This window comes from Nesoenas mayeri (genome assembly GCF_963082525.1).
Source record: "Nesoenas mayeri genome assembly, chromosome: 1".
Lineage (NCBI taxonomy): Eukaryota > Metazoa > Chordata > Aves > Columbiformes > Columbidae > Nesoenas > Nesoenas mayeri.
Genome location: NC_137541.1, coordinates 107,456,695 through 107,517,642, shown reverse-complemented (window position 1 = coordinate 107,517,642; position 60,948 = coordinate 107,456,695). Strand labels below are relative to the sequence as shown.

Here is a 60,948-nt window from a genome sequence, read left to right as displayed (position 1 = left end):
CAGGGCTGAGGGTGGGATGAATGGGAAGTGTCATGGGTGGGGCCTCCTTTTCATAGGACCATAGAATAGTTTGTGTTGGAAGGGACTGTCAGAGCTCATCTAGTCCACCCCCCTGCAATGAGCAGGGACATCTTCAACTAGATCAGGTTGCTCAGAGCCCCATCCAGCCTGGCCTGGAATGTCTCCAGGGATGGGGCATCTACCACCTCTCTGGGCAACCCGGGCCAGTGTTTCGCCACCCTCATCCTAAAATATTTCTTCCGCATGTCTAGCCTGAATTTCACCTCCTTTATTTTAAAAGCGTTATCCCTTGTCCTGTCATAACAGCCCCTGCTAAAAAGCCTGTCCCCATCTCATAAACCTCTTTTAAGTACTGAAAGGCCACAGCAAGGTCTTTTCACCCGGCTTTCCACCTGAGGGGCTCCTCCGAGCACTGAATAACCCCCAACAAGGGCCAGGGCACCCCAGCCTCTCTGCGCGGTCGGCACGGAGCTGCCCAGCGCCCACCCCCGGCAGCGCCCGGGCCGGGCCGGCACACGGCGGCTACGGGGAAGGCGGCACCCGGACGGGAGCCCGAAGAGCAGCCGGGAGGGGAAGGAGGGGAAGGAGGAGAGGCCCCGCCCCCTCCCGGCCCCGCCCCCCTGCCCCTCCTCTTCCGGGGCGCCCGCCCTGCGCCCGCCTTTTCTCTCCGCTGTGCCTGTGGGCAGCAGCTGCGGCCGGCGCGGCCCGCCGGGACCCGCCCCGCCTCTCCTCGCCGGGCACCTGCTCGGGGCGGAGCGGCGGCGGCCGGAGGAGCGGCAGGAGGCGGCAGCGGCTCTGGAAGCGGTCCCCGTTGGTGGTGAGTGCGGGGGCTGACGGCGGCCTGAGCGGCCCCATGGCCGCGGTGGGGTTTGGGCAGGCCCGGGGGCGGTGGGGCGGGGGCCAGGCCTGTGCCGCGGGCAGCGTGAGGCGGAGCGGGAGCCGGGTGTTCGGGGCCTGGGGGCGGCGGTCGTTGTCCCTGGCGGCGCCTCCTGCGCGCCTGGCGCCGGACGGGCCCGTTCTCCGCCCTGCCGGCCGGGAAGGAGCGGGCCGGGCCTCGGGGGCTCCGGTCGGGGCACACGGAGCTCGCCCGCCTCCCGCTGCGCCCTTCGGAGGTGGTGAAGGAGGTGGCCCCCCGCGGCCCCGGGGAGGTGGCGAAGGCGGGTGGGAGTTGACCGGAGAGGTGTTGGCCGGTGGTTCCGGTTGCTGCGGGGACAGGAGGTCAGCGGGGATTCTGCTGGACTCGCCTGGGATCTGTGGCTGTCTGGGTGGCCTGGAGCAGCGGCAGCTGTGACCCACCTCTGCCCCCGTGTGTGCCTGTGTATGTCCGCGTGTACCTATGCATGCACACGTCCATGCGTGTGTGTGCTGTGGTACAATGTGTGTAGCTCGGGCATTCAGCGAGGTTTGGGAGGGCCAGGAACAAAGCATGGGGCAAGGGCGTTGAGGTGCTTGTGGGGCTGCTGGTGCCGTGTCCCTGTGTCTTGATGGTTCCAGAAAACCCGCGTTGCTGTGAACCCTCTGGGCAAGCAGCAGAGCTGAGGTTGCTGCTCGCTGTTAATGTAAGGACAGCGTTTTCCTCAGAGGTGAGCAAAGCATAAGCACCAGCAGTCTCTGTTCCTAGTAATTTATATGTTGTCACATGCAGATGTGTACCAGCTAGTGTCTTTTAGAATAACTTAAAGCAGTACATGTTTAGTATATTGGTCGCATCTTAGTTTTAACATGTATTTGGTTTAGTATAATGTTCTTTCAGGTCTAAGTCAAATTAAAGCAAGATGAATTGGTGCTGATTCAACCAAATCCTGTGGTTTTTTGTTAATTCTTTAGTTGATTTAGTTGATTATGCATGGTTATTCATATACGTCTGAGGGAACAGTAATTTCTCAGGAGGAATCAGTGATAGCAGTCTCCTCACTTGGCTCTGCTTTATCCAGAACAGGAACACCTGATTTTTATTGCAATTCTTAAATACCCCAAGTTGTTTGTAAATATAGTTTAGGCTCCTGAATTATGAAGGTTTAAAACAGAGAGTACTCAAATTGCTGGGAGATTTTAATTACCTGCTTACCTTGTGTGTTTGTGAGTCTCGAGGAAAGGTGAATCTTTAGTGAAAGTTTTGCTGGGTGTGGGCAGCTGGAGGAAGAGCATGGAAAAGGATGCCAGGGAGGGGAAGAAGTATGCAAAAGGCATGTAAGAATCTCTGCTGATGGAAACCACGTTGTGGCAGGCTGTGAGACACAGGGTTGGGCAGAGAAGGGCAGAGAACATAGATGACTAAGTCTTTCCCCTTGTTTTCATCCTTCCATTCTGATGGACTAATCGGAAGCTATGAGAATTTTTCTGGCTCTTTTTTTTTTAATATTGGTGCTGATGAGGTGAGCTGAAATTAATTAACTTCCTTTAGAGGCACACCCTGTTACCCTGATAAGCAGCTGTCTGTCTTAATGACTGTCCATGCACTCCTTCACATCTGCCTTCAGCAAAATAACTGGTATTTCTGCCACCGCTTTTGTAAGAGCGATCAAACCCAACTCTCCATCCGCCTGCGCTGTGATGAGATGGGCTTGATTTTTGGCACAGTCTTGCCTTGTGGGTGTTCACCTGTCAGGAGGTAACATAGGCTGGGTTGGTGTCATAGTGAGCTCCTAGCTCCTGATGGATGTGGTTGCACACAGTTAGGTTTGCTTTTCCTCTCAGGTGGCAGCAGGCACTTGCTGTCTGCAGGGAAGGGAGGAAACGTCTGGGAGTCTTCCAGCAAGGGCTCATTTCTCTGGTGTGGCTGGGTAAGGTGGCCAGGACTTTCCAGCCTCCTGGCAGTGCTGCTGTGTGGCATTGTCCATTCTGAATAAATAAAGGGGTTGTGTTTTTTTTTTTTTTCTGGTGTTTTTGTGACTTAAGGTGAAAAAGCAAAGGCCTTCTTTATGTTTTGTACACGTTGGAGGGCTTTCAGTGGGCAAGGACGTTGTGGGTTGTCTTTAGGACTGTGACAGGAGTGGATTTAACAGGAAGGCAGAAATGGCAGGGGATGGCGCTAAGACATTTAAGGCTCTGTAACAGGCATGTGCTAAAGGCCTCCAATTCAATGTGTTACAGAAATGGCTTGCCAGTAGGCTTATAGGTTGTGACTTTTTAATGTACAAAAACCAAACAAAACCCAAAAAACAAAGCCAAACAAACAAAAGCCATGGAAAAGGTGTTTGAGAGTGAAATACCTGAATTATCATGTGATATAGATTTATCCTGCTCAGTCTTTCCAAGTTAGAACTGTGATCTGTTTTTCTGCAAAGGTGAGGCATTGCGTGCTAATTAGTGTCATTAAATAGGTTAGTTTTAAATGAGAGCACACTGATCTTAAGTTACATGCTCAGTAGATCTGCTCAGTTATTTTTGTTCTTTTGCTTGCATACACAGGGAAAGGGGAATGCTTTTTATGTATCCCAAGGAACTGCTTAAAATTTGTTTAGTGATCCATTAAGAACTATTGTATGCTTCTGCTGGGCTTGAAGTTTCTGTAATAGGTCTTCATCCTACTGGGAGTGTAAGGGGGAACAATTATTTTTATTTATTTATACATGTATAAAGATATTCTGTACAGTAAGCAGAGGGGAGTGATGCCTGCGTACTGCTGCTGTGTGGGATGGTTACCTCACTAGCATGAGGCCTGGTTGTCTGTTAATGATCCTCAGTATTGGGATAGAACCTGTGTAAAGCCTGCCTTTCACAGCTTGTGCCAAATAAAGTTAGAGCTGAGGAGGAGGACAAGAAGTTATCTAAAGCTGCAGTGGCTGTGTTTTTGGGAAGCCAGAGGGGTGCTCCTGGTGCCAGGGAGGACCCGATGTCTCAGCATGCAAACTCTGGAGTGGCAGAGCTCACCTTGCTCAGATTGTTAGGTGTTCAGCAGGAGTGTGAGCTTGTGGTGAGAGACACCATGGACTGTATCAGGAGATTTGGTAAAATGTGATATTTAAAAAAAAAGGAAAGGGGGGGGGGAAAAAGTAGCCTTGTCATCTCACGGTGGTATCATCTCCAGGCTGTGTTGCCAGAGCAACTGGAGCTGCAGTGGTCTAGGGGTGCTGCCAGACCTGCTGGAAAATACTCAGAAAATTCAAAGAATGAGCTTGGAAATGTGAGAGGTGCCCTGAGGTGTGGCAAAAGCCTGGGAGAAAGGGTCTGCAATCAAAAAGAACACTCATGGACTGTTGGAGAGTGATGAGGAAACTGAGGATGAAAACTTTGTATCTTGGTTATTTGCATTGATCTGTTATCTGTTGTGGCATCTGAATTTAGAATTGGTTTAGAATTGCCTCAGCTAGGGGTGGGTGTGTGTCCTTAAGTCAAACAGTTGTTCTAGCTCATAGTTCTCAAACCTGTAACAGTTGTCCTGCCCTGGGGCAGTGTACCTTGAGTTGGGAGTCACCTCCATGCACTGGTAGAGCTATAACTTGGCTCCAGGCACCTCTCTGGTCCTGGGGCATGGGGCAGGGTTGGGCTGCATGCTTCTTTGTGACATCCTTCAGCCTCCAAAGGGTTAGAGGTGCCAACTGGGAGCCGTGATTTTGAGGCTGAAGGTGTTTAGTAGAAAAATCAGGAAGAAATGTGTGTGTGTGTGTGTGTGTGTGTGGCCTAGTGCAGCACTGGGAGCCTCTGCATGTGGTAATGGCACCCAAGCCAGTCTGGGAAAGTGTGGCTAAAGGAGATGTGGAGATGTCCTGTTGCAGTTCAGAAATGGTCAGGCTGGTTTGCTGGGGGATGTTTCTCTGTTCTTATGCTCTTCCCTGGATGCTTGCTGTTGGAGGTGATAAGATTTGCCTGGAAGCTGAATGGGCAAGAACATGCCAGGCTTGTGTCATGCTTGGACAGTCACTGTGGTGGGAGCTGTGTGGAACAGCCTTCGAATCAGCTTTAATAACTTGTGTACTAGAAAAGTCGCCAGTTCTATACTTCTCATTTAAGGGTATGATAAATGGCTTTCTGTATTGTAGGGTTCAAGCTTTTTTTTTTTAAGTCTGGATTGCAGCTGAGCTTCTAATTTGATTGTATTTCTGTCGAATACTTGTCTACCTGGGTGTTGAGACTCTCAATTCTTGTTTTTTTCTTTCTTGACAGACTCTGCAGCAATACATGCTCTGGCATATTCCTTGGAACCTGTGATTGATCCCCCTCTAAGAAGACAGTCAGATGAAAAGCTTGCAGCTGCTCCTTATCTTTTTGGGCAGAGGGAGAAAATAGTGAGCTGTGTAGCTTTTGCAGTGAGGGTTAGTATCTGTCTTCTTGTCTGCTGTGTGACCCAATCTACACAGACTTGCTTAGTTCTTCCTCCTCTAAAAGATTTGGGAGATTGTGGCAATGGCAGTTGGGCAGTCCCTTACAAAGAGGTGAGGAATGAAATCTCCCTTCACTACAGGTGAAATGTCAATTGAAGAGCATCTCCTTGATAGTAAGCACTTCTACTATTGGTCTGCCCTTTGTGTTTTCTGCATAGGGTTTCTTCCGTCACCTTTGTTGTAGATGTTGGAAGGCACCTGAAAGGCATGTAAAGCAGTCCACATATTTATGGTCTGTTTACAGGAGAGCTAATTACTTCTGTACTTTATCTGCAAAGTCTTACTGGTATGGGGCTTTTTGCATTAGGAGGAGCTCCAGTTTCCTTCTGTTCAGCTAGATGACTGCAGTAATGTATGATTTCTTGTATTTCATACTGGAGAAAATAAAGAAGATAGTTCTGTTCAGGAGAGCATGTTGCTAAACATTGATAGCCCTTCTGAAAGACTGTGTGTTCAGGCTGGCACATCACATACAATGTCTGGTCGCTTTTGAGTTACTTCTCTTAAGATACTACTTTCAGGTTTGGAGTAGATAGATACTACAAGAATTTTGTACTTGTCAAAGCACTGATCTCTCAAGTGTGGAATCAAAGGAGAGCTGGCAGCAGGCTTGAGGCCATCTCTCCTGAGAGGGTACTTGTCTTGTTTCAATTCTAAAAGTCAAGGAAAAGGTGTGACTTCCATTAATATTTAAGAACTCCTCCTCTGAGTCACTTATTGTAACACAACAAACACAAGCACCACTGTGAACCTGTTTTTTTTTTGACTAGGAAGGATTATTGTCAGTTCTTTGTTTTCATAGTGACAGCATTCCATAAAGTACAGTGGAGGACCTGGTGAAATTCAGAACCCAGAGCATAACAGGTCCTGGCACCTCTGCTCCAATGTGACCTGGCCCTTCAGAGCACCTGATGACTGACTTGGGAACCATAGAGCCTTTTCTTGATTGAAGTAATTCCACTATGGACAGCCTGGGACTGTCCTGCAACAAGCTTTATTTTGGTGTGAAACCATGTTGTTGGTCTAGGTGAGATGATTTAAACCTGAATTTAGCAACATGCTTACAAAATCTGTGGAGATTAACTTGTGATTCTGGTGTTACACTGGGAGTGTTGATGGGTGTTGAGTATCTGCTGCCTTCATACGTTCCATATTGCATCTTGAATCTCACTGTGAGGAAATCGTATTGCATGGGCCGCTTTTTAGGAGGTTCACTGAAACAAATGAACACTTTCTTTCCACTAAACAAAAGGAGTGTCTTCACTGGGAATTACAGTATTCCTCTTTATCCTAAGGCAAGATCTAGGACATACTGTCACAGTCCTTCTCACGCTTTTAGTACGATTGTTTAGCCAGTCTCAAAAGAACAAGGAATCTCTGGTTATGTATGTTCAGTTTCCAGCTTGATTGGTCTGCGATGAGAGATCCTGGCAGATCAGGTTCTGTGCGATGGCTGAGTGGGGTTTAATGGCGGTTTTGTCTTTTTAGTGTTTACATACTTGAAAATGAAGGATAAAGTTCAGAATTGAAGGGAAGATAGAAAGGATTTGAATGGCATATAAAATACTGTCACTTTTTAGAGTTTACCAGAAGAGAGGGTAGTAGTGAATTTTTGAAGCTCGTGGGACACCCACCTCTTTTTGAAATGTGTTAGCCAGCGGGTGTGGGTTTTTTTTGTTTCTGAAATATTGTTCAGTTTATGTTTTTGTGGGTGAGAAATAGGAAAGTATTTTGGTCATGATATTACTTTATTTGAAAAATAATATTTAATATAAATGCTGGCATTGGAGCATTTATTTAACTGGCTAGTATGATCTTTGAGTAGCAAAGGGCCTGAAGTTAATTCATGCTATACACTCCTCAGAAACATGCCTTTAGCATCTTAAGAGGCAGTGCTAACCTTGTGTTTAAAAGTTCGGGGAACAAATGTTGCATGTAGTCTTTGGGGCACTTTGGGGTTGGGTTTTTTTTGCTTTACTATCCCTTGTAACACTTCTTACTTCATGCCTTGTCACATGGAAAGATTTATTGCAGAGCAAATACTCTTGTGGTAAACAGGAGACTGCTGAGGTTTAAAAAATGAATTCAAGAGGGTTTTCTCCAGAACTAGCCTATTGCTATGTCTTGCATATAATTGTCTGGTTACCTTATGGTGCAACGTAATGAGCAGGAAGTGAATATTTCCTGAATCGCTCTGAAAGGTTAGAAGGTGGCTTGTCTAACGTCCACCTGTGGTGGTAAGCATCAGAAACAGGCTGTGCATTCTCCTCCAAGATACTGTTGTTTTGGCCATGAGCTAACCATACCAAAAAAATTGGGTAGAGCAAGGGGTAATATTTTATTTGACCCATAAGTGTGATGGGGGGCAGTGAGGCAGTGGGTCAGGTGTGTGGGTACACACATACAGCTCCAGGTTTCTATGTCCCTTAAAGCTTGCTGGCTTGTGGTGTGTGTTTTTGTTGTTGTTGGGTTTTTTTTGTTCTTCCCCTTTCAGTTTTAGTTGGTCAGGTAAAAAGATTCAGCTAAAGAAATGATTTGAACACTGGGACTGTCAAAAAGGCCATGCTTGGCCAGTCCAGACTAGTCTTCTGTCTCCATGAGTATTTATGATAAAGTAATTACAGAAAATACCAGAGCATGTAGAGAGTGACACTGACCTGGGCGTATTCTTCCAGTTTCAAGTGACTGGTTGTTCATTAATTTCAGAGCTGTTGATGGATCTGGGTTTGTAGCTATTTATATTTCTGGCCTTTAGAGCATCTTGTGGTAAATTAGGAGCTGTAGGCATGGGCATGTGGTCCAAATTCCAACTTTTAACCAGTGATGTGATAATTTGACTCTGCTTTAGTCCTTGTGTTTGCTAAATAGTAATCATTCCGTTCCTGTTCACCAGTCATTACTGGTGAGTTTGTGTATCCTTTCATCACTTGTTTTCCAAGTTTCTTTTCCAAGTATTTTTTTGCAAAGAAGAGCAAGGAGGGTAGGTTCTACTGATATTTTTCTCATTCTTCCATAACTTTTATGAGAAGGAATGCCCAGAGTTACTTCAAAGATTCAGGAACAGTTAAGGCATAAAAATGAAAAGTGATCTTTTTTTATATGGTTTTATTTGGATGAAGTGTGTGATGATACAACAGTTAATACTTGATGGAACAGTTAAAGCTTAGAGGAGGACTGTAACCATGTAAGATTATCAGTGTATATTACAAATTTGAAGCTCAGTATATGTATGATGTTCAGAATATAAGTTGATGCAAAAACATTTTTCTTTGTAAACTTGATTTTAAAACCAGCTATCCCTTCCTGTTTATCATCTATAGCATTTAATGCATACTAACAAATACAGCATTTTTTCAGTTGCTGCAGCTTGCTTGTGAGATTATTTAACATTTTAAACCAGAGTGAATAGACAACATTACAAACTAGAGAGAAAAGAAGAGCAATGGTCAAATATTTATAAAGAAAATAAGCTGTGTTCTAAGATCAGCAATCAGAGAAGTTACTTGCTTTAAAATGGGAATTAGAGGTTAAAGTAAAACATCCTAAAAATACACCTCACCCCAACCTTGAAGCAGCTAATAACTGTACTTCTTGAAAACAATTTTGTTGCAATTTGTTGTGTGATTCTGTTGCTAGACTAGTAAATTGTATAATTTTTACAGCTTCAAGAAACTCATATAAACACGTGAGAGAAGATGACAAGATCTCGATCAAGATCACCACGATGGAAACCAAGGTAAATATTTGTCTATAACTTGTCTTCTGAATTGTAGTTCTACATAAGGGTTTATAATTAGGACTTAAAACTTGCATAAAAGAAAGAAAATTGCATCTAGAATTGCAATTTGTAAAGTGTATTATATAAATTCTAATTAATTTTCCTAACTGAACCGTTTCTGCATTTTTTTCCCCACCTTGTTGTTGTTTTGTTTTTTAAAGCTGGAGGTGTTAAGGTTTTGCTGTCTGCCAAGAATGTTCAACTTGTGTGTTTTGGGACTTGGAACTACCTTAAGCACAAAATCCAAGCCTCAAACTAGTTAAGGTTATTTTTACGCAAACCCCACCTGGTGCACTGAATGTCTGTAGCTTGCTCCTGTTTTGCCTTTTGGTCTCCAGGAAGGGCAAGATTGACTGTTAAAATAAATACTACTTAGTCCAAACACCTCAGGCTTTCTGTTTCTGAGCCTTTGGAGCTGATCTGCAAACTGATCTTCAGCACAGTAAGATATGACTTGCATCATAAAGTGAACTGAAAGCATGGGAGTCAGTGCCCCTCTTTTTGGACACTAGCCTAGTAGCATGTGTCATTGATGTCTGTCACCAGAATAACATGCACATTATTTCAGGCTGTCAGTTACCTGCCTAATTTTTAGGACTAGCACTGCAAATTTGAGGTGTTAAAACTAGGTAGCTGAAATATAACCTGAAGCTTTCAAGAGCTGGTAGTGTGTAATGTGAAACTACTTTTTTGCTTATTTTGGGTTGCTTTTCTAAACAGACTAAGTTGTGATGATCAAGACCAAGGGAGTTTGTTGGATAATGCAGAAAAACTTGTGTTAGAATGCATCTTCTTAAAAACAAAATAACTATCTACTTCTGTACTAGATTGGTAGTTGTGAATACTTCCTTAGAGTAAAGGGCAGGGAGGAATGCCCCAGCCCATGTTAAAATGCAGGTCTTAACCAGAACAACATGGGGCACCAACAGTACTGATGCTGTTGGAAGTTGGCCATTATATTTTTAGGAAGATCTGTGGTTCTGAGTTTGAACTCAATTTCAAAAATTGAGCAGTTGCGCCAAACTGTACATTTGCAGTAGGTGTGTGAAGCAAGGGACTTCCTTGAATTTTTTCAACTTACATGTTTTTATTAGAGAGTGTATTGAGACCCTATAGTGAATACTTGAACACAAGCATAATTGTTCTGTCTAGTATTACTTTCTGGTTCTTGTTAGTTGCTTGTGCTGCTTTTTGTTTTAATTTAAGAAGATTTTGGCCGAAAGCTCTTAACAGGTTACTTTCATTTTTGTAATTGTACGTGAAAATAGAAAGCTGAGTGATACAATTGAGTGGATCTTAGAATAGCAAAAGCTACGATAAGTGTGGAAGTGCCTATGTATGCATGTATATACATGTATGTACATGTACACACAATTATACAAAAAGAACAAACTCAGTCTTTCCTGTAGGAAAAAGCCTACCTGTGTGGCATTTTAAATAGGATATTTGCTGATGGTTTTCAATCAGTTTTGGGGGTTGTTTTGGCATGCAAAAAAAACCTGAGAAGGTGGTGAGTTGTTTTTTCCTTGTATGCTTTTTTTCTTCCCCTTTTTTTTCTTGGCACTGAAAAAGATAGGGAATACTTAAGAAGTGTGAAAATGTGTATAACAGTTGTTTTCAATGTAGTATGAAATTATTTTTAGTTTTTTCTCTTTGAATTTTTTCATTTAAATGATTGACTTACTAGTATTTTGAGTGTGTATTTTTACTACAGGAACTTTCAACAGAGTAAAAATAAGCTTGATACTCTAGCCAGGCAAATGACATTTCTAATATCTTGGGTTGTTTTTAATTTTTTTACCTGTGTAAAATCGTGTACTAAACTGTACTACTTTAGGGAATAGATGCTCTCACAAAGGGGTGGATTCAGTTTTATAGAACAACTCAAAGTGGATTTTGTTTTTGCCTCAGGTCCTTATCTCCAGCATTTAGGAGTCCAGAGCACCATAGGCAAAGGCATGCTCACATTAATTATGACTGTGAATATAAAAGCTTTCGTAAGGACCCAAAGAAACCTATGCCTTGGAGAACAGAAGATGAAAAATACGGACAGAGCAATTCCAGGTTTGCACCTCATAGAAATAACCACCAGAGAATATATGAACGTAGATCACCTTCACCAAACCTGAAAAGAATTCCCATGGAAGATACTTACAGTCATAAGCCCTACAGAACACACTCATCTGAAAGAACTGAAAGCAATAGGAGATGCCAGTTACCACCAAAATACTTGGAAATACCATATAAAGAGCACGATCATCCATTTTACCAACACAAAATGGAAGAAAGATACACGTTTGAGCACTACAAAGTCACAGGAAATGAAAAAGGCATGAAACCTTTTCCTAGACCTTTAGGGGCTTCATGTAAACTGGAAAGAAAATGGCATGAAGATGGCTTGAGGCACCAGAGGTTACATGAAGAGAAGTATGGTCAGTCACCCAGAAGAGTTTCTGATGAATTTACGGCAAGGAGCTCTTTACAGAAGAGGTATAGGAATAAAATAATTAAAACCTGGGTATTGTGGTGTAAAGCCTCAAGTGAAAGTCTGTTTTCATTATAGTTGAAGATATCCACCTTGAAACACGTTGGCCACTTTGTAGTTTAATTATGGGCGACTGGTAGTAGTGAAGTATTTGTCTTTTAAGTAAATCGTATTGATGGCTAGAGTATGAAAGGATAATATTTCCCTCTTAAGAGCCCCTGCACATCTGTACCTTGGCCTGAGGGATTATGGGTTAACTTGCCACGCATTCTGCTGTCCAACATTCTGCACATATAAGTTCTCACTTTCTTCTCTAGTGCAAGTGTAAATTGCTTTATGTCAACACAGGTATCCTGAAGATCACGATTACAGAGAATATGGGCACGCGTCTAAAAGGGCTAGAGAAATGGAGAGGTATGACGGTGGTGAAGTAGCAAGAAATTCCAAGTGGAAGCAAGAACGTTCTTTTCCACCCTACCAAGAAAAGGAGGAGCAAAGAAATCTGGGTCCCCAGTCCCATCGAACGGCTGAAAGGGAGTACTCGGAGGGTTCTGTCACAAAGATAGCCTATGAATACAGTCACAAACGGCGCAGGCATCTGGATGGGGAAAAGCCTTTTTCAGACAATAGAGTTCAGAAGTATGTGAAGCAGGAAGACCAGAAATACGGTTCTTCTAGGGGTGCTCGGAATAGCAAAGAGTTAGATTACTTCAGTGGTGGAAGAATGAGACGGACTGAAGGAGGACATGTTGATGTACCTCTTAAATGTGGTTCAAAGAAGGGCTGCAATGCTTGTGTTAACTCTTCCAAAATGGATGTTGATCTGAGATCTTTTAAACCGAAGGAAAGAGTAAGGGAAGAAGGGGAATTCAGGAAAAAAGTAGATTCCTCCGATAGTCAGCATGACTCAAGTCATACTGTTTCAGATCTGAAAATGTCAGATGTGAACTGTAGGAGGGAGCATCTCACAATCAAAGTGGATATGAAGAAAATGGTGACCAAGTACAGGTATTGGTTTTTCTCTCACCTCTTCTGTCTTCCTGTCTCTTTACAGTTTATGAATATTGAAGGAAAGCACAGTTTCTTTAAAGAGGTAACCAGGACAAACTAAGGTTGTATGTTTTTAATTTTATTTTAAAATGTTAACTTGATTGGCCTGGAAACTTGCAGCCTACCTCTATTTAAAAATGAACAAACAAGACCAAACCTTAGTTCATTTCATGGAGAAGTAGTATGAAGTGGAAAGAGCAGATATGCCTGATACAAACCTGTAGTTAAGAGTTGCTTGTGATGAGTAAGTGTGTTACCTGTTGGGGGGCGGGGGTGGGGACAGGGGAAAAAAAACAACCAAAAAACAACACAAAACCAACCAAACAAAAACCACAAAAAAACCCTACCAACCAAAGAAAAAACAACAAAAAAAGCACAACAGGAGAGCCTAGTCCTGTGCTTTCTTCTGGAGTATGATGGCATTTTTTTGACTGAGTCATCCCTCATTTCTTCTTAGAAACAGATAACATTTAAATTACATAAATCTCAGGCACACATTCAGATGTTCAAGATCTCCAGTTCAATAAAGCTGCTGAAAAGTTTGAGATCCCTGGGTTGTTATTTATTGTGGTAACAAATGAAATGGCAATCTGTTGAGGCATCAGAACTGAAAAGCAGTAGAGTCTGCTTCTGCCTTCTGTGTAGTACTTGAGGTTGCCTTTAAGGTTCCCAGTGCCCACTGAATTGGAAAAAGTTACACTATGAAAACCTGAATGGTGGGTACATTAGTAGAGAGTAAGCAGCTGGGTTTGTATAGACTTTTGCAGTCTTTTCTGATTTGTTGCCTTTCTGTTGTAGACAAGAATGTCATATAATGGCAGAACCCCCCTTTGGAAGGGATTACCTTACCTTCCAAAAATATCAGCGTTCATTTGAAATGTATTTTGCCTCTTGTCCCAAATAAAACATCTATATAATTTTTTTCCCTTTCCAGTATTTCAGAAAGGTCTAATAAAATGGAGAGTTAGAAAGACAAGTTACTGTCTGCACATAAGGTGCTACTATTTAAGACTGAAGAAAGAGAAGTGGAGTAATGCCCACTCTGCCCCCTACCCCCTGGGCTAGGACAAGCATTTAACTTCCTGAATAATAATGTAAGGAAAAGAACATAGTTATTGTTGGGTTTTGTTGCAAGCCCATAGAGTGGCTGCTGTATTTGGTAGCCTTGTGCTTCTACTTTTGAAAGTCATGCACAATAGACATGGTAATTATCTGCAGACTCACAAAACTACTACATTGTTTGCAGCTGATTTCATGTGTGGAAGGTTTGCTTCTGCAGTTGAAAGTGCTAAGTATTTTATTTTTTTGAAGATAACACTAATTTTGCAGAAGCTGATGACTGGGAATATTAATGATGCATACTTTAGGCATTTAACAAACACCTGACTTGAAATGACTCAGCTGAGAAGAACACTTTCTTTGTAAGCCTGAGGAGCAGGTAGATAATACATCTTGCATGTGTTTATTTCCAGTTTAGTGGGGGCAAACAGATGACTTCTGGCACCTGCTAGAGGCTATTTCTGATAACAATTTTTGTATTAATGCCGAATGCACAATGAACATGGTGTTTATCTGAAAAGCTTTTGCATGGGCTGAGTCTTCAGTTTATCTTTCCAAAGGACAAGCATTTTCCTTGCAACAAGAACAGCAGGATTTTTAAAGTGCTAGTTTTCTTGTCAAAATAACTCTTAAGCAGCAGTGCAACCATTTGGGGTGTAAACTTATTTAGAATGAGTAAAATTTGACAGAAAGATGCTAAATGTGTTCTTAAGTTCACACACTGACACTGAAGGCTGTTTCACTAGGCTCAAGTGATGATTCAGTTCCTAAAGATACTCTGAGATTTTTACATCTCTGAACTGTTCCTGAAAATTGTCTGGTAGCTCCATATAAACAAAGACACACACATAATTTCTTTCCAGAATTATACTAAAGAAGTATATAGAGATCTGCATTTGCCTGTTTTAGTTGATAATCTAGATGAAGTTTAAAAGTCGCAAGTTTTGTATTACGTACTTCACTGAAACAAGGATTCCTGAGACTGTAGTCATATCTCTTTGTATTTTATTGTAGCTTTTTTTCTTTATGGCCTTACGAGTTTTTTAATTTAAAAAAAAAAGGAACAAAATGAGGTTTTTGTGTTGTCACATTCCTAAAGTGAACTTAATTTATTGTTTTGTTCTACTTGTCTATTGGACGTTTTCAGATATAGTGAATTATTTTGAAGTTAATATCTGCAAAATTTTATTCTAGGACTGCTTCTAGTCATACTACAGAGAGACAGATGTCACATGATCTGGTTGCTGTTGGCAGGAAAAATGAAAATTTTCATCCGGTATTTGAGCACATGGAATCTGTAACACAAAACGTTGAAAACGACCCATCAAGAGAGTTTACTCAGGAAATAATCACAATTATCCATCAAGTTAAAGGTGGCTGTAATATTTGGAGTATATGCATGTGTTTATGTATTTATAATTATTAAAACCAAATCTACTCAGTTAGATATGCTGTTCTTGTCAATCTCAGGTTTAAGGAAAATGTAGGTTGAGAATTTTTAAAGTAGTTGGGTGGAGAATCATTATAAGAAGATCTCGGTCCATAGTAGAGGGATTGATGTGGGCTCTTAAGCTAGAAGGATTTTGTGCTAGTACTTTAGACTAACCTACCTGTTTCGGAACAAGAGAAGTAAAAAGGAGCTTTGCTGTAGTCACAAACTCCCAGTTACGTGTAGTTCTTTAATTTTTCAGATTAGTGTTTAAACTGCTGCATAATATTGAGTCTTGAACTTTATTTATAGATTCTAGTCATTTAAATGCTACTGTGACAGAGCTGACAAATAGTTAACTTTCTATTGAGCTTAATCTTATTAAGTAACAAGGATGCCTAAGTTAGGCTGTCTCTGTCTTTCATTTGTGAATGTCAAATTGCAAGTGGAAATAGTTTGAAATTTAGTCTCAAAAGTTGTCTTGGTGTCCTTAAGAGCTTATCTTTTAAAAGATACAATTTCCCACTGTGCCTTTCAGATACTACAAATAAACATTCTTGTATTTAATATCTTCACAGCAAATTATTTTACATCTTCTGACATAACTCTACATGAACGGTTCTCAAAAATTCAGGAAAAGCCAATTGCAAACATGAATGAAGTTAAAATACATTTGGATCCAGAGATTCACAGGTAATTGATGTGTTTTTTGCCTTAATTTATTTGCATTAAGGTAGGAGTTACTCTTCAGTGGACTTTACATGATGTAAAGTGTTCTTTCACTGACTCTAAACTGTCTGCAGTCTGTAAAGATTCTGTAAAGCATTCAATAATGCTTTTGCTATTTATAGTGATGGCACTTCTTATGTAATTTTTGTGTTCCAGGAGGATTGACATGTCTCTAGCAGAACTTCAGAACAAACAAACTGTGCCCTCTGAATCTCCTCAGGTATCTTGAATACTTAACTTGTTTTGGCAAACAGCAAGCTAAAATGATAGAGATGTAAACAGCATCTTCCCCTTGCTATTGCTAAGTAATTTTTACATGCTTTGAAGACCACCAGTAATTCTGACTGTTTTCAAAGAAATGGACACGAGCATATTTACAGATATCACAGTGGTGCAAGTACACTGTCTACACTGATTATAAAATGCAGATGTGTTCTCCAGAGAAGCTGGAGTGTGGTTATTCCTGCTGCTTGAACCCTTAGCTGTTTCTGCATGATGTAAATACTGAGTAGGTGACTGACATGTGGCTCTTTCCCTCTGATATTAGAAAAAGCCTTAATGTTTGTTCTATCCTAATGTTAAAATGGCCCAACAACCACATAGTTTTTCAGAATGCTATTTTACCCCATGTTTTCATCCAGGGACATAAGATTTTGTCTTTCCTTTACAAGCTACACTTACTGTCATTTAGTTACTGTTTTTTTTTTCTGTAGCGCAGGTATGTGGCGATTCAGCTCAATTAAGAATAGTAGAACTTCCTAAGACTTAACGGAATAAATGTGAATATTTTTGCCTTGACAACTCCATGCAGAATTCCAGTGGTCTGTTCACTGTTGTTGGACACTTGTAAAAAGGCAGATGGTACAAGAAAGGGCAAGAAATGTTTGGGACTGCTTTTTGTTTTTGTTTTGGACTTTGGATCCTTGGGTCAATGTGCATCTATCCTATGTGCAGATAGTTGAGCTACATTAACAAGGTTATATACCAGATGCAAACCCTGAAGGACAGAATCATGTTAGTGTTTAGTTATTACTAGCTAACTTTACTTTAACCCTTCCTCTTAACTAGAACGTTATGAGAGTGTTAGAAGATCCAAATGATTTACGGCATGATATAGAAAGGAGGAGAAAAGAGAGGTTGAAGAATGAAGATGAGAGAGTGTTTCATGTAGATGGTGTAACTCCAAGGTAATTTGCAAATAACCATCTTGTTGGTCCAAGCCTGTAGTTCTCTTACGCGTTTGTTTTCTGACTCTTCCACAGTTGGATTTGCGTCTGTTGGTGATTCTTTGCTTTTAAGTTTGACTCAGACTGAAATTCAACTGACAGACATTGCAAACCACTCTGTAATGGAGTGTTACCTTGAAAGAGGTTAAGCTGCAGTGGGAAAACAATGAAAAGCTCAAACTGTATCACTAAAGCGGAAGAGGGGAAGAAATTAAAGATGCCCAACTGTTTTTAATCTCCTTGATGTGCCATATGACTATTTTGTAGTTCCATAAATACATCTTAGGTTGAATACATTGTTGTGTTACCCTGGTTGTTTTGTATTGTCATGTGCAATATTAACAAAGAATTGGATATTTTTCTGATTTTTTTTGAGAATTTTATGAAGAAAAGCTATAGATTTTTGGAATAGCTTTTTATTGCTGTCCTCTGATAGGTTTGTTAAAGGTGTTTGCCTCAGTAGTATTTGCTAACCTCAGTCATCCTGTTAACTTTTGATGTTATGATGTTGGTTGATCAGAGATGACCTGACTTGTTTGTGTTAGAAGAAATGTTGATTAACGTATTGCCATACTGTAATGAAATGTATCTACACTGTAGTCATGATTTGCAGATAGCTCTTAATATGCTGCTGTTTGTTCATTTTTAATACAATCTATAATGCCAATAGTGGCAATGCACACGTATTTGGGAAATCTAACTTGTGAAGCTGCAGAAGAAATATTTCTTGTATTTGAGATTCTTTAAACAAAAAAAAGTAGAAGTTATCAAGTGGAAAAAAAATTGACCTGTTGCATGCAGCCTTTTATGTACCTGGGGCTATGTCCTCAGTGTATGTTTGGCCTGATCATCTGGGAAGGCTTTTAGTTGCCACTTGTGCAGCTGCTGCCTCGCTTACCTCTTGTGTGTGCCGCTTGAAGTGGGAAGCTCAGGTTTCTGCAGTAAGTGTGGCTGTCCTGGAGTTCAGTGTAAGGATGGGGTCACACTGTCAGAATAATGTGGGATGAGAGCAGTAACAGTATGAACAAGGAGTAGAATTTTCCTGAGAATTTCATAGTTTTTCATAGTTCACATATGAGATGCTGGCAATGCCTTTGAGCTAGTCCAGTGTGCCTCTATTTTTGCCATAGTCATTTATTTTGCAGCTATAAAACATGTTTCCATATGTTTTGTGAGCTATGAATTTTGAATTCTGGTGGTTACTTTTCATGCTATATGTTTTATTTAGAGGTTTAGGGACATATCTGTATCAGCAATGTGCTCATTAAAAAAAAGCCCAAGAAAGCAAAAACCCAAAGCCTGAGCACCCTGCTTGCTGAGGATGAAACTAGAGCATCTAGCCGTTTATCTGAGTTTGTGTCAGATTTGGGATTTCATTAAATGAAAAGTCCTGTACAACTTCAAAGCTAGTGCAGTGTAACCCGAGTGCAGAAACGCAGAAAGCATTTCAACCAGTGGAGGGCAGCAGTGACCAGCTGTGCAGGCCTAATGGGGTGAGCCAGGGAAACATCATTTGTGCAGTGAGGATTTCAGGGTGGTAGAGTATCCCTGTTAATTTGTCATTGCATAAGACAGTACAGCTTACTACATAATTCTGTGCAACTTGGGCTCGAGTTTAGTCAGAGGACTGGTCAAATGTCCTAGAAAAAAAATTACTTAAACCCCCTCACTTTGTACTTCTAAGTGATACAGATACTAGTCTAAGGTTATGTAAAATACAGGGTCTTGATATGCTGTGGCTTTAGATTTTAATTGTTCTCTTTTTCTCTCTCTCTCATACACATACATATCAGGAACCACCAAAGCTGCAGTCTTTCAAAATTACAAAACTCTCAACTTGATGGCTTCCAAAAGCCTATGAGGTTCATTAAGCCACCTTTCAGGAAATTTATTGGGAAACCTCATTTGGTAAGCCTAAATGTAGTTTCTGTTTTGTTTGTTCTTACATTTGTAATTAATTTTTTTGCTGCGTTGTCTGTGCTGATATAAATTTAACAATCTGTGATGTCTTGTCCTTTTAATTTTCAAGTGAGGCCTTATCTTCAGACTTTACTCAACTGTAAAACCGCTCATAATTTCACAGTTCTAGTGCTGTACTTCCTCAGATATTTGTTGAAGCATAGATTAATACAAGTGAGCTAAAACCACTCGTATGTGTAAATGCTGATACAACAAAAATAATTGTGTTTTTGCATGCCTGTGCAGTACTCTGTAACAACTTTGCTACTGTTCTTTATAACCTAACAGCAAGTTTGCCAGGGGTTTGTTCTTTTGGAAAGCTAGTTTAGATTGTATGTTGGGTGAAATCAAAACATTTTTCAGCTAGTCCAGAAATAAAGTGGTGGATTTTAGGTCGCTTATTGAACAGCAGGAACAGGTCAGACTAAGCTTCTGAACGAAATTTTAGGTTCAAAATGACTTAATGAAATCAATTCATTAAAGGGCTTTATGAAATACAAAGTTACAAACAATGTGTTTTAAGAGAAATTTATACCTAATACCGCATTTCTTCCACTTAGCGATGTGCTTCCTAAACTTTAAATTAGCCTTGTTATTGAGCATATAACCTGAGGTAAACTGGAACAGTTTGAGAAAAAGAATACTCTCCTGCATTCTAGTTGTCAGTGGCTGGAAGGGAAAGTCTGAATCTTGTCTGGTGTGTATTAGTTTCAGCAGAAATAGATTTGTAAAGTAAAATATATTACTGAAGTCCCCAAATATAAGTAATAATTGCTCATTAAGTAATATAGTAACTGCAAATTAAAGGAATTAGCTTGAAATAGAAGCTGAGCTATTGTTAGATGTGCTGAAAATTCAGGAAGGTTGCATTTTTATATCGAATAGCAAACTGCAAACATGCAGTTTTTAGAAAGTTCTGCACTGCAGTGAGGAGTTATCTGTTGAGAGCAACAGTAGCTGTGAAGGCATGCGTATTACAGATGTAAAGCATCCTAAAGAAGGAATAACTCTTCATGAAGTGAGCCATGAAAAAGCTGGCTTGCAGACAAGTGGGAAAATGAAATACTTCACTTTGCTATCCACATTTGTCAGTAAAATTAGGATTAATCAGTGCTTAACAACTGGCTCGGAGGGCTTACAGACACTTTGTGAATGTGTCTGCAGTACAGACACATTGGCACGTTTTTATTGTGTCTCCTCTTCTGTTATTGTATTTCTGTTCTTGCCTTTTGATTGTTTTTCTGCTCCCCTTGTCTCTTTTCTAATTTCTCATATGTCTAATGCTCCTGCTTGTCTAATATGCCTAATACTCAATATATAAAGTAATGTAGAAGATGGTAATCTTTTCCTGGGCAGAGCAGATCACTGATATAGTTAACTTGTACTTGAGGCAGTAAAAATAATTTGGCTGAACAAGCTCACTCCAGTAGTGTGGCACTTCCCATCACATGTAGATGTTGGGAGTCCAGTGGTGGGCTACAAAGATGGTGAGGGCTCTGGAGCATCTTTTTTATGAGGAGAGACTGAGAGAGCTGGGTCTGTTCAGCCTGGAGCAGAGAAGGCTGAGAGGGGATCTCATCAATGTTTATAAAATCTCAAGGGTGGGTGTCAAGAGGATGGGACCAGACTCTTTTCATGGTGCCCAGTGATAGGATGAGGGGCAACAGGCACAGACCGAAGCACAGGAGGTTCCATCTGAGTATGAGGAGAAACTTCTTTACTTTGAGGGTGCCAGAGCCCTGGAACAGGCTGCCCAGAGAGGCTGTGGGGTCTCCATCTCTGGAGACATTCAAAACCTGCCTGGGCACATTCCTGTGTGATCTGCTCCAGGCAAACCTGCTTTAGCAGGTGAGTTGGACTAGATGATTTCCAGAGGTTCCTTCCAACCCCAAACATTCTGTGGTTGTGTGTGTTGTGTGAGAACGTGTGGTGCTCAAAATGGCTTTCCTTGAAGGAGTTTTTCAGGTCTGGATGTGACTGGAGAACAGCTTATCCTGGTGGGCGATAGCTCAAGCTCAGTCTCCATATCTGTAAGCTGCTACCACTGCTTTAGTGTTTGTCGTGGGAGTTCAATGGAGTGGTAGCCAACTGTGATGTCAGCCACATGTATAGTTTCTGTGTTGAGTAGGTTTTCTGTAATAAATTCAGAGCTGCGTGACTGTATTTGCTACTACTTTATTTGGAAGTGTAATGTTAGAGCTGAAAGTAGCCTTAGGAGAACAAGAATGAATGAAGGTAAAGGCTGTTTGTAGCCTCTTTCTGCAAGAGAGCAAACATTTGGCATTTGCCATGTAGAGGGTTTTGTATCAGGATAGTACGGTTCAGGTGTCAACACTGCCGAGCACCTTGAAAAGTGTAAGGGCCATGACTAAAAGGAGGTGTTTGGAGACCAATGCAGTGGATTTAAGAAGTGGTTTGATGGGTCATTGATGCTGGGTTGGCCACGCCTTTTTAAATAGGAACCATCCAAAAATAAAGGATATGTTGCCAGGGTGTACTAATACATGGAAAAACTGAGGAAGAATTTGAAAAACAAGAAGAGCTAAGATAATAGTTGTTAAAAAGAAAGTAACTTTTGAGATATTTTTTTTCTGAGTCTTACAGATTCTTGGGTAGATATTGATTCAGTTGGTTTCACAGTCCAAGTAGAGCTTTCCAGTTCTTGTGGGAGGCTGTTTTTATGCTGCAGAAGAGATGTAGCAATGGCACATTGTGTTAGCAAAATAGTAAAGGTGTGAGAAAACACAGGAAAAAGTAAGCAACAGACATTTCTTACCACATTTGCTGAGGAGACTTCCACTTGTAATGGTAAAAGCAAACCCTTGGAAATCCAGAACAAAAGCTCTAACCTTCAACATTCTCTGAGGTTTGTTTGCTCGTGTTTATAGGTAAATATAAAAGTATATCAAGGAGCCAGCTTTCAAATGACAAGCACGACAGTGCCAAGGCTCAGAAAATATAGCAAGAATGACTTTTAGAAAGGATGTTTAACAAGAAAACCAGTGCAGCATCTTAATTTTTTTAAATCCTATGTTATAATTTAATTTACTGGATAAATATTTGCACATTTTCATTTTTGTCAGTAAAATTTCATCGGGGTTTTTATCACAGTTGCTTGAGGAGCTGTGTGTATCAGCATTCGTAAAAGATGGATGCTTTAAAACTAAGCCTGATGAGTAGCTCATATCTGATGCTCAGATGTTGCCTGATGTGGAAACAGGTAATGTGTTGGTGATATTAAGATGTCCTTACAGTAACTATGAGAATGGGATATTAACACCACTTTTTGCTCTCTTGTTAAATGTATGATATTAGTCATCCATTTAATTGGGTTAAAATTAAACATGAAGATGGTTTTGCCTTGGTTGTGTCCTACTTTCAGTATCCTATGATTAACCAATATGAACTTGTCAGTGCAAGGTATGAGCACCTTTTACAGAAGGGCAGTGAAGGGGAGTGTTTCTTGTGTTAATAATCAATAACTGGGGCTTGAGCTTAAACCTGAGAAGAACTTGTGCCTTGAAGATGCAGATGTCTATCCAGCCTTGATTGTAACAAATGTCCATCTAGCCTTGTACCCTATTGACAAAAAAGAGCTAAAGAGTAGAAGATCAGAACAAGTACTTCCCTCCTTTTTTTAATTTAAAACCTATGATTTAGGAAATTCCTGAAGCATGGATTGATGTATGTTTGCTTTAAGCTGTTCTAATGTTTTTGTGTCTGTGAATGTACTTGAATCTTGAGGGAGGTGGGGATAGGGAAGGGTGTATCCATAGTTAGTTGAGAAAAGCTTTCTTTTAATTCCCAAAGGTTTATTTTTAACTATAACAGGAAACTTTCTTGGTGGTTGTGGGTTTTTTTTGTTTGTGTGTGGGGGGTTTTGTTTTGTTTTGGGGGCTTTGTTTTGTTTTGTGTTTTTAATATTTTTTTTTCTCCTCTTGCTGAATTCTTGATTTTAAGGAGGAGCGTACTTCAGGGAGCTTCCTGATTTCATTATGTGTTGTATGGAGAAAGTTAATTTGATTTCATGGAGTATCTTCATATTTGTAGAATAAGAAGGGTGCTGGGAAGTTCCTGACATGCTTTTTCCTCTGTGTATTTAATTTTCCATACCTTTTTGCTTGGAAAAGCCATTTTGACTACTTTGATCTCACTTCATAAAGTCTTTCTTCCTCTCTTTTTGTTCCCCGAGTCCCCTCTTGTCAAGGCATTTTAAGAAGCTAAATAGTTGACTTGCAGGCAACAGTGTATTCTCAAAAAAAAAAACCCAAAACAACCCCAAAACCCTAGATAAATCCTAGATAAAAGTTAAATTGGATTCTATGGATTCTAACATTATTCTGTTGCATTTATAGCCTTCCCCCCCCCAATTAGTGACAGTGCTAGAAAGTGTATCCTGAAGCATTTTTACCACTGAAGAGGTTTGGTACTTTGTTAGAGAACAGAAATTCTGTAAACAGCAAAGCATGCATTTGCATTTATTATTAGATGTTAGTACACACAAAATATTTCATGAGAGTTCTCAGGTTCTTTTTAGATTGTATTTGAAGCTGTTAAAATTTCCTTTGAAAAAACAACTTCAACAACAATGGAACATTTTTGTGATTATTCAAGAATAGACTATTAAAAAAAATAATTAATTTGATTGCTAGGAGTTTGCTAGCAACTCCATTCTGTCTGCATTAGATTACTTTAATGTAGTAAATGCCAGTATGTAATATTTGCGTGAATATTTATAATCGTATGCGATGATGGAAGATAATGGTATTTTAGCTCTGTGCATCCTCTCAAGGTAGCTGTCATGGGAAATGTTGGACAGGGGCCAAAATACACAGGTAGGACAGTGGCTGGAGGGAGTGCTCTATTTTAGGCAACTGCAGCTGTTTGACTGCAGCTGTTCAGTGTGACACATAACAACTTCAACACCGCTTGTCTGTGCCTCTTGCTTTTGAAATCGTGTGTTTCTGTGGCAGGCAAGTAATCTTCAAAATGCTCTGCTGTAATATGGAATTAGAAGTAGAGTCTTCTAAGGACTGGTGTAACGTGCTGCACATCTGTTGTCTGGTTGCTGCAGTGGTGTGTACAGTAACAGTGTGTGTCTCTTCTAATATATGCTAACATGTATGATGCCCATATGCCACCCAGGGATATCCAGAGTACTAATCTTGTTGCCCTTATGCTTGACTCAAGGGATGACTGCTGTAGCAGCCTGTCTGCTGTACTCTTCTGTATGGAAAATTGAGGTGTCTGTTCTTGGGGGAGTGGGGTGGAGAACCTTGATTGGGCTGTTACCTGCTTAGGTCTCTCAGAGACTGATATTCCAGTAGGATGTGTTCTGTGGGCTGTGCCATCACTTCAGCAAGCCTGGACTCCAGGCTCTGTGCTCCTGTTACTCTGGTTCTTTCAAACAGTGTTATTGTTCAAACACTACCAGTTTGAAAGCATTGCAGTATTTCTTAGTATAAGCTGGAAATTTGTTTTCTTGAACAATTTAGTAACATTAAGCTAATAACGCTCTCTATTTTCCTACTAGAATTCTTACTATTCTTCAAAATCAAGTGATACTTATTCTCACAGACATATTAGAGGACACCTTGAAAATGCAGGACCCATTAGAAGACACTTTAAGGTACAGATCAGATTTTATCAGATGTATGTTACCTGAAATTGTGATTCAATCCTGTTGAGTTTGGTTACAGGAGACACATCTTTGAAGATTTTAAGTGCCATGAAAAATAGTGTTGTCATAGCCTAATTGTTTCCATTGAAATAATGAGAGGCTTAGCTTTTAGTAGCTAAGAGGGCAGGCAGTGGGCTGAGCAGGATTGTCCAGTATTGTATCCATGCAGTTGAAATAAATTAAATGCAAAGTTGAGAATGAGAATCGCAAACATTAGACAATGACTAGAAAGCTTGTCTATCCAAAAAAACCAAGCTGTTCAGCTTTTTTCCTTCACCTGATGAGTGTGGAAGCCTGAGCTGTTTCCTAAGACTGGGAGACAGGAATTGTATTGCTTTCAAAATTGTATTACTGTTATTTGATTAGCCCTTTCATATAGGGGTTTCTGTGGAACTAATCTCTTGTGTATACCCAGTATGCTGCTACCTATACATTAAAAAAAAAAAAACAAAAAAAACAAAACCAAAACTGTGAAGCTTTATTTTTGGGGCCTCAAGATGGTAAAAGGAAGAGACAACTGTGCTTCTTCCTGGGGTAGTGCAGTGGCTTTCTAATGCCTTTGAATTGCAAAATGTAGTATCATAGTTTCGGAAGAAAACCAAACCCCACTTTTTTTCCTTTTCTGCTGACAGTGACATGCTATGCATGGATCCAGTTAGAGCGCTTCAGATTAGAAAAGTATTAATCATATCTAGAACAATGTACACTCCTTTTCTTCTGTAAAATTACTCCTACTTAACAGGTGTGTTCTCAAGAGTAAAACAATGCACAGAATAGGAGTCATCTTTCCTGTTTTGTAGATAGTTCAAGTAAAGTTTTGATAGCTAAGTTAAGTAGCTGGCATTTTTGGATTACATGTTGAAAGGAGGGCAGTGTAGGTGTATTTGTGTGGGGGTGGTTTGGTTTTGGAGGGGGGGTGTGTTTTGGGTTTTTTTAGTGTTGTGTTTTGGTTTTTTCCCCCCTTCAGTCTAAACATAAACTGTTGGATAAAAAGGCTTTCAGGCTCTCCCACTTAGGTGTGCTTTGCCAGTCCATCTTAGTCAGATAGCTAAGCTGAAGCTAATAAAAAAATGCTAACTTCTGAAAAGTCTTTTTCCAAGCTGAAGTTAAACAAGTTTAAAGTGTCAGTCTGATATAGCTGTTCCACCATGTAAGGACATCGTAGCCTCTTTATCAGTATCCTCTCTGTATTGTCAGCCTATAGGGGATGGGGTGATCTTTAGCACTGGCTGCCATATCATTGAGCAGTGTTGGTAGTTGATGTAATATAAAGAAAATGGAAGGTTGCCTTCATTTACATGAGCCTGTGCTTCTGGAAATTATGCAAGAATGAAAATGTTAACTTAAGTTGTCATCACACATACATATGAATATTGCTGTATCTAATGATCTGTCCCATAGTGCTTTAATATTTGTAGGGAAAATAGCATATGCACTTGCATTGCAGTTTGCATATGTGTACAGCACATTTATCATTGCTATGGAAACAGCAGCACTGACTTGACTTAATTTCATCAACTTTTTTTTTTTTTCAAATTTAATTTCCTCCTGAATAATATAGAGGGCTTTTCCCTCCCATGCTGCTGCTGAAACCTGCTCAGGAAGGTGATTTGACTATCTTTATATTCAGCAGACTTTATTGGCTGATTATTTTAAAAAAACCCCAAACACACAAACAATAAAAACCCCACTAAAACTACACAGAATCCCATTCCCTGCCAATCCTCTCTGCCAAAAACAAACAAACAAAACCCAAACAACAAACCCCACCATGTTTCTTCTTGGCATAGAAAATAGGGGCATTTTAACTTAATAAGCACAAAAGACAGTCTATTTAGAATATAAAAAAAAAAAAATATGGTCTTGAAGTATGTTAAACTTGGAAAAAATATTTTAGAACAGCAGTGTTTATAAAGGATCTGGAGAAATATTATAAAATTTAAAAGGTCTTTTTTTTGTGATGACACTCTGCAGTGAATCACTAAGTCAGCCTTTAAGTGTGTACACACATGGTAATCTTTAGAACTAAACTTCATTGACTGTTTAACACAGCTCAGTGTATGAATGGCTGTGGTAGGTTCACCCCAGCCAACAGCTGAGCACCACATAGCTGCTTGCCCACTTTCCTCTTAGTTCCCCTTGTCCCCCAGCATGATGGGGGAGAGAATACAGAGAACAAAAATCAGAAACTCATGGCTTGAGATGAAGATCGTTTAAGGAAAGAGGAAGGAAACAGTGATGCAAAAGCAGTTACCACCTCCCACAAACTGACTGATGCTCAGCTGGTCCCCAGGCAATGGTTACCTGTTTTCAAGTGCCCTCCCCTCAGTTTCTGTTGCTGAGGTTCTGTGGTGGAATATCCTGTTGCTTAGCTTGGCTCAGCTGTCCTGGCTGTGTCCCCTCCCAGCTTCTTGCCCACCCTTGGCCTACTTGCAGAGCAGGGAAGGTGAAAAGGCCTTGGTGCTGTGCAGGTGCTGCTCAGCAACAGCCAAAACACTGGTGTGTTATCAGTGCTGTTTTAGTCCCAAATCCAAAATACAGCACCCTGCTGGCTGCTGTGAAAAAATTAACTCCATCCTAGCCAGAATCAGTGCAATGGCATGTATTTGCTCATATAGGAAGTATTTCTGAGATTGAGGCCATTGGTTCATAGGCATCATCATTAGTGTTATTTATTAAAGAGTCTGAATGTAAAACTAGATGTCACTTTAGCTTCTGGTCTAAAGCAAGAAAAAGAAATCTGCTATTGATGTTTTCCACACACCTTAGATTACCTCATTTTGCTTTAAGCTATGTGTCTGCAGTGCCTACATACCAACTCTGTCAATTTTGTCTACAGCTGATTCTGGTCTACATTAATAATACCACTATTCCCCTCCCTCCTCACTTGTGGAACATGCAGATACTTGAGCTGAAACTTTTAAGCTGTGTGTAATCTTGTTTTCAGTATCTTGTACCTTCTTCCTTTCTGTTACTTGGCCTGCTCCTTTGCTTGTTGTCATACAAATGCAGTGGCAGAGCACTAAGGCCACTGATGTCAGAGTGGAGAACCATACCATCTGTGGGGGAAATGGGAACTTCTAGCTGTGTTCAGGGGCTTAAGGCAGCATTAAAAATGCCCTTCAGTTTTCCCTGTGGTAGACATATACCTCTTAAAGAATTGACTTGCATTTAGTTGTATCGTGCCTTGATTCTGATACTTTTCAGGGAAGGGTTTAGCATTTAATAACGTTCTGCAAGGTCCACTGCCTACAAACACCATAAGAGTAAATGCTGGGGGACTGGTGGGGCAAACTTCTCAGTTACCACATATAGTAGGTGGGTGAAGTGATTTGGGACGTAACAAACCCTCTGCATTTGCATAAAGGAACTTCTGTTCTGTACAGTCCTTTCTCAGCTGTTCATCAGCCACACAGTGGAAAAACCTGGTACCAAATGTATTGCAACCTCAGAGCATGTGATTTGTCTTGAAGTGATCCTTGCTCTGTCACAAGGAAACCCAGTTTGCCGAAAGAACTGGGTCATGCTGAACACATTTTGTTCTCTCCTACCCTTTAAAAGGGTTTGTAAAAGATAACAAGGATTTTACATGGTCAGGATGTTTTCCTCTTTTTTAGCTGGAAAGCCATTGTTTGTTTAAATTTGGGAGAGGGAGAACCTTTAATGATGAATGTATACAGAAATGCTTTCTGTCTGGACCATGTTGGAAAACGTAAAACAGCAGTACTGGAAAACTAAGAGAAATTATAATAAGCAGGGTTTTTCTTACTCTAAACATTTTTACAGCACATTTTGTTGGAGGTCTGAGTGCTCAGGAATTAAAACATTATACAACTTTTAATGGCTGTTGTCTGTGGTGATCTTGCTGTATGTTTATAATGCCATTAACCTTTAAGCCTATTGTTACCTCTGTGGCCTCTGCTTCTGGTCCCACACTAGGTTAGTTTACAGTATTGCTGTCTGCAGGTGACAAAGCCACAGAGCAATGTTCATACTGTAAGGTCTTTAAACTATAGGAAAAATATATTTACTGACTTCTGTTTAGTATGATTTTTTTCTAGACTCACCATGTGTGCCCACTGCAGGCCTTACATCACTGAATTTATTAGCAACAGTGAGATGTCTTCAACTTTTTGTTGATGCTGGTTTGCTGTCAGTAAAATTTGGGAAAAAAAAAAACAACCAACCCAGAAGTTAATGTTGTATAATAATGTTTACTTTTTTCTATGAGGAAGATAATTTTGGATGTTTTAAACAATAAATACACTATAGCAATTCTTTCAGCTGTGTGGTAGCTAGTGGTCTGAGGAATATTAAATGAGAAATAAAGGAAGAGGCTCTGCACTTGCAAATGCATGCTTCTGTTGTTCAGTACTACAAGTTTTACGTCTGTGTAATTGTAAATATAAACTATTGAGTTTTGGTGCCCTCATTTTGCATTTTTTTTTTCCCCCTCCCTCCCCCCACCTTTACAGAGCAACTTTGCAGATGGCCGTTTGCAATCCCATTATAAGTCGGGCTTAGTACAGAAGGGTTTATATATTCAGGCTAAGTACCAGCGGTTACGTTCTGTTGGTGTAAGGGGATTTACCACTAATAAATTCAGAGATGGATTTTTGAGGAAAGAAAAGGTAAGTTGGCTTAATTTATTTCTCACTAAGCCATTAAAACATATGAATATTCATATGATCCATTCCAATTTTTAAATCCCCATGGAATAATTTGGATGGGATTTTCTGGAATATTGGCTCTTTGCACTTTACAGGCAAACTTGATTCTGCATTCCTATTTCCTCCATGTTTATTCCATGGAAACTCTGAAACTTGCTTTGGGTAATTGCAAATCAAAGGCAGCCTCTGAAATTCTACAGTGGCCTCTGTTTCATTATTCTGTCCTTGAGCTCAGTTGATCACTTTTCCTATTGATAGGAACTGCAGAAGACCTTTTGAACTGTATAAAATGTTACAGCTTTTGTGAGAATCAGTAGTTAAAACATTCTAAATCCTTTATTAGGATTGATCAAGTATGATCAAAGTAGTATGAGGTTACTTGTGACATATGAGAATTGAAATAGACAACATACACAGCCCCTTGCAGTTCAGTGTTCCTGTGTGAATTCTTGTTTGTTTTGTAATTGTGTCCACCTAGCTACAAGTAAATACGCTTGCATAGGCATTTGTAGTTGGATTAGAGTTCAGTTCTTAGAACACAGAAGCACAGGTTCTTAGAGCTGTTTTCAAAAAATCCTCAAGTTTACAGTACGATGGGCGGAAAAAGGAAAAAAAAAAATCACACCAAAACACAAAAAATTGAGGGGAAAAAGCACGCAAGAAAGAAAACTAAGTGCTTTGGGGAAATATGTTGTTTGTTACGGAAGTATACTGGGAAATACCTTTTATGTTGGCAAGGACTCTAAGAAGTATGATCTCCGAAGGCTAAATTGAATGGGAATTAGTGGAAAATAGATGGAGAAGGTGTTTTTTCCAAAAACTATGACCTTGTAAAATGGGGATAGAAGTGCCATAGTTTTAAGTGAGCTTTTCCCCAATAATTTCCAATGCTCTTCTATAATTGGATATTCAGGTTCTTGTCTGGAACCTATAAAGCACATTTAAGACAATCTGGCTGCTGGAGATTGACTTGAATTAGAGAAGCATAATAAGATCTGAATACTGATTTTTAGGCCCAATGAAGAGTTTAAGTATCTTTGAGTTAAAGTGAAATAAATCCTAAAGTATGAATAATCCTGAAGAATAAGCCATTTTCTTAACAACATACTGATTGCTGGTTGGCTAATTCTTAAAAACCAAAACTATTCCTCAGATTCTAGCATTTCCCATATTTTGCCTACTGTAATGATTGAACTTGTTTTTGAGATGTGTTAAACATCTTTATTTCACCCTTTTGAAATAATTATGCATATGCATGCTTTAAGGTATCTTTGAAGTTTTGCTGTTTCAATGCATAATTGAAAGAATCTTGTATGTTACATTCTATAGTAATACAGTACTTTTGAAAGTTTGGAGGCTTTTTTCCACTGTTACAACTTGAGAGTAATGATTTTTTTTTTTTTCTGCTCTGTAGGGAAATATAAATATGGCAACGGAAACCTGAACTGAGCTGTGATCCTGAAGTTGAAACACACAACACAGCGAAGGGAGCATCTGTTCATTTTTTGACACCTTTGTCAAGACTTAAAATAGGATAAAGGAACTAACTCTGTAACTTTCTTGATTAAAAATAACTTTATTTTTCAGTAGTGGAATGCTGCAGAACTTTTTACGGTTTTAATAATTGCTTTTAAAGTACAGTATTCAACTGAAACGTTGTAGTATGTACTTTTAGTTCATTTTGCGTACCAGTCTCAAGTAAAGAAGTCATTGAAGGTGGTCTTATTTATTGAATACTTGTTCTCTGAGCATGATGTTACAGATGGAACTCGAGTTGTTACATCCAGAGGTTTATATGTTGAAAGTGTATTGCTTATGTAATAAAAAAAGGAAAAAAAAAAGTGCCTGAATTGTTTGGTAATAGCACATTAGCTCAGGATTTTCCAAGTAATGACCTTTTAGGTTACGCAATAGATTTTACATCTCTGTTCAATCATTTCCATAAAACAGTATTTTGTATTACTTTAGTTTAATCTACTTGGTTTTCTGATGTGTATATACATTTGTAAATTGTTAGAATGTTGGGACAACTTTCAGTATTTGATTAAAATGAATGGTAACGGGCAGGTATGTAATGTACTGTAGCAGTAGCTGATAACTGCACTGAAAGCATGCTTGGGGCTGTTAGAGGATTAGTTGGTCTGTATTCAAAATTATTCTGTCTCATTTTGGTGTATGACACTCTTGACCAAGCCACATGTTCTCTAATCTTTTTTGTTGTAAGTGACTTGGTGGTTTCCTGGATTCTGAAATTGGGGTCTGAAATATTTAATTGCAAGAAAAACAAAGTTTTTATAAGCATGTCTCCTAACAAAGCTGTTCATAATTGAAACTGCTTTAAATGCAGATAGCTTGTAATTTTCTTCAAAACTCCAGTAATTCACTGAAGCTTACTGTACTGCAATATTGTTATGCTGTATGCAAAACTACTAGCAAGAGATTTTCCAAGCAGCTATAAACAATATTGTGCTTATTTCCTGTTTATAGCCTTTGCCTTAATATATAATAGGGTTGTGTGTATGTATTACAGAGTTGTTTGGACTTCTTATTGCAGGTAAATTAAAGATGCATAGCAAGTAGTTTTCAGAGATGTTTTAATTTCAGAAAAAAGTTGTTCACAATATCCACAACATTTGCAGGCTAATGTATTTCTGTCATTTCCAAGACAGTGTTAGCTATATGGAATGCAGGCTAGTCTCTGTTGTGGATTGTAGATCAGAATTCTAATACTGGGTAGAGGTATGTTCAGAGGAAAGGAAATCTGGTTTTTGGGGTGGAAAGTCAGGATGTGATTGCTGCATGCTTTTTTTGTAATGTTTTTTTCCACAGTGCTTTCAGTAGAGAGACTATTTGAAAGTGTGGGTATGGCTCAGAACACCTAAATAGCATTTACTTAAGATCTTCAGATTCTGAGGGGTGCGGCTTAGTGTTCATAGGGAGTAGGCAGGCAGGTGGTTTGCCATGTTCATTGATGTTATGGTCATTCAACAATGACACCAGATGGCTTGTTTCTAAAACTCAGATTTTCGGTTTAAATAAGTCATTAATGATTCAGCTAGTTTTTCAGTAACTTTGTGCATACACAAAATGGGAAGCTAAAGGAAAGAAGCACCCTGGTCAAATAGAGTCAGGTAACTTTGTGCAGGTAAGAAAATATTTATTAATGCTTATGCTGTCTGTGATGAATCTGGCAAAATCATCCCATGTAGATTTACTGGGAGATGAAAATAAGGAATTGGAAGAACAGGTTGAGTCAACCCAAAGAAAAAGCAGTTGCAGTTGAGGAGCCTGCTGGCAGGAGTGCTGCATGTACCCTTTCAGATGAGGACAGGTTTACCATCAAGCTGACAAGCTGTTCACACTGCTCCTGAATGTGCTAAAGCACTGTAAAACATGTAAGAAGTGAAACCATGTAAGATATAGGACAAACTACTGAAGCTATATTGTCTTATTCAACAGGATACTACTGTTTTCTGTAAGCTTCCTGCAGTGTTCTTGTTAAAGCCTGGAAGAGAACTCATTGTTGAGCAAATGGGGAAAATGGATACATGAAGAAACTTCTGACACAGCAGTTTTGCTAACACTGTTCAGAAGTAATGCTGAAGTAGTCAGACTTCAGTGAGTTAATGCTGCTTTACCCAGGTTTAGAAGCGTGACTAGCTCCTCTGATTTTATGCTTTTGTATTTTAACTGTACATGACTAGGTATCTCTAATTTGGTTTGTACTTCAACAGTTTAGCCTTTTTTATTTCTACAGCTGTCAGCAACATATTACAAACAGGCTTTTTTGGACATGTTCACTGACTTTTTCTTTACCCACTTGCCTACCCTTGGCATCAAGATGAATGTCATTTGATGAACTTCAGTCACTGTTTGAGTTGCCTTAGCTTTTACTTAAGGTAATAACACTGACTGGGATCACATTTTTTACTGATAACTAATTTAGGATTCTGTAATGGTAAAACTTTCTGTATTTTATAAAATTGATACAGAAATTGAATTCTGTGACTGGCTTTGGTGCTGGAGGCATCTACTCTGTGCTGGTATCTGGTATGAGACATTGCTGTGTAGATTTATCTTTGAGAATTACAGACACTTGTTTTATAAACTCATACACAACTCAGCTTATTTATTCTAGCACAGAAGAGTTCTGTTGTACTGGAATATAATGTTTGGTTGAGAACAATGTATTGTAAGTTACTGACTGGGTGGTGAAGGCACAAGATTAAGTAGAAGAAAGGTCAATTTACTTGAAAAACTTGGTGCCTTTCTGTATTGTGACTGCATTGTAGAAAACACTTGTGCAAAGACTTAAGTAATATCCTGGTTATTGCATTTTTTCCAATGGGAGCATGGGCTGATAATGCTTCTTAAAATAACCACTTCAAATATGTGTGTAAGCCTCACCCTCAGAAAGAAAAGTTTCTCTTGTATTAGGGAAGTCTGTCACTGCATTTGCATTGCAAGGGCAAGTTAAAAATGTGATTGTGTAAGAGCTTTTTAACTTTGTTTTATACTTTGAAAATATAAATGTGAAATGCTTTTCTTTTGGTTAACTTGAAAATACTGTTAAATGCTCATGCGATTCTCAGTTGTTCACTTGTGAAATTATTTTGGTTTTAATTGCTATCCAAAATGCAATGGGTTTAATATGACTAGAGTCTTCCTTATAAGTGTTTGAAATAATAAGTTGTTGTGATTTTAGCATTTATATTGCTGATCCCTTTAATCTTTACATAGAGTAGTTAGAATCTTAATTTTAAACTTTGATATTGAGTTCACAAGGTTAACAAAATTCTGGGGCTAGCAAGAAGCAACACATTGCAGGGCTTCTACAAGCCTGCCTTAACTCTAATAATTGCTTACATGTTTAAAATCACCTTACCTGATAGATTTAGATGGTCTTGAGACCTGGACATAACTGTCCTAACTCAGGTAACTGACAGCAGAGGATGGGAGTAAATTCAGCTGATTGCTGGTTGTGGTAATGGTTTACCTGCTGCCTTCTCTCCCAGGGCCTCAGAGTGAAATGCTGAATTTTCTTTATATGAACTTAGTTGCTTTAAAAACAAAACAAACCCCAATATTACACTTATGTGGCATTAAAAAAGGCAGGGTTCTCAAAATTTGCTTGTTATGCATTGTAAGGTCATTTTTCTGTCTTGAAAATGGATAGTGAGAGCTGCTTGGAGAAGATAATTACAGATTATAGCAAAGAGAGACTTGATTTCTCACTATTCATTGTAGAAGACTGTAGATCTTTAACTTCCCTGCTTCCTGAAAGGATCTTTTCCCATGCTGTGTAGAAACATGCCTCTTGCCTTTCTTTAAGCATCTGAACAGCCATCTACAAAGTTTCCTGTGGGAGAGCTCTCTAAAAGAAAGACTTCAGACTTGCATCCTAATGAATCTAGAAGGAAAAAAAAGATGTTTCTGCACATAATTCTGGTTCTTGACAAACTTCATTCCATTGCTGCAGGATTTGAAGATAGAAGGTTCTTCAGCATCCATAGGAAGGGGGGACAAAAAGCCATTTCAAGATCTTTGAAAGCCTACTTGTAACACTTGACTTCTTAATAGACCTTAAACACAATGATGAACATTTAAGTCTGTTCTGTTTCAAGCTTAGTGAGCATAAATTTTTCAGTGTTAAAATCAGAGAAAACTGTTGTCATAACACCTACCCCTTCCTTCTGTGCCTGATGGTTTTTGTTGGTGGAGGGGGTTTTGAGTAGGCATTTAGCCATGTAGTTTAATGGCTCTATGCTGCCTGCCACTTTAATAGAGTTTTCTGTTCATTGCTCTGAATTTTGTCTAAGCAGGCTAAATCTAATGTCTTTTAAATATTTCATTTTCTGTAAATAATGTAGTAGATGGCTTTTATTTTGTGATTGGCTTCTCCTACATCTTTATTGTTGAGGGGAAGAGACAGGGTACAACAGCTGTTATTTGAGTATACTTCATGGAATTTTTAAAAAGCCTCATTGTTTTGTTGTAAGAATAGTAGGGGTTTTTTTCCCCAGTTGAATGAGGATGTGGATTAACAGCCACTTCCAAGGAATATATTAATGTTGACCTTATTTATACTGTAGCTTCACAAGGACCATCTAATATGTATGTGCACATGTGTACACACGCAAACACAATATCAGAAGCCTCTAATGTAATTACTTGTAAATGTGGATAAGTAGTGACATTTTTAAACTACTGAGGATGGAATTAAATGCAAAAACATTTGAAGTCTGTAGTCTTTGGAGTCCACAATGGTGCTTTTGACAATGTTTTCCCATATCTAAAAGCCTCGTAAGTACGTATTACAATGTAGGTATGTTTATATGTATGTTTAACATAGTTTATATAAAATTAATGTACATTTTGTTTCTACAGACAATAAATGTTTTAACAAAATTCTTACTTAAATAATTCAGTAGTTATTAAGTGTCAAGAGTATTTTACTTGGATCTGTGTAGCCATTGAAATTTTTTTGTAGAACTGTTGCTTCTATAGGTTATTGTTTCTTTGGGGGATTAAAGAATTTATCTACATTCTAGGCACACTTTTTTGGCTAAAAGAAGCTCCCTTTCCAAAGATACAAAATATGAATGTCCTCTCATTACTAGCACAAAATAGATGTTGTTTCAAAAAACTTCGGAAGTGGGTGCGTTCATCTCCTCCATGGCATTCAAAATCCTGATTCTTGCCCTGTAAAGGGACAGAATGGGGGCAGGTGCACACTTGGTTAACTTTACCGAAGTTTATAATCAATAAAATAGTGTGCATTTCTAAGAATTCCCTTAATACAGTATCACCAGTGTGAGGTGAGAATAACTATGTTAAATACTAAGATTTCTTAACAGAGTGGAGTGAGAATAAGGTGAAGCTAGAATACACCTGCAGTGTTTAATTAAAGGAAAAGGGAGGACTTCTCCATTATTTACTCTGGCTTTCTATAATCTAATCTGTCTTGATCCTCACTGAATGTAAATAATTTGGGCTTCTTAAAAATAATTCTCCTAATCTGGTTATTATCATTCAACTGGATAGTAAAGGAAAACTCCTTCATGTGTGATAAATCTACTGTGTAGAGTAGCTACAGTGGGGAGACATTGTTTCTGTTTTCCTCTCAGGGAAAATGTTTAAATAATACTTGGGGGGATATAATAATGATAATGCTTCCCAACTATTAGACTACTGTTTTCGGAAGTGCATGTCAGTTAAGGTAAAGTGCAGTAGGTTGTGTTCTGAAGTGCATGTCACTTTAGATAAAAGTTGCTAATTTTCATAAAGATCACTTTTAAAGCCTGTCTGCCTTCTCTAAGCAGTTCCTTAGAAGGTGAAGAGCAGTTTCCTTTCTAAATGCCATCATGATGTATAATTGGTTCAGCTCTTTTACCACAAAGGTAAGGTATCTGAAAAAGCCACATCCGTTGTAATGTTACTTTGAAGCCTCAGCTGAGGGGTGCCCTTTAATGTAGGCATTATAGGAACGTAAGATCAGTCCTACAGAAATTCTTCGGCTTAGCAACAATGGGAAGCTAAGTCTTGGAGGTACTACAACAGTGCTCCTCCCAGTTTAGCATGATCTTTTTTTTTTCCACCTAGGGAGGACAACTTGCTGTACTGTGTTACTACTTTACTTGGGAAAGCCAAGAAATTCTCATACAGTAACGGTTAGTGATGGTTGAAATTAGAAATTTGAGCCAGCCATCTAAATGGCTTTTTCCTATGCATTGTAACACTGATTTATGACTACTTTGTATTATTCCTTACCACTTCTACTACCAGCCTTGAAGAGTTCTAACAGAAGCAGTGCTATTGGTATGTACCAAGCTAAATTATTGAGTTATACAATTTATTCCACCTCCAACTACACAGCTGGAGCATTGGAAACCTGAACTTCATATAAAATTACCATGCTAATGACAGATGTCTTCCTTCTCAAACCTGGTTGCATCAATTCTGCTTAGTTTGACATTTTGTTCTGATTGACTTGATGGTTTCAGCTAGTTTGTTGTAATGCCTATGTAAAAGTTGCTACTTCTTATTCTGGTGATTTCCAGGAATTAATCCTGTAAATTTTTCAGGTAATAGAGGTTAAATGCTTTTTATAATAAGGAATTGTGGATAATGGCAGCCCACATTGTTTAATTAAGATGTGTATAAATGAGTGAATGTTGGCTTTCTGGTAGTACAAGACTGGCTAAAAGATGCTCTGTGTATGTGTGAAGATAAAATGTGCTTGTTCATGTTACTTTTTTTTTTCCTTCTCCCTGCAGTCTTGGGAACTCTGTCAGTGGTTTGTGCCTTGGTGTCCCGATTTTCCTGAAAACAATACTGAGGTGGTTCAAGTCTGATTTTTCAGTGAAATGCTGAACTGGAGGCTGTCTACACCTACATCCAGCCAATTCACATTGTATTCCTTTTCATTGTTGAACTTACTTCCTTTTTTAGTTAATATTTAAATGTTTTTAAATATGAGTTTCTCTGAAGGTTTTGTCACTTTTTTTTTTTTTTTTTGTAAAAACTTAGAAAGGACAAATGGTATTAGTCCTAATATCCCAGTGCTGCTATTGCACCTAAATAAGTAACTTAAAAGTTTTCATAGCTGTGGTTGAAGTTTTCTTAAAAAAAAAATTAAGAACTAGGAATTCTGTCTAAATAAAGCTGCTCATTTCTCTCAGTTCACCAATATCTCAATATCAGAAATGTGGATTTTCATAGCCAAGATGCCAGGTGCTACCTGGAAATACTTCTATTCTTTTACACATTTCTAACCTCAAACTTCTTTTTCAAAACACTCTGTTGTACTTGTGTGGGAGCAGGGGGAGAAGTACAAAAACCTTATCCTTTATGTTATTGGCAGTTTTCTGTCTTTGTACAGAAGCTAACTACCTGATGGTACAACAGGCTTTTTTGCTGAATCTGTCATTGATATTCAAGGTATTTGTACTGTAAAATCATCAGAATCCCTGCCAGCAGCAGTGATGCATTCCACTAGACCAGGTTCCTCAAAGCCCTATCCAACCTGGCCTTGATGTTATCTATACCTTTTATAGCAGAGTATGCCGTTTTAAAATTTGCTGCTAGTATATATACTGTGGTGGTGTGGGCTTTTTTTTCCTTTTTCCTAGCAGTATTTACCTGTGAGAGGACTTGGCTGTGAAGTCGTCTCCCTGGTCTCATTAGGTGCCTTTCTCTCCAGAAATGTTACTGATCTATCTGAACTGCCTTTTTTTTCCTCGGTTTTATTGTAGTGTGCGTTTCTTCCTGCAATACCTGAAAAGAACAATCAGCTCCTCATCACCACCACTGACCTCGAAGACACTATTTTCGTCGTTCTTACGTTTTTCCCTTCTCCCCAGGCCTCCAGAGCCTGTGAAGGGTTGCGGGGTGGGAGGGGGGAGTGTGTCAGCTTCCCGCGGGAGCGGCCCAGGCGGCCATGCCCCCCATCCCCTCCCTCACGGCCAGGCCGGGGGGAGCCGCGGCGCAACGAGGGGCACCTGCGGAGCAGCCGCGGCACTGCCCAGCGGCCCCGGGGGCAGAAGCGGGCAGGACCCGCAGCAGGTCACTGCTCCCGGGGGGCGGGCGCGGTCGGGGAAGGTGGCTGGCAGGAATCTGGGCGCCTATCCCGCCGTGGGGGAGCGGCCGCCCGCTCCCACAGAGGGTGTCCGAAGCCCAGAGCGCCCCCCCCTCCCCAGCACCGAAATGAGGCGAGCCCCTTCCCCTCTCCTGCCCGCGCCCCCGCTGATGCTTCCTGGCCTGAACTGGGAAAGCCGCCGGGCGAGGTGGGCCCGGGGCGCCGCAGCACCTCTGTGCCTCGACTGTGCCCCGGCTGGGGACAGCCGCTCCGCTTCCTTCCTCCCTTCTCCCCTCCCTCCCCGCCCTCCTTCCCCCGCCACCGCTCCCGGCGGCCCGAGGCGGCGCAGCGGCTCTGGCGCAGTCTCGCGACACTTCCCGCAGCGCCGAGCCGCGCCGATCGCTCCGGCAGCAGCAGCAGCAGCCGCGGGAGCGCCCGGCGGGGAGACCCAGCTGCTCCTCGCACCCTCGCCCTGCCCCACGTACCGGCCGGCGGGGGAAGGCGCGCACCCCCGCGGCTCCGCAGCGGGCGCCTCTGGGCATCCGGGCTCGGCCGCGCTTTCTCCCGGGCTGCTCTGCCCGGCGGCAGCGGGGACCCAGGTGGTTGTCAGGAGCTGAAGGCTGAGCCCCTTCTCTCGCCTGATTTTTTATTTTTTTTTTTTTAATACATACGAATACGTATGCTGATCGAAGCCGAGGTACTGCTAGCAGGACGCAGAATGCAGCTCGGCTGCAGCGGGTGCTGAGAGCGGCGGCCGCCGGAGGAGGGAGCGGCTCTGTCAGCAGCCTCTTCTCCTTCCCGTGGCGGCGGCTCGGGCTGTCTCTCGCCCCCTTCGCCGTGGTCAGCCGCCTCAAACTTTCAGCGTGTTTTCGCCGCCAGGCAAAGCCCAGCTCGACATAAATGGGTGAGTTCAGGACGCCGGCTCCGAGTTGGCGGTGCTGGAGGTCCGGCTGGGGCTCTCGCCCGGCGGGTGGGGTGCGTGCCGCTGCCGCGACGGAGGGCTGGGGGCGCCGGGCCAAGAGTTGGCCGCCACCAGCCTCCGCTCCTCCGTCCTCCTCATGGCTTTTAACTTCTCTTCCCCTCCCCCGGTCGAGTCAATAATTGTTTTCATGTGACAGGCGGAGGAGGTCGGGGTTTACGGCGGCGGGGCGAGGGCCGGGCGCCCCTCGGGGCCGCCGCGGTGGCTGATCCCGAGCGGGGCTGACAGGGTTACAAGCCCTCCCGTGCACCGGCTGGCCGGCTTCGCCGTCTTGCCGCCGGACACAACCACCCCCGGGCAGCTTGGGGTGTGGTGGCGCCGGGCCGGGCGGAGAGAGGGGAGAACCCCCGCCCTGGGCGCGCAGGTCGCGCTCCTCCGGCCGAGGGGCTGCCGGCGGCGACAGCTGCGGGAGGGCGCGGGGCGGCCCGTGGGGCCGTGCCGTACCGCACCGCCCCGCCGCGAGGGGGCGGCCGTTGGGGCCGTTGCGCGGGGAGTCGTTGGAAGCGTTGCGCGGAGGGCGGTTGCGATCGGCAGCCGCTGCCCGTGAGGTGGCTCCCGCGGACTTCGGTAAGAGGCTGCACCTGGCTGCCCGGCTCAGGGTGGGCAGCGCCCGCTAACCTGTGCGGCGAGGGAGGCGTGGGCAGCGGGAGGACGGGGGGGATGAATCGTGCCATTATGCGGGGCGAGGCGGCGGTGCCAGGCGCGGGCTGGCTGAGCGATGCGCTCCTGGAGCGGCGCTGGCCCGCGGCTCCCTCTGCCCAGCACGGTGCCCGGCGGAAAATGACGCGTTAGAGGGAACAAAAGAGGCCGCCAGCTGTTGATAGGCAGCCCTGGGTGTACCCACCGGCCGGCATCTGAAGGCAGTGGCGAACGGTGCTCCAAAACACCGGCTTTTAGGTGTCCTCAGGTCCCCAGCTGCCCGTTTTGCTCACGGTAGCGGAAACGCTCTTGGGCTGTGGGGGAACGTGAGAGCAGTATCACTGAAACGACTAAATATAATGTGTTATGTGGGCAGACATTTTACACTACTTTACCTGTTGTAACACAGTGACGTTGGGAATATAGTGGGAAAAAAAAATCATCCCTTTGTTCTTTGAGAGATTAGTTTGTGGGGTACTGTCAGAGCCGATGGTATCAGCTGCTCTACCTGTACGTTACAAGATTAAGCACTAGCTTTTCACTATTGACTTTCAGTTAGTCCTCCAGTTCAGGCTGAAATGCGTTCATCCCTATGCAGCTCATTCAGCAGTATCGATCGGGGTGAACTCTGCTGCTGACAGCAGGCCAGCATCCCAGACCGCCACATTTAATTGGGGGTGTTGTAGAAGACTCTGTTAAGGTCAGTTTGCCTCCTGGTTAATGCAGCTTTCAACTTCTGTAGCAACAGATAAGATTTTAAACATAGTGTGGTAATGAGGTGTAGGGTTTATAACTGCTGAGTATCTGTCTTCAGTAGGGCATGTCACAGGAAATAGTTTTTTAAATATTATTTTCGTTTTCTTGTCCTCTCAGTATATTTATTTCTTCTCAACTTTATTGCAATACAACAAGGCCTTTCTGATTTCTGCTTAACCTATAGTCCAAACATTAGCCTTTTTTTTTTAGCTTCATGATACAAAAGATTAAGTAAAGTGATAAAAGAACAGTGATGTAACTTGCATTGACAGAGCTCAAGAGAGGTTTTTGAATACTGTAACTTAGCAGTGAAGGCCTTATTTTTTCCTTTTACCCACTCTTCCCTCCCCTGGGCTGGCCGTGATTGTACACATCTGGCATCTTTAAAGCTCATTTGGATAATGACATTCCCAAATCATTGTAATTCAGTCAGACTTTTCTTTGCAAAATGGTAGTGAAGGGAGGGTAGATATGCTTTCATTGTTGTTCATATCTTTAAATGGTAAGTGATCCTTGTAGTTTAAAAGCAAAAAGAAAAATTATTCAAGGAAGTGCAGATATGAGTAGCATGAAAGCAAATCTTTCTAGGAGACGTCAAATGAAAACAGTTTTATTAAAAACATTTTAATGTTACTATTTTTGAAAGATATTTTAGATGCAGAAAAGAATAGGTCAATTCTTTATATGTACTACACTGTTAGGATTCCCAATGTTTTATTTTTAAATTACTTGTATGCCTTCTATTTTAACCATTTATATTTTCTATATGGCACTGCATACTGTTATTAGTTCAAGCTTATGCTTGTATATATGTATGTATGTTACACATACATGTATAGTAAAGTTCAACATATGGCCCCAAGATTTTTTTACAGCACATAAGGCAAACCTTACAACAAGTACAGCTTTATTGATGTTTTATGAGCTCTTCTATGACATTATAGCTAGACTATCTTAAAGTTAATTAATTTACACTTGGAATGGACTTGTCAGGAGAGTTGAGTGGAACAACATCGTAGTTCTTTAAACATAGAAGTCAGGTAAGGCAAAAACCTTAAAGGTAACTGGAATTCAGTGGAACAAGCTCTGTCTTAATGTCTGAGAAATGAAGAGGTGGTGTTCTGTGGGGATTTGTGTGTGTGTGATTGTTTGTGTGTTGTTGTTTTGGGTTTGTTTTGTTTCATGAATACTTAGAATTGTATATGGTTAGAGAACTCCTCAGCCTCATATGCAAGATCTTTGCGTGCCCACACATCAGACTGGTCTCTTGACGTTGGAGGTCTAGAAAACAAAGTAAGAACAATGTATGGTAGCTACCCTGGGGAAAAACTGGTTTGAAGTGTACAGCTTACCAAATTTAGAAAATGCCCAGAGTACAAATCTGGTTCTAGAAACCAGCGTTTAACTGCCATCATCAGAAAACAACTGGTGATGTGCAACTCCTTCTGTTAGTTGAGACACAACTTCCAACTTCTGCAGATGACAGAAGATCCCTTTTTCTGCTCTGCAGTCTGATCATCTTCAGGGCACAGACTAGTGCATTAAATGGGGTGGAAATCCTACATAGTAATATGGCTGTGAAAGTACTGCATCCAGTCCTGGGCTCCCCAGTTTAAGAAGGACAAGGAATTACTGAAGGGGGGTCCAGCAGTTGGCTATGAAGATGATTAGGGGCCTAAAGCACCTTTCTTACGAGGAGAGACTGAGAGAGCTGGGTCTGTTCAGCCTGGAGCGGAGAAGGCTGAGAGGGGTCTTATCAATGCTTATAAATATCTCAAGGGTGGGTGTCAAGAGGATGGGACCAGACTCTTTTCATGGTGCCCAGTGATAGGATGAGGGGCAACAGGCACAGACTGAAGCACAGGAGGTTCCGCCTGAGTATGAGGAGAAATTTCTTTACTTTGAGGGTGCCAGAGCCCTGGAAGAGGCTGCCCAGAGGGGCTGTGGAATCTCTTTCTCTGGAGCCATTGAAAACCTGCCTTGACACCTTCCTGTGCGATCTGCTCTAGGTGAACCTGCTTTAGCAGGTGAGTTGGACTAGATGATTTCCAGAGGTCCCTTCCAACCGTGAAAATTCTGTCATTCTGTAAACAGTTGAAGCCTTCATCATGGTGCTTGCAAATACCAGGTTATAAACAAATACTTCAGTAAAATACATCAGTATTTTTTTCCTAGTATTTTCAAGGCATAGTTAAAGCTTTTCTGTTGGGAAAGGAGAGGATAGGTTGCTTTTGTTTACATGAAATCACATTGATGATCTCTGCTGTCACCATAATTAGGAGTCTTGTGCCCTTTGAACCGGTTAGATTACTAATACTGACAGGCAACTATTGTCCACATGGTTTTACATTAGTGGTTGAGAAAGATACTTTGCTGTGAAATATCACAGCTAGTTTGTGTGCACCAAAGGAATGTTACACCCAGATATAATGTAATCAAAAAACTTGATTCTGCATGAGAGTCTGATTGTTCTGTACCAGTTACAATCCCTTTTTCCTGTTTTACCCCTTTCTTAATTCTCGTTTTTCCCCTTTCCAAATTTTCCCCTATCCCTTGCCCTCAAATTCTACCCTGCTTCCCTCATAAACTCTTAGTATTTTATCTTTTTTCCGTCTCTTTCCTCCTCTTTATGTGTCTCAAGACTTGCCACGTCCCCTTTTTCCCTCTCTCTCTTATCAAAGCATCAACAGAGGGAGCACTTGGAGCACATTTCCTGCGTGTGGGGCCGTGCTGACCTCCAGCAAACAAGAGCTGCCATTGCATCAAAACTTCTACTTGGCCCTGTGGGGTGGGTTGTGTTGGAGAGTGTTCACTGCAACAGGAGGCCTGCGGGGTTCAGCTGGTAAAGGCTAACAACTCTGCAGCCCTGTGTAGAATAAAGCATTTATGAGCCTTGAGCTTAGCAGAAATTGTGTAAATTGCACATGGAAGTGGGAGGTGTGTTTGTGGTTCTTGACTGCTCTTTGATGAATATTAAGTTTTGTCTCCAAAATGGTGGAGATTTTGGAGCTTTTCAGCAAAATAGCTGTAAGATGTGTCATTCTTGTCATCCTTGAAAATAGTTGAACAGTTTCAGCTGAATAGGAAACATCATAAGAAAGATGAGTAGCATGATTTTTTCTTTCTTCTTTTTTTTTTTTTTTTAAATAAGTTTTAAGCAGCTGTAAAGTGGATTTGTGTATGAAATGTTGTGTAAAAATCTTCCCCAACCTGTAGAAAGTCTTTATACTCCTCCTCCTATGGGGTGTTACTCATTTTAAATCTTCTGTTGTCGTTGGTAGGTTTGTTTCTCACAACAAGGCAGTTATGTTGGAGCTGTTTGGGATCATATTTCCAGTTGTTTGGAGACCACATTTATACAGCCTATGAATGTCTTCATGGGCTGAGTTCAAGTGGAGTTTTCATAAACTGTGATAAAATATTTTCAGTAACCTATATAAAATTTCATTAGAAAATAGCTGGCACAAAGCTTTTTTCTCCTAGAAATGAAGAGATATTGACATTTCTGTCATAAAAGGTTGTCAGAGTTGCCTTCTAAATGGATCAAGGTAGGAATCTGAAATCAAGTAATATAAAATATATGAATATGTGTATATATGTAAAAGATTATGGAAGTAATTTCTGATTGCGTAGTCTTTTTTGTGTGTTGGTAACTCTGCTGCTTGCCCCTTTCAAGTAGCTCTTCTTTTCTCAGTGTCTCCCTTATAGTTGTTTTTAATTTTTTTTATATTAACTGTTCCTTTAGATCAGAAATTGTGATAAAGAAGAGAATATTTTAAATAGATAGTTTCTTAAAACAACAGAATTCTTGCTCTTTTTTGTGCTAATCAAAGATTCATATGTAGAAAATTATGTTTGAGCTGCTAGAACAGTTTTTTTTTCTGCTGTGATTTAAGGAAGTATATGTAATAATTAAAACACTTTATTGAGAAGCAGCTTTATTTTGATTTTAATGCTGAGTGCATAGATATTTCTATGTAAAGTGTTACTAATGCAATATATACAATGTATCTGTAATGTTATTCAGATTACTTCTTTTGTAATTGCAATTCATTCGATGTTAGAGGTTGGTGGTTTGTGTGTGGTGTGGTGTGGTTTGTTTTTTGTTTTTGTTTTTTTGAGAATACTGCTGGTAATCATTCTACCAGCAGTGCATCAGAATTAATGTAGCAGATCAGCATTGACCTTGTAGATAATGCGTTGACTCCTTCCCTGCTTGAAGAGGAAGAGGTGCATGTGTTGTTAAGAGGAGAAAAAAGAGAGCTTGGTAATGTGAAATGAGCAGCTGAAATTTCAGGGCTGAAATGTTAGAGGTCATTGAAGTGCTGAAAGCAGGTTAGCCCTGATGGGATCAAAGGAGAGAAAACAGCCACAGAGATGATATCTGTTGTTTTGCTCTGATACTGCTGATATAGAGCAAGCTCATAAAAAAATGATGATGGATTTTGTATGGTTCCTATCTGTGTTTTTCTAAAATCACAGAATACAAACACCTAGACCAGGAAGTGGATGTTTTCCTAGGATGCAAGAACAGGAAGTAGCTGTAGGGCATATCTATGTTCTGCATGTGATGGAATGATGAAAAATTATATTTGGGAGAGGGGAACAAGAGAGGAGGTGAGTATCAAGATTCACTAATTCAGTTAATGTAAAGGTAATTGCTGACAGTTTACTTCACACAGAGAGGAAGCATAATAAAAGCTTTAAGTCTCTATGTGTGAGAGAATATGCAGTACTGCAGTTCAGTTATCATGGATTGTATTAGCAAATGAAGTTGACTTTTTTCCCTCTTTATTATTGGTAATTGAGAAGCATCAGTAGAAACGAACTCTTGAGAATGCAGTGGTAATGTCCACTTAAAAACTGTATGATGAGATGACTGTTGCAATGTCTTAGCTGTGCATTGTTCCTAACACAAACATAACTTCAGCTTAGAGAAAGGAGCATCCTGGATGCTGAGTGGTGGAAAGGATGTATTTGTTTTCATTCTTGTAGCAGTTTGTATTCCAATGGGGGTGTCGCTGAGAGTTCATGCTTCTCTTTTAGGGTGAAGAGCTGTCGATCAGAAATGATGTCTGTGCTGAGATAGTTCTCTTTAGTGACAAGGATAATGTGGTGTAGAAAGCTGAGCAGTTATATGAGGAAAATATCCCTAACCTCTAAATTATGTATAAGGGTAGGTGTAAAGAGATTCCTTTTGAGCTCTACCTTTAAATTTCGTTAAAAGTATTGTAGAGGAGGAGAACGTTCCTCTCCTTTTCTCCTTCTCACTCTTTTGTACTGTGCAGCTAAAACACTTCAGGTGATTGAAACCAGCTCATGCCAAAAACAGTGTAAATCTGTTCATTTATTTAAAGACCAAAGTCATCACTGGTGCACAGCTCCCCAGGGAACTAATGCTTTTGCAAAAAATGCCAATATAGATTTGTTGCATGTGTTGCAAGTCAAGGTCTAACTTGATCCCACGGCAGTGAGGTTGGAGTAGGTGGTCTTTAAAAGTCTCTTCTGACCCAAGACATTCAATGATCTATCAATATTTAATCATCTTTCAATGGTCATGCTGCTCATATTTACAAATTAGGTGTACTGTGTCCCGCAAGAGAATTTATGTGACCTACCTTTGAAGAAAACCATCCAAAACTATCACAAAAACCCTCAGCATCCAAAACTATCACAAAAACCCTCATCAGAACAGAAATCCCCATGACATATTCTGTCTTGTATTTGCAGTTTCCAGGATCTTGCTTGTTAATTTACAAAGCAACATGTTGGTGCTTGTTATTGATAATGAGGTCTCAAAACAAAAACACACACAAGTTATTTCAGAGTGTTTTCCTGTTCGTTTTGCTTTGGTTTTGTGGGAATAAGTTCTTGAAGGTCAGTGCAACTGCTGGTGCTATCCCATGCTTTCTTGACTACCAGTGTCAACCTGACTCTCTTTGTATGTAGCCCTGTCTTTCTGCCTAGCTAGACTTACAAAGATTTTAGTTAAACATAGCAGAAGCATTAGAGCATAAATGACCACAAACAGAATTTTTCATTTTTGAGCCAAATGTAAAACCATTCATTGAGAATTATCATCTCAGGTTTAAATTGAATATGTCCTCTATCTGTGGTTGCTGCTTTGTCTTTACCACTGGCAAGAAACATTTGTAATACTCTGGTAACTTGGCAGAGTGGATTTTTTTTTTCTGTGATAGGCTTATGCAGCATTAAAAATTCGCTGTCCTTGTGGCAGATATAAAGCTGGCAAGCAGCAAGACCTCAACTTATTTTTTTGGTGGTGTTCTCATTCCTGCTGTTCTTTCTGTGAGATCTCACCGAGCTCATATTAAGCTGTTAATGCTTTTCTGTCTACTTCCCATTGTAAAAGGGCAAACCAGAAATTCTAAAGTGCATCCAGAAAAAGATGCCTGTATTTTCAGGTCTCATTATGAAAAGGTTTAAAAAACTTTTTGCTGTCAAATTTGAAGCGTTTATTAAAAAGTGTTTTAGCTTTGAAAGAGTGGTGAAGTTTATTTATAAACAGTATCTGAATGTTTTATGGACAAAGATTGCTTACCTTGATACTTTTCTTTTCCATCAGCCATTTCTTATGAATGTGTCCTTATTGTCATCAACAGCTTTATGGAAAAATATCATATCAAGGTCTTTCACTCTAGAAAAGACCATCTTAATTTCCTATGAAGTAGTCTGGGTACTGTATTTGACTGCAGAACTGCAGTGTTCATTGAATACAAATACCAAGCTTTCTGCTTAAACTATCTATTTAAAACAAGCAATGCCCCATCCCCCCCCCAAAACAAAACAAAACAAAACAAAACAACACAAAAAACAAAACAAACCCACAAACAAAAGCAAAAAACAAAAAAAACCAACCCAACACACACAAACCAGCCAAAACTCCTCAAACAACTCATGCAAAAAAACCCAGACCCTAGAAGAACATAACTTTGTTCCCATTGTCTTTTCAATCACTCGGCAAGGGGAAGGGAAGGAGAAATGGGTGCAGAGAGGAAAGGCTGCTAATCAAGGTTAAGCTTGGAAGCCTTGCCTTGAGTGCATGATCAAGCAGTTTGTGACTGGATATTTCTGAACAGCTGAGAGGTAGCATCAGTACTTCCAGGCAGGGCATGGTCCTGCTAACTAGGAAAATTGCACCTTGTGAAGGCTGACCTGGTGGCAAGCGATGTGTAGAACTTCACTTCCTAATATAATGGAAATTTAAATTCCAGTTCCAGAAGAGTACAAAAGATGTCTGCAAATTTGTGAGCCCTTGTGATATTAAAGATTTTTTTCCTCAATGTCATGAGCCACTCTTTATTCTTGTTTAAATTTTTGTTCAAGGAAGCATCAAGCTGCCAATAGACATTGAGACTACTGACTTGGTAGCTTTCAAACTTTTTTTTTTTTTTTTTTAACATCTGTATTTTTAGATTGCTTGTGGGAAAGAAAAGGTAAATCACTGTGCAATCTTGAAATCTGGAGTTGGTTCAGACTTAAATATCTTGATATTGAAGTCAAATGGTTTAAACCAGCTCCAACTAGTGAATTTGAATGATTTTGATACACTTCTTTACTTTTGTTGTGTTTTTGTTTGATGAAATGGGTAACATTAATTTTAAGATTCTAAGCCATTTGCTGCATTGAGCTGATAATTTAACTAGTTCAGTCATTAATTTTAGCCTGATACGAGATTATTTTTTATCTTGATTTCACTGTTAATTGCTATATTCTTAATATTGGAAATGTGTTCTTTGTAGCTATTTTTGTTAGTAACTTTAACAACACAGTTAATTTTTCAAGTGACACAGATCTAAATTTTTTGGTGGATTTTGTTGGATTTTAACTGGTTAGCTTATACATTTGACAAGCTTCTCAGTTGCTTCTTTCTTTTTGTAGCAGTCAATGAGTCTTGTTGGTTATAGTGAGCCAAGTTTAGCTAACTGTATAAAACTGCTCCAACTTTGTAGAGGTAGCCCGTATTTAATAAAGGGATTTCTGAGCATAGTTAATCTAGCTTAGTTAACTTCTATTACTGATGGAAGGTTTTAATGCAGCACCCAGAAGCACCTTCTATGACTTCTTCCTTGCTTGACTGAGTGCAGCTGAAGGCTTGAACTGGGTATGTGTGATGAAAAGAAATGCACCTTTGAACAGCCAGCTCATTTGTACAAGATCGACTCTTTCTGTTTCAAGAAACAGCCTTTCAACTGGGAGAGAAATCTTATTGCTACTGTTGCTGTCAACATTGGTTACAATTGTTTTTAATGTTCCTCTGTCTAGACAGCTGCTATTTCCTCTTCTGTCCAATTCTCGCTTCTAAAATGGGAAGATCGTTATATTCTTTGAAACTTTTCATATTAAAGTCCTTTGTATCTGCGTATCATTTCATCAAATACCTTTATTTAGCTGCATTTAAAAAGAGTTGAAATACATTCCTCAGTTTTACCTTGACCATTAAGGTCAACTTGAATGGTCTTTGTGCTGTCGCCTCATACCTCCTTCCAGAATTGCTCACTTTGATTGGCATTAAGCATGCTACTTATTTTAGAGATTACAATTTTTCTCTGAAATGCACCTATAAATAGTGTTTTTGACAAGCTGACGTGTCAGTTATCTGAATGGTTCATAGCAGATTGAGATAAGATGCCATCTAGTTCATTATGAACCATGGTCTGACAATTCGAAGTTGTCTGCACTGGTTCTGGAGTTGTGAGATCTATTAATACGTATTCCTCCACAACATATTTGATAGTTGGTTCATATTTATGTAGAAAACAGTCTTGTTTATTCCTGTGTGTTTCTCGTTCCTTCACTGCGTTCTGTCAGAAAGCAATTGCTCTTCTTCCTGTTGCTTATAGAAATGCTTCTTTCCTCTTGTAAATTGTGTTTTGTTGTTAATTTGGGTTAGTAGTGGGTTTTGTGTATCATGTCTTCTTTTCATACACACTTCCTTCAGATTCATCTTTCCTTCTCTTTCATCTGTCTTTCAAGTGCACTACTTCTCTTTTTAGGAAAGTTTTCTGTATACCTCACTTACACAGCCTCAAAACTCCCTGTATTAAGATGCAAACATCTACAGAATCCTGAAGACAATCTGGTGTGGAATACAGCAAAACTGTGGCTAGTTCTTTATTAATTTTGCTTCAGAAATAGGGAAACAACAAACCTTCAGCTGGTTTCCTGTAAATACCGTGTCAGGAAGGGGAGGGTCTGGCTGTCTTTCAGAGACTATTGCTTTAGTTCACTGAGTTTTTCAGAGTTGGAATTGGTACCTTGAAAGGTAAATGCTGAGGTGTGTGTTGTACGTTGTGTTTTCCCAGCCACCTTTTTGATATTTTCTGATGGAAGAGTGGTGCCTTTTGTGTGTGGAGAAAAACAGGTTGTGGAAGTCGGCAAAGCCAAATGCTGAAGTTCCAGTGTTTTTTTAGTTTGGAGAACTTAAAAGCAGGATGTTGCTATTTTAAGTAGTATTTCAGTTCCCGTCTGTTGAAGTCTGTCGGTGTCTCTCTCAAGAACCAAAAACAAGGAGATGATGTAAATGTAGCTGTTCAAAGCAGAGATCTTAAATGCAAGAAATGCTCTTTGCATCTCTAGACCCTCTGGAATGTAGGATTAGTTTTGGCTTCTGACTTCCTTGGCTCCAAGAGCTTGGATCATTGGAAACCAGGGAAGGTCATTAGAAGATTTTTCAAATGGATGAAGCCCAGGAACCTTTTTCTTAGATGAGGGAGAAGTAGATCTTTCTGCTTGGCCTTGGAAGAAGTGGTCAAGGTAGATAACATGCAGTGACAGCACTATCTCTGTCCTTTCTAGTTCTCTTGGCTGCATGGTTTTAGCCTGAACACTGCCTCCTGGATGCCACAGAAAGATTCTGTGCCAGTATTCAAGGTGGTTCTACTCATCTCGTGTAGAATCTGCCTTATTGTTTCTTCCTTGTCCACATGCCTTGTTCTGTTCCAGACAGTACCAGTGTTGGTAACTAGGGGTAGATGAGAGGAGGAGGTCTTTAGAACAATAATTGCTTATGAAACAATAGGGTTCATTGCCTCTGTTTATGTTTACTTGGGTTCCATAGAGCTCCATCCTGCTGCTTCCTCCCCATTCTCCCTGCAGCCTCAATGTGGCAGTAGGCTCTCTAAATGCTGTCTTTTGTTTGTGCTTTCATTCCATATGCAGCTCTGCTGAGCATTGTCATTCAACCAGCACACAGTCGCTGAAATTCCTCATTGGAGTAATGTAGTCATCAGGTCACAAGCTATTCTTGCTCCCAAAGAAAGTTTGTGACAAGCTTTCAGATGTACTTGTTTGGCTTGCATCAGTCTTTGCTTTCAGGATTATTCTTCTAAGGAGGAGCTCTGTGTACTGTCTCCTTGTTTAGAGATTTCTTTCAGCTGTAAGCATTAAAGATGTTCTCTTGGAAATGAGTGTTCAGGTGGAGGAGACTTCTTGAGTTCTTTAACCTGCTACCAGAGATAATTTCTAGAAGAGCTGTGTCTTCTTGCAGCATAACCTCTGCTTTATGAAAGGCTTTGCCTTGTTCAAAATCCAGAGAATTTCTCTAAGAGAAAATTAAAATAAAATATGTTAATGGAAGTACTTCCTTGCCCAGGCCTATAACTGTCACATGGGATTTTGAAAATCACCATGAAAGAACGGAAAAGCTAATGTCTGTGATATGGGAACATTTTTATTCATAAGAGCAACAAAAAGTATATTAGTTTGTGAATTCCATTTATTGTGACATCCAGAAGAAATTACCTGCAGAAACTGATTTGAGCTGAGAAAACAGAGGCATTTAAGTTATCATCTAAAACTTATTTCTCCAGAATTGCATCCTGAATTCTAGAATTGAAATTTGAAGGCTTTTTAATGCACAGAGTCAACACGTTATCTGATATGATAGTTAAGTTTATTTGCCCAAGGGTTTTCTGGAAATTGCAAATCTTTGTATGCAGTAATTTCTGTTTCTAAAATGGCATTTTTTTTTCAGCACTATTGCTCTTAGCACAGTTTGAAGGAGAATAAAAGAACCTGAAGTAAAAAGACAAGCCGCTAAGAATTGTGAGGAGCAGAGTTATGAGACTTCATTATTAATCAAGAAAAAATATTATATTGGGGGGTGGTAAAGGTATTATTTTAATCAAATATGTCCTTCCTTCAAATGCTCCTATCCTACCTTCTGTTGTTGCTCACATAATTGAGCAAGTTAAGGGGTTTTTTTTGCACCTTAGGTGGTTTTTGGCTGTTTTGCAGTATGATCTAGATGTTAATGGAGATGGTTTAATGCTGGCATGTAAGTCTTATATGGGACCATAGTGGTGAAATGCAAATTACCTGTGGTCTGAGCTGTTGTACTTAGAGCTGTGAGTCCCAGCACACACATAGCTTTTACAGCTCCTATAAAGCCTTACAATCTGTTGTATGTGGAAGCACAGTAGTAAGTGTCCTTTCATTTGGATTATAAATTATGAAACTGCTGAGGAGTTCCATACTGGGCCTGATCTTCCTCTGACTGTGAAGCTTTGAAGGTTGAAATGCTTGAATTTATGTAAAAGAGGGTTAGAAGACAAAAAAAAAAAAAAGTCTGATTATTTATTTTCTATATCCAGTCCAGGCTCTCACTGTTGTACAGCACATCTCTTAGTGACATTTTATAATGCATCAGTAAAAACATCACACTGGTTTCTGATCTTAACATTTGACAGGTCAAATCATGAAGAGCTGCAGATGGGGTAAATATTTTGCAACTGCTGTCTTAAAAATGATAGAATTCCATGAAACTGAGAGAGAATGACATAGCTTTGAAATTATTTTAAGACACCATGTTTATCTGCAGCTGGCATTAAATAGCAAAGGTCTGTAACACCGTCCAAGGATTTTGACTGTATCAAGCTGTTGCTGCCAGCAATCTCTTCTTGCAGAAACTGCCACTTCCAACAGGAGGAACACCACAACAGAATACATCTGTGTGCCACTTTGCAGTCTAGTTGCTTAATGTAAACCCATCTTTATCAGTACTTCAAGTAAATGTAGCTAAGATGAAGAGGAGTGTGTCGTGTTCTCCCCATCCTCCTCCTGTGAAAGGGTTGCTACTTTTGGCAAAGATGGGTGGTGATAGTAACAGCTTAGGCATCTAAAGTGAAATCTGCCAAGCTTGTCTGAGATCATATTTGTAATTACACTTGTGCTTCTAGTCTGATTTCAGTGAGACTAGGTGAATGTTACTGTTCTAGAAGCTCTGAAGCTTTAGCAATTAAACGCTATGCAGTACACAATGTGAAGACTGTGAATATATTTTTGACCAAAACCTCTTCTCATGTTCCTGGGAGTTAAATAATGCTACATTATGCCACTGAAAAGGTAATTGTTACCTTGCTTTCCACATTTTTTGTTTGTTTGGCCTTTCACCTCAGTGAGTATCTGTCAGCATCTACAAATATTATCAAAGCAACTTTGAAACTAGAATCACGTGGCAATTACACTGGACTAGTACTTCTGAGTAATCTTAAACAGCAGTAATTTTCACGGCATCAGCTTTTCTATCCTGCTTCCTCTTTATGTTGATACATCCATTTGGTGGCAGTTCTCATGAGTTTAACCAAATAGTAATTTTGTATATAGTTTTAGCTGTAAGTAATCTTTCTCCTTTTTGTTCTGAAGAAGTAGCTAATATCCTTCCTAGCTTCTCAGTTGTCTAAGAATGTGATTTAGAAACCACAAGAGTAACATTACTAACAAGTTTTTATGAATAGATAGTTTGTCAAATGGGAATTATTTGTCTTTGCATAGCTTGAGTTACAATCTTCTTCTCCTTTCCTGTTTATCCCAGCAATGCCTATGGTATAATCCTTTCAGAACTTTGAATTATTTTTATGGATACTGGAGGAAGCAGGAACTCATGTTAATATTATGATATTAAATGTTTCCCTCCAAATCTCATGTGTTCTATTTCTTCTGGATGGCTTCTTCTGGGCATTAGTATCTGAGAGGAAGAACAGTGTTAAAACAAGTGAACTAACTCTCAAGACAGTTTTGCCCGTATGAGGCACTCGTTTCCGTTACAGGTTAATGCAGTGTGCATCATCTACAAACTTGATGACAACGTGAATCAAAAGTAAGCTTGTTTGTGAATACTATATACTGGGATCATCTGCTGTAGGTGAGAGGTACTCTGGTTGATAGAATCAGTGAATTACAGTAAAATTAATCTATTTTCAGTAGCAACAGTCTGATTCTAGCAGTTTCTTGTTGAAGGCAGAAGGACCACTTTGCACTACAGGAAAAGATGAATTGATTAGTGGAATAAAAGTGCTTCCCAGACTGCCAGCCGCATGAATGCCAAAGATCATCGGTGCAATCACGCCCTTTCAAAAAGGTTAAGGAGATTTGGCCCATAAAATCGGACATGTATTGTTGGATCCACAGTGGTATATAAGGGAGCCTTTGAGAATACAGATGTAACTGCTGTCATTTAGAACTACCACAACAATCTTGTATTTCCTTGCTTACTCCATAGTTGTGTGTGCATGAACATCTCTGATGATCAGATGTGCTATGGCATATTGTTTAATAAGTTTGTATCAGGGGTATGAGTGTGATATAATAGATTCAGTGAGAGGCAACCACTGTGGTAGGCTAAGAACAGCTGAACAAATTAATAATATTTATTAGAAGTACCTGCCTGAAGTTGTTTACCACAAAATTGCTATGAGATTCATGTTTTATATTGAAACACTCTGTCTATATACAGAAATATGAACACACTGACTTATTGTTGTTCTTTATTTACCTAACTGTAAATGGGAGAAATTTTTGATGAATTGTGATCATACCAAATGTCTTAGCTGGAATATAAAGTATTGCTTGTCCTGCTGGGTAAATTCCACTAGAATAACTTGGTGCTTGTGTTTGTTTTTTTTTTAAGAGCTGCAACCAAGCATATGGTTCCCTCTTTGGAAAAGAGAAAACTAGTTTCCTCTTTTTCTGGAGAACAGCTCAGGTGTTACGTCAGCTGGAGTGGCTTCAGCTCTGCTGCTGCCTAGAGAAGAGTCACGTCAAGACAGCCTTAGGCCAAGTGCTCACTCTTTACTCCAAGTTAGGTTTTGGTTGGGTTCCTCTGCACAGCTCCTTTGCTTTTGTGCCTGTCTGTGTGTGTACATGGGAATTGCACACAAAGGCGCTTCCTCTGAAATGCTTCCCGTCTGTCCTAAGTGCTCCATGGCTACCTACTACATTTCTGGGTGAAGAGCATTTGTGGCCTGTGGGAGCAGGCTGGGACTATAGCATAACAAGATCTATGTACAGCATGACTTAGGTGACCCTTTCTGTGACTGTTCTGCTCTTGGATGGTGTGATTCAGTGAAGATACTATTCTAGGACTATGACCTTTAGCTCCCCCCCCATTGTTTTCAAAGGGGAAACAGGAAAATATAATGTAAACTGAAAGCTGTTGCCTTAGCAGAGGAGTTGCTTTTTATCTTGTAGCATGGATTCAACCTCTTGAAGATTGAGTAGTACGTTTTCCTTCTGGTATTGTCTTTTCCTCCCCCTTAATCTTTTGTTTTTCATGAAGCTGAATCCTTGCAGATACTTTTAGAAAAGAGTATTATTTCTGATACCAAGTGTTGCAAAAGAAAAAGTGTTAAAAATGTACAAAATTGAAATTAATTTTTCCATGAAGTTATGATTCTTTGATAATTGCTTGCAATCAAGTACATACAAAATGTTTAAGTTATTTTTTTTCTGCCACAGATGTGCTACAAAACTGAGAGCCCAAGCTTTCTTAAAAATCCCAGTTGCAATCTACATTTGAATGGTAAAATTAGTGGTTTTGGTGTGCTTTTCAGGGGTAGCATGTGGCAAAGGGCATTTCCATTTTGGTAGAATAATGTCTCAAAGGGCTATTCAGTGGCTCCTTCATCTAAAGTTATAAAGTGTAATAACACTGAGAAAGATGACTCTTTACAAACTACAGATTATTTTGTTCTCTGGTAGAAGAGCCACATCTGAACTCTTCTTCACAGATGCTAACAACCATTTAGTTATAATCATCATAGAGATGTTATAGCTAATGCCTGCAATAGCTGTGGTGGTTTTGGATAGAAAGGACTTTTGGAACCCCAGATGGGCATTCAGTGGTTACACCACTGCATTCCCCTTTCATCAGATCTGTGCCATTTGTAATAAAATCTGCCAGACCTTATATGAATATATCTTCCTCCTCCTCCGTCAAAGCACATTTGTACCACAGCATCCCACATGTGACTGGCAGGCCAGCTGCTCAGTGTTCCTAGAGTTCAGAAGACAGTAGCCTTGTGGGTCATATATGGTTTTCAGGCCTTCTGATCCTCCAGATCTAGGTTAGGAAACTAGCACTATTGAATGTAATGTACATTTGTTTGTTTTCATTTGAGTTCAGAATGTAAGTTGTGCTTTGTCATTTGGTCTAATAAAAGGTACTGATTTTTTCCCTGCCTAGTACCTTCTAATATTTTACTAAGAGTTTTCTTGCAACCTATTGTATAGCAAAAATACAGATTTTTTTTTTTTTTTAATTATTTAGTATGCCCATAAGCACTCAAAGCATAGTACATTCACCAGTTTGTACCTATGTCTCTCAAACAGAACAGTGCATTTGAAGTAAGACCTTTTCTAGCAAGTTTTGAGGCAGATGGAATGTGATGGCCAGATTGTTAACCCATTATAAAATGTACTTATAATTGAAAATGTTGATAAACTGTTAAGTATTTGCTACAAAATGAATCTTTGTAACTGTTTTATAAGAGAAAGGTGGTGTAACAGAAAGGCAACACATTCCAACTTCTGATTAATAGGTTCTGATAATCCATCTACTGTAGGTGGTAGAGAACATGAAGCCAACTGTCATCACTGAGATCCTCCTATAGAGGCTTAGGCAGTGTGGCCTGAGAGCAGGGTTGTTGCTTGTTCATGCTGTCAGTCTTTGCTACTTCTGAACAGTTATCTTCATGCAAAAGAGAAAAGCTCTGTTGCACTCTCTTCTGAGGAAATGTAATTTGAACTTTAATTTAAAGCTTTAGTGTAGAATATTTGAAGGTAGTTTGTCTAGTTTCAGTTCTGGTTTTTTGGATAAGCCAGTACAACATGTGTGTTTATCATTCGCATGAAGCTGAGTGACTAACAAAAGTAAGAATGCAAGATTCACACTAGAGAAGCTCTTCACTCTTTGACTGCTATGTCTAACTGCATACACTAGTCTTAAGGTCTGGATTTGTGTGTAAAACCGTGCTCTGCAGAAGGTGGTGTTGCCATATGGATGCTGTTACTTGGGTGGAATAGTGCCAAAGACGTTAATAACATTCCCATTGTGCCTACACACTTCAGATGTCACCAGAAGCTGATTTAATAATGTAGTTTTTGTTGCACAGTAGCAAATCTCTGTTTCTTTTCTTCTTTCATTTCTCGCTTGGAAAGACACTGTATGATAATTGAAAATACCGTAAACCAAGACACTTCTATCTTCAAATATTGGTGGCATTATTAAAGAAATACTTATTCTGACTTCATCAGTTTTAAGATCTTTGTTTTTTCTTGTAATTTAAAATGTGGCAAGAAAACAAGCTAAGCAATAGGAAAAATGTTTCTAATTATCTACAAAATCATTTAATGTGTGTATGGGGGAAGACTAATTTGGTTCATGAAAAGTGGAAATAGTTAAACTTTTAATCATTTTTTTTCTATATATGCTTATTTTAAATATAGCTGAGAGGTTACATTTTAGTTCCTGATTCACAGCATTAACATTTAAAATTCTGTATTTTAAACCCAAACCTCTAAGCGTTAAATTAAAAAAACCCTTTGTCCCTGACATTACAGTAATGAGTTGTACTGTGCCAGTCTCCAGCAGCGTTGGCAATAATTAGCTTTGATTCTGTTTCTTGAGTTTTTATGTTACAATTTGGATTGATGGTAATATAAGGTTAGGGATAGCTGATTGTGTTGGCATGGGAATGAACATTCCCCTTTTAGATGAAAATAACTTGAATTGCTTTTGATACTGGATTTCATTCCTGACATGAAAAATGCCTTTTTATTTCCAGCAGAAGGAATCCAATAGCTAGAGTTTGCAAGCTGGGGCAGGTTTGAATTTCAGGCATGATGACGCACAATATTTTGAAGAAAAATACACCAAAAAGAGAAGCCAGATCTGTCTGCTCCAATTTTGCCATTTTATTTTGCTTTTGGCTTAAAAGTGTCTTGGGTTTTGGCTGTTAATGTAACAAGCTGTTTACCTTGGCAGAGTTAGGCCTAAGACCAGCCTTTGTTGGTTAACAAATAAAATCAGCTTGAGCTCAGTGTCCATGTAGTGTTTTCTCACATCATAAATCATTGTGCAAACTGGGACCCTGTTTTAGTCCAGTTCCTGAGCAGAAATCTAGCACAGTGCTTCAGGAATTAGATATGTTATACTTGCAGCTGCGGGGCAAAATTCAGATCTGCTTTATTCTTAGTGTATCTGGATTGGTGTTGTGTCCAGTACCAATCTAGCTTCCATGAAGACAATTTTTTTTCTCAAAAGAAACAAAAAAGATTTAAGTTTGACTAGCAGAACGAATTTTTCAAAACACAGTTTTGAGAAAGTGGTGGGATTTACTATGATAAAGAAAATGAGCATGATTTAAAAACTGCAACTGCACGGACCTATAAATTGTGAAGCACTTTTAGCTTGTCATATGCTCTGCAAGCTTCAGTAGTGTGATAAATGAGAACTTTGAGTGATCTCAGAAGTACCTTCCCGTCAGTTTGTCATGATCTGCACATTTGTTAGGTGTGCTCTTGTTCCTCTTTCCAATCTGTGCTCTTGGTTTTCTTTGAAGAGTTTATAAACATCTTGATTGTGTGGTCCATTTTTGGTGACTCATGTCTCTCACAGCTTACACACACTTATGTTACAGTAATCAAATTCTCTGAGAGGAGACAGCTTTTAAAAATATTTATATGTTTTTTAATAAGTGGAAAATTGTATAGACAGAGAAGAGCCTGCACAGTAAAGGGTTTTTTGTTTGTTTAATAAACTTCCATTAAAAGAAAGTGGTTGAACAGCTGCAGCTGTCTGCATATGAACTAGTGCAAAGCAGATAAACTCCAGGAAGATAACTCCAGTACCTCCAGCTGACCCAAGCAGCTGTAGAGTCAGTTCAAGAACCCTCTTGTGCTTTTTGGTCTCTCTTCATAAGAGAATGAACATAGCTAATAAGAAAACAAAACTATGAAGAATAAGGTCAGTTTTACAGCCTTCTTGGGAGAAAACTGCAAACATGGCAACAGGTACTAGAACTCTCTTAAAACAGGGGACTTGGAGAGTGGCAGAGTTGTTTCCCTTCCTTCAATATGTCTTCCTGCAGTCTGAACGTCAAGGAGTGCTTGAAAAATCAGTAGTTGGAGCCAGTCCGAATCTCTGCTCCATGCCCATCTCCCCCTTACAGCTCTCTTACCACCTCCAGATTGCTTAGGGAGAACTAAGAGCAAAGCAGTATGTAATTGCATCCACAGCAAAATGAGAATAGGATTTAAAAGCTTTTTAAGTAGGGAGGAGAAATGACTTGGCACATACAAAAAGCTATATATAAGCTGTGAGTCCTGAGAACAAGTGCATCCTAGTAGGCTGCTTAGAAATGAAGGACATATGGCCTTACTCTCAAAAGATTTTTCCTGAGGCTAAACCAAATTGGAAACACCCTGCTAAATAGTCTGAATTTTGCATTTTTTTGAGCCTGAATACTGTTGTGTTCTGTGGAGATTTTTATTTGTTTTTTTTTTTTAAATTATAATTGTTGTGAGACTTAAAGGTAGTGTACCTTAGTGCCTCTGCCTAAATCCAGTAGTCTTTGGAGAGATATTATGTAAATACAACTTCTGAACGAACTTTACTGGTTTATCTGAGGTAAAGGGTGCATATGTGGCATAGTATTGATGCTACTTGTATGGATTTTAGTTAATATTGTAGAAACATGCCATTTTTTTTTTTTTTTTTTTTTTTCTAACTGGAATGGTAAGTTCAAAGTCAACAGATTCTGTGGTTTGTGTAGCAGTTGCCATAGAATGGATCCAGCAACTCCACCAAAGGTGGTGTGGAATAGCTCAGTAGTTGTGGTGGAATGCTGCAGGGCAACTAGGTGGATTTAAAAATTGGTTGGATGGTTGAGCTTAGAGGGTTGGGCTTTACAGATCTTCTCCACGTTCCAGAGGCTTCAAGAGCCTAAAGCACCAGCTTTCCTGCATGAAGGGTGGGCAGAGTCTGTGTCTGTTGGAGTGGGAATGGAGTTTCTCAGAATGGCAAGTCTGGAAACCTGGAGTTTATAACTTCTGACACCAGCAGGAAGGCTCCTGCTTTGCCTCAAGGTCTGCAATCACAGAACAGATTCAGTGCTCTTGTAGGCGATAAGGGTTTGAATACTCCAACCAGTGAAGCACCAAAGCTGGCTAAATCTGAGCCATGTAGGAGCATCAGGAGAAAGTGGCAAGTGATAATAGTAGGGAAATTCCCTATTGCGGGGAATGGAGACTCCCATCTGCTGACCTGCCCTGTCATCTAGGGAGGCC

The 60,948-nt window shown here is 40.0% G+C and overlaps 1 protein-coding gene across 9 annotated transcripts; it reads left to right on the top strand.

The window, feature by feature from the left end:
- Positions 1–699: 699 nt before the first annotated feature.
- On the top strand, positions 700–31,528 carry BCLAF3 (BCLAF1 and THRAP3 family member 3). 9 transcript variants are annotated; one of them, XM_080363590.1, is made up of 13 exons: positions 700–838; positions 5,128–5,276; positions 9,008–9,081; positions 11,035–11,613; positions 11,957–12,616; positions 14,912–15,090; positions 15,725–15,839; positions 16,032–16,095; positions 16,944–17,062; positions 18,895–19,009; positions 24,594–24,689; positions 29,216–29,371; positions 30,825–31,528. In XM_080363590.1, exons 3-13 carry the CDS (start codon positions 9,041–9,043, stop codon positions 30,852–30,854), a joined length of 2,154 nt encoding a protein of 717 aa, XP_080219716.1. In that variant the 5' UTR covers positions 700–838; positions 5,128–5,276; positions 9,008–9,040; the 3' UTR covers positions 30,855–31,528. The 9 variants fall into 9 exon arrangements, with proteins under 9 accessions (XP_080219716.1, XP_080219718.1, XP_080219713.1 ...); XM_080363592.1 differs by having other exon boundaries at positions 11,014–11,613; positions 14,972–15,090; XM_080363587.1 differs by having other exon boundaries at positions 11,014–11,613.
- The last annotated feature ends 29,420 nt before the right edge of the window (positions 31,529–60,948 follow it).

What these genes read in the sequence shown, in the direction of transcription:
- BCLAF3 (XM_080363589.1), top strand. Translation starts at nt 9,041, where the DNA reads ATGACAAGATCTCGATCAAGATCACCACGATGGAAACCAAG. An exon ending in AGGAGCTCTTTACAGAAGAG is followed by an intron (nt 11,614 to 11,956) that starts GTATAGGAATAA and finishes ATGTCAACACAG; the next exon opens with GTATCCTGAAGATCACGATT. An exon ending in GATTTTTGAGGAAAGAAAAG is followed by an intron (nt 29,372 to 30,824) that starts GTAAGTTGGCTT and finishes TCTGCTCTGTAG; the next exon opens with GGAAATATAAATATGGCAAC.